The 72,089-nt window shown below is 42.5% G+C and overlaps 1 protein-coding gene across 1 annotated transcript; it reads left to right on the plus strand.

Annotated features, from left to right (window-relative positions):
* Positions 1-22,056: 22,056 nt before the first annotated feature.
* Positions 22,057-24,440, plus strand: LOC109147396. The gene is made up of 2 exons (XM_019295050.1): positions 22,057-23,316; positions 23,442-24,440. Exons 1-2 carry the CDS (start codon positions 22,057-22,059, stop codon positions 24,438-24,440), a joined length of 2,259 nt encoding a protein of 752 aa, XP_019150595.1.
* Positions 24,441-72,089: the final 47,649 nt, after the last annotated feature.

Consider the following 72,089-nt stretch of genomic DNA (forward strand, 5'->3'; position numbering starts at 1 on the left):
GAACATCTTGATCTTCTCCTTACACTTCAAGGTCCACATCCATCCCAGGTTGGTGGGTTCCTCATGGTAACCTGCAATCAAAGCGTGAGACAGTAAAGGAACCCGTAACTGAGTGAGGCCAAGTTATGGCATCATCCTGCGTGGCGGCGTAGCGGAGCGGGACTGCTCGGATGACCTCGACGATTCCTTCCGGTAGTAACGTTTGGATGGCATTAATATCCCAGGTATTGTCTCTCGTGATCATGCATGCTACAGATGTAGCATGAGCGTCCGGAGGGATAGTAACATTAGGTAAGGAGCTGATTGGTCCCGTACCCATCCAGTGATCATGCCAGAAGTTAAGAGAGTTGCCATTTCCCACCTTCCACATGATTCCACTTCGAAGAGACTTGGCGCCCTTCATGATGCTTTTCCACGGCCAAGAGGAGTTTGTGCTTGCAGTAACGTTAAGAAAATTGGAATCTTTAACGTATTTATCTTTAAGGACTTTGACCCACAGTTTATTCTGATTAGTTGCTACTTGCCAAGCCATTTTGGAAAGGAAAGCCATATTGCAATTTTTTGCTTGACGAAGCCCAAGGCCACCACATTCCCGAGGCATGCAAACGTCGGACCAGCTGACTGTGTGAATGTTCCTAGTGTCTTCTGAGTGGCCCCACAAGAAGTTCTTGCAAATTTTATCTATGGAATTGCAAGTACTTATCGGTACTCTCATGGATTGCATCGCATAGGTTGGGGTCGTAGCAAGTGACGCCTGAACTAGGACCCTTCGGCCAGCCATGCTAAGGGCGCTGACTTTCCAGGTAGCCAACTTCTTCCTCATTTTATCAATGACACTCAAGAAGGTGTTATGGGATACACGTTTGTGAAGTAAGGGAATTCCGAGATAGGTCCCTAAGTTTGGAGATATAGGGATCCCCATTTTCTCGCCAATTTTCCTCTTCAATTAAGACTTATTATATTAATCGAATCAATATATAAAATGAAATAGGAGTATAATGTTGTTAATACATTAATTAATATGGCAATTACCCGACTTTCTCGGATCATGTATTACCCATGTTGTATCTGTATTTTGACGGTGATCTAATGGATGAGGTTTTTGGGTTGTTGATTCTCTACTTTCTTCCGTCTTCTTCTTCTCTATATTACTTGAATATACGAGCAAACATTTACACAAGAATCATATGAGAATATATTATATTTTCCAACCCGTATAGGCATGAAACGCTTTGAACGTTTACTTTCTTCCGTCTTCTTCTTCTCTATATTACTTGAATATACGAGCAAACATTTACACAAGAATCATATGAGAATATATTATATTTTCCAACCCGTATACGCATGAAACGCTTTGAACGTTTTCACGATTCGGCTTGGGCTTCGTTGATGATGGCTGTGTCGGCAATCCGGACATCTGATCATGGAACTAATGAGATTTTCCAAGGGTGGCATTGCTCGGTCTTTTGGAATAGTCACCGGTGCGGGTATGACGGATTCTATTTTCTAAAAATGAATTTATATTTGTTTCAAAAAAGATAATGAATTATATTTTTTCCTATATTGGTACCATATTTCCAAGTATAGTAATTAGTTATATACAATTAATTCCAACAATGGTCTCTTTACTATTGTCATATACCAATTTTTTCCCTCGATTTTCAATTAGATCATAAATTATATTTTGACTATCGATCTTTACAAATTTTGACTTTTAAATTAACCATAAGTGGTTCGATCTCTTGACTACTGAATTTTTTTTTTTCAAATTTGGTCCTCTAGTTAAATATTATTTTAATAAACATTAAATTTAAAGAGTAATAATGTAAAAACATGTTAGTTCTTCACAATGATGAACTTAATGTATTAAATTTATCAACTCAATTTGTCCATCTCCAACAACAAGCTAATTTTTACATTATTATGCTTAAATTTAATATTTATTAAATAGATATTTAACTGAATGACCAAATTTGAAACAAAATTAATAGTCAAAGGACTATTTATAGTTTTATTGAAAGTAGAGGACGCAAATTGTTAGGTAGATGTGATATTAAATTTGAGAATATAATATTCGTAAATAAATAAATATGAATTTTGCTAAAAATATAGAGAGAATCTTGAGCAAAGATTATCCAATGAATTGGATGGTCACTTACCTATGTACATATGTATAGAATTAATTATTATTGCCTAGACCGTGTTCCACACAACTGCGTGGAAAACGATCCAAAAACACATAAAGTGTAAGTAAATTAGTGTGTTGGTAAATTATTTGTTAGTTTAAATTAATTAAGGTTTTAGTTTGGTCGTGATATTAATTTATTAGAGTTAATACCTCCAATGGTCTTCCGAGTATTAGCATTTTACCAGGTGTGGTCATCCGACTTTAAAACGACCACGAGACGTCGGTATTTTTGCTATTCGCCGGCGCCGTTATTCTTATATTTTCAATCTCCACGTGTTGACTTTCGACGATTTTAATGTTAAAAAATTTACTATTCCGTGAAGTTATCCCTTCAATACGTCCATGAATGACATTTTCGAATTTCAAATTCTAAACATCAATAATTCAAGAAAAAAAAAGTACGTATTAGAATTATATTTATATAATTAAGAAAGTAGAAACGTGTTTGAGACCGTCTCACGAAGAGACGGGTCAGGTCAAGATGCAAATATAATATTTATACTGAAAAATTAAATATAATACTTATCATGAATAAAATGTTTATTACTTATATAGACAAGTGTAATACCTTTTAAGAAGAATATAATAGTTATATGGGAAAATGTAATACTTTTAAAGAAAAAATGTTATATTTTAAAAAGTATTTTAAAAAAATACATTTTCCTTATAAGTAACAAGTACTTGCCAACACAACTTATAAAGAAAAATGTAAAAGTATTACATTTGTTATCAAAATATTACAATTTCTCTTATAGGTAACAAATACTTTATTCCTAATTAGTATTACATTTTTCATTATAAATATTACATTTTTATATTGATACAACCTACCCACGGATAAGTTTTCGTGTGAGGGTCTCAAAAGAGTAATCCAATTAAGAAATGCGGGATATTAGCAAGTATATCTAGGAAAATTAAATGAATGTATATACATACCGTAGGAAAAGGTTCGCAGTTGGGGTTAACTTTGCAATTGTTCACACTCCAGGCGTATGCACCCTGACCATCTAAAACGCCGTTCCCAGTGACGGTTAACCGTTGCAGATCCTCAAACAGTATCCAGTCCGAGCTGTCGAGGAAAGTCTTTTCCGGAGCCTTCAAAAAGCCCCACACAGCAAACGGGCAATTTATATCCTACACCACGGCGCGCGTTGCACTATGCGCTCAGATGCAAAACGACGTCGTTTTAATTATTTTATTTTTTTTGAAATTTCCCGCCCCAGTGAATGGCATTAGTCTTTTCTTTAAAAAAAAAAACCGCTGTTCAAGAATGTACATAATATTATACTAGAATACACATAATGTTATACATGAATGTACATAATTATATAACAAAATATACATACTCTTTTTAAAAGATAATACACATAATCTAACATAATACATAATAAACATAAACTTTTAACATAATACACATCAACTCTTAACATAATACACACAAATTTTCTGATTCGGATGTACATAATTGTATAAAAAGAATGTACATAATTGTATAAAAAATACACATAACTGTATGAACCAATACACATAACGTTGTGAACAAATACACATAACGTTGTGAACAAATACACATAATCTCAGCAACTTCCTACCGCGCCTCCCAACACTACCCCAAAATGACGTCGTTTTGGGAGGCGCGCGGCGCACAGTGCTATGTGCGCCGTGGTGTAGGATATAACGATTGCAGCAAACGTTATCGGGCCGGCGCATGGACCGCTTAACCTCACCGGATTCAGTAAGAACTCCCCGCCTGAAATGTCCACTGTGCTGCCGCTATCTTTGCATGCAAGTGCCCATGCAGCCAGTAATGCCTATATATATATATATATATATATATATATATATATATATATATATATTTTGAAAGTACAAATCAGATCAGAGTGAAATATTTCAAGGTGACGAAAGAAACCCGCAATCACTACTTGAGGATGTGCAAATGTGTAATGGGTAAACTACTCATCCTTGTAACCCTAACCCATAAAGGACTACAATGAGGTAAATCAGTCAAAGTTGCCCATAATTGATTAGTTTAACAAAGAAAGCTGAAATTCAAACTCGTGACTTTATAGTGACAAGTTTATATCATTATCTAACTTGGGGTTACAAACTTTGCACTGATTCTTCTAATGTAAACCCTTAGTTGCAACTATGGAGTGATGGATATATATACCTTGCTGCTGTCAGTTTTTCCATTTGGCTTGGCACCATAATTAGTGATATGATAGGTATGGCGACCATTAACTACAGACACAGACACAAAAAGTATTACAAAAAGACAGCCTATGATGAGAAATGTTAGATATATTAAATATTATATATTTAATATAATGTATATTAAATATAATATAATATATCTATAATATATATTAAATATAATATATCAATATATTATATTTATATATTGAGAGAGAAGAGAGAGGAATGAATAATGTTATTTGAAGGGATGATTAACAAATGAATACAAACCACATATTTATACTAAATGAAAGCTACTAATCAGGAAGCTAATGCTCCATGTACTAATGCTATAATTTAGGCCACTCTTCACATACAATGCATGACCCACACCCATTACTTTCATTATTTCCAACAAATTAACTAATTATTAATTATTTGCTTGGTTTAATAATTATAATAATAATATTATTATAACATTGCCTCCTTTAAACCAAGTTGGATATATTGGTCATTCCAATTTCCTTCTTCAATTTGAGAAATGTCTCTGTCTTCAGCGGCTTCGTAAAGATATCTGCAACTTGACATTCACTTGAACAATACTCAATGTTGATTTGCTTTTCAGCAACCAACTCTCTGATTTTGTGATACTTGATATCAATGTGTTTGCTGCGACCATGAAAGACTGGATTTTTGGACAACGATATTGCTGATTTGTTGTCACAAAAAATAGTTGTAGGTGCTTCTTGGTTGTGTTGTAGAAATTCCAAAATTCTCCTCAGCCAAACTGCTTGAGTAGCACAGTTTGCTGCTGCAATATATTCTGCTTCTGCGGTTGAAAGTGCTACAATCTGTTGCTTCTTTGAAGACCAAGAAAATATGGCCGAACCAAGATAGAAGGCATACCCTGACGTGTTTCTTCTAGTCTCAACATCTCCAGCCCAATCACTGTCTGTGTACCCAACAAGTTCCACAGTTTCATTAGTAGAGTAAAAAATTCCATCATTACTTGTACCTTTGACATATCTCAGAATTCGCTTTGCTGCAGCCCAATGTGATTCTTTTGGTTCCTCCATGAATCTGCTAAGAATTCCAACTCCAAAAGAAATATCTGGCCTTGTTGCCACCAGATACCTCAAACTCCCAATTAAGCTTTTATAAGATGTAACGTTCACATTCTTACCACACTCATCTTTGGACACCTTTAACTTTTCAGCTAACGGAGTCGAAACTGGTTTGAAGTTTTCCATTTTGAACTTTTTCAAAATATCAGCAGCATACTTCTTCTGTGAAATAAAGATTCCACCATCCATCTGAATAACCTCAAGGCCAAGAAAGTAAGACATAAGGCCCATATCGGTCATTTCAAACCTCTTAATGAGTGCCTCCCTGAATTCTGAGATTAGCTTCAAGTTGTTTCCAGTAAAAACCAGATCATCAACATACAGACAGATTAAAACAATATCACCAGAATCCGTGCATTTGACATACAAAGTGTGTTCGTGAGGACATCTCACAAAACCACTTTCAACAAAATATGAGTCAATGCAACCATACCACGCCCTAGGCGCTTGCTTTAAGCCATACAAGGCTTTTCTCAACCTGTACACTTTATTTTCCTCCCCTTTCTTCAGAAATCCTGCAGGTTGCTCAACATATATTTCTTCTTCAAGAAAACCATTCAAAAAAGCAGACTTGACATCCATTTGATGCAATTTCCAATCATTTTGAGCAGCAAGAGAAATAACCATTCGAACTGTATCAAGTCTACTTACAGGAGCAAAAACCTCAAAATAATCAATACCTGGTTTCTGCTTGTAACCCTTTGCTACTAACCGTGCCTTAAAACGGTCAATTTCTCCATTTGACTTGTACTTCGTTCTGTAAACCCACTTCACTCCAATTGGCTTCTTTCCAGGAGGTAAATCTGTTAACTCCCAGGTACCATTCTTTTCAATGGCACGGATCTCCTCATCCATCGCCTTAAGCCAATGAGTTTCTGTAGCAGCCTCCTCAAAAGTTAAAGGATCACAATCTGCAAAGAGAGCAAATTGAACAATTTCTTCATCAGACAGGTCATTATCATGACCCAAAACATAATCTTGCAAGCGAGCTGGTAAGTGGCGCTCGCGCTGAGATCGTCGAACTGACGACTCTGGCTGTGAAGGAGACTGGACATTATCTGGAATCGGTTGCTCTTCAACAATATTTTCAACAGCAGGAATAACAACTGAACTTTCATCTTTAGCTAACCAATCCCAGGCACCATATTCATCAAAAGTGACATCACGACTTATAACAACCTTTTTAGTTTCAGGATTGTATAGTTTATAAGCCTTTGAAGCGTCACTATAACCAATGAATATGCACTTCTCACCTTTATCATCCAACTTCTTTCTCAATGGATTCGGCACGTGGGCATATGCCAAACATCCAAAAACCTTGAGATATTTGATAGAGGGTTTTCTCCCACTCCAAGCTTCTTCGGGCGTCTTATCACGGACACTCTTAGTTGGACACCTATTCAACACATAGACAGCACAAGCAACAGCTTCTGCCCAAAAAGGCTTAGGCAGATCCTTAGATTTCAACATGCACCTCACCATATCCATGATTGACCTATTCTTCCTCTCAGCCACTCTGTTTTGTTGTGGAGTGTATCTAGCTGTCATTTGGTGCTGAATACCCTTTTCTTTCAGAAAATTATCACAAGCAATATATTCTGTACCTCTATCAGTTCTCAAGATTTTAACTTCATAACCACTTTGCTTTTCAACAAAAGCCTTAAATTGTTTGAAAACATCACATGCTTCAGACTTTTGCTTCAGAAAGTAAACCCATGTTTTCCTACTGAAATCATCAATGAAAGTAATAAAGTACTTACAACCTCCATATGAGGGAACCTCCAACGAACACAGGTCTGAGTGAACAATCTCCAACTGTTTTGTGGCTCTCCTTGACTTGCCCACGGGAAAGGGATCTCTATGCTTCTTCCCAATCACACAAATCTCACAGATACGATTAGGGACATTCACAACAGGTAAATCAGAAACAAGTTCCTTTCTCGCAAGATAGTTTAACCCAGAAAAATGAAAATGCCCAAACCGCATATGCCATAACCAATTATCATCACAAACTTCAGAATTAAAGCAAGCAAGGAGAGTATGCTTAATTTTCAAAGGAAATAGTCGATTTTGGGACATATTTACCTTTGCAATCAAAACTCCTTTAGCATCTGCAATGGTACAACACCCCTGAGCAATATGTATCTTATATCCTTTTTCTGACAACTGACCCATACTCAACAAATTTTGGTGTAGTTCAGGAACATAGAACACATCGGATATAAAATTGTGAGTACCATCCTTCAACTGAATAGAGATTTTACCTTTTCCCAAAATTGGCACCTTTGACTTATTGCCAAACGTTACTTCAGACCGGACTGATTCATCTAGTTCGGAAAACAATTCTTTCTTCCCACACATATGGTTACTACACCCAGTATCCAAGAACCATATGTTCTTATCTGCAGAAAAACTATCGCTGGCCAAAAGTAAAGTTTCAGAACTCTCACCAGACTTTTCAGCAGTATTTTCAGCAATGTTTGCTTGATTTCCACGATTGTTGTCCTCATTATACCAACAATCTGCAATCTTGTGCCCATACTTGCCACAATTGTAGCAATGAAATGGAAATTTACCTTGTTTGGTATTACCTCCACCTCTTCCTTGGTTGGAGTTACCACGTCCTCCTCCTTGGTTGAAGTTACCACGACCTCTTCCACTAGAACCTCATCTTCCTCTTCCACGACCTCTACCAGATCCTCCACCTCTTTGATTAGTGCCAGTCACATTAAGGGTAACTTGACTCTTCAAAGCTTCTTCTGCTAGTGGTTCTTCCGATTTTGACGCAATCCTGTCAATATGACTTTCTACCATACCTTTCAGCTCCGCAATTGATAAGAGCTCGGTTTTGTGTGACTCTGTTATTGAAGCCACCACATGGTCATACTTCATCGGCATAGTTCGAAGAACTTTTTCAACCACTGCACCATCTTCAATCGTATCTCCATATAGCCTCATCTTATTCACCATATCAATAAGACGAGTGAAATACGCATCTACTGTTTCTGTAGAGGTCATCTCACAATTATCGTACAACCTTCTCAACGACTGCAACTTAGACTTCTGTGCCCGATCGACTCCTTTGTGTGACACCTTTAAGATGTCCCAAGCTTGTTTTGCTGTTTGAGCACGGGCTAATTGCCCAAAAATGGAATAATGAACACCTTGGTGAATCTGACCCAAGGCCAATTTATCTCGCCGTATAGCGCCTGCATCAGCTCCTTCGGGTAGACCGGGATCAACAAAGCTCCAAAGATTTTGAGCTTGCAAATGTGTGGACATCATAATTTGCCAATAATTGTAATCGAGGTTCCCGTCCAATTTGGGACCCGACCATACAATATTGAAATTTGTGGCCATAATTCACTATGAAAAATACCTCGGGGTTGAAAGGTTGACTGGCTCTGATACCAAATGTTAGATATATTAAATATTATATATTTAATATAATGTATATTAAATATAATATAATATATCTATAATATATATTAAATATAATATATCAATATATTATATTTATATATTGAGAGAGAAGAGAGAGGAATGAATAATGTTATTTGAAGGGATGATTAACAAATGAATACAAACCACATATTTATACTAAATGAAAGCTACTAATCAGGAAGCTAATGCTCCATGTACTAATGCTATAATTTAGGCCACTCTTCACATACAATGCATGACCCACACCCATTACTTTCATTATTTCCAACAAATTAACTAATTATTAATTACTTGCTTGGTTTAATAATTATAATAATAATATTATTATAACAAGAAAACAAGCTGAAACCCATTTTCTCAACTCTATATTTTCTTTTACTTTTTTTTTTTTTTTTTTTGTGTGGTGATGACAATGATTTCAGCCGAGGTATTTATGTTGAGTAATTGGTTAAGTTTATGGTAAACTAGTAAATAATACTCCGTATATCCGACGGGTTCTATTTTCTAAAAATGAATTTATATTTGTTTCAAAAAAGATAATGAATTATATTTTTCCCTATATTGGTACCATATTTTCAACAATGATCTCTTAACTATTATCATATACCAATTTTTTCCCTCGATTTTCAATTGGATCATAAATGACCTTTTGACTATTGATCTTTACAAATTTTGACTTTTAAATTAACTATAAGTGGTCCGATCTCTTGACTACTGAAATATTTTTTTTCAAATTTGGTCATCTAGTTAAATATTATTTTAATAAACATTAAATTTATTGTTATATTATTGAAAGTAGAGGACGAAAATTGGTAGGTAGACGTGATATTAAATTAGAGAATATAATATTCGTTAATAAATAAATATGAATTTTGCTAAAAATATAGAGAGAAGCTTTGAGCAAAGATTATCCCATGAATTGGATGGTCACTTACCTTATGTATAGAATTAATCATTATTGCCTAGATTGTAGTCCGATCCATACAGTTGTGTGGAAAACGATCCCAAAACACATAAAGTATATTATTCTAACTTATAAAATACATTATCTTTATCCTAGAAATTTCATTGTTCTAACACATAAAGTATATTATATATTATTCTAACTCATAATATAAATACATTATTCTAACATATAAATTATATTATTCTAACTTATAAAATGCATTATCTTACACCAGTTACTTGCACTTGTAGCACATTTTACTTGCACCAAAGTTCGAATTATTTACGAAAATATCACAGTATCATTTTAAAAAAAAAAAAAAAATTACACCTAATTCGTTGATCTGGACACGTGTATGGTTGTGAGTGGTTCTTATTTCTCTCATGGGCGGTCGTTCTTACCTGAGCATGCCCATATATATATATATATATATATATATATATATATATATATATATATATATATATATATATATATATATATATATATATATATATATATATATATATATATGGGCATGCTCAGGTAAGAACGACCGCCCATGAGAGAAATAAGAACCACTCACAACCATCCACGTGTCCAAATCAACGAATTAGGTGTATATATATATGGGATGATTCACGTGCAAAGCTTCTCCCAGGTGAAAAATGGGTGAGATCTGAACTGTTGATCTAATCTAGATCAACATTTCAAAGTGAAGGAATTTTTATTTTTTTAAATGCACTTCCTAACATCATAGATGCAAATAATCAAGTGTCTCGAATTGATGCGCGCACCTTAAAGGATAAACTTACACATCATAAACTATAAACTTACGCACCTTACGCTTTAAACATAAGTACCTTAAGAGTTAAATCGATGCATCTTAAACTAGACAGTGATGCATCTTAAGTTTTAAACATATGCATCTTAAGCTACAAAATTATGCACCTTTAAGTTATAAACATATGCACCTTAAACTATAAACTTACTCACCTTAAGCTATAAACTTACGCACCTTAAGCTTTAAACATACGCGCACCTTAAGCTATAAACTCAGGCACCTTAAACTATAAACTTATGCACCTTCAGAGTTAAATTGATGCATCTTAAACTAGAATGTGATGCACCTTAAGCTTTAAACATACGCACCTTAAGATAAAAAGTTACGCAACTTAAGCTATAAAATTACACACCTTAAGTTTTTGACTTACGCCCCTTAAGTTGTGACCTTACACACCTAACGTTATAAAATTACGCATCATAAGGTATAAACTTACACACCTTAAGTTTTGAACTTATACACCTTAAACTTTAAACTTACGCACCTTAAGTTGTGACTTTACACAAAATAACCATAATGCCACCGTATTTTTTTTAAAGGATAAAGTACAAATAAGCCACTAACTAATTGGAAAAAAGAAAAAGAAATTAAGCCACCCAACTCGAATAACCTCCAAATAAACCACTGAACCTGGAAAAAAAGAAGAAGAGCAATTAACATTTTTAACAGGTTAACTCCAAATTTTCGATAACTGGATTGGCAAATGGTTATTTTATTTATTTATTTATTTATTATTATTATTAATATTTTCTTATAAATTTTAAATTTAAGTTTCGTATTTAATACAGAGTAGTATTTTTCATACTGTTTCTAAATATGTAAATTAAATATTATAAAAAATTAAGTTCTAAATGACATTAATTATGACTTATTATATTAATCGAATCAAATATATAAAATTAAATAGGAGTATAATGTTGTTAATATATTAATTAATATTGAAATTAAACCCAACATGGTAGCTCAAGTGGCAAATGAGCTCTCTTTGTGGGGGAGAATTCCTGAATTACCCAGGTTGATTCCCACAAGAGATGATTCCCTCTGGGCCAGCTCCTGTGCCTCTTGGAGCAAACCGGGTGGACTGAACCGTTAAACGGACATAGGCCATATAACCCATGTTGTATCTGTATTTTGACGGTGATCTAATGGATGAGGTTTTTGGGTTGTAGATTCTCTACTTTCTTTCGTCTTCTTCTTCTTCTCTATATTACTTGAATATACGAGCAAACATTTACACAAGAATCATATGAGAATATATTATATTTTCCAACTCGTATAGGCATGAAACGCTTTGAACGTTTTCATGATTCGGCTTGGGCTTCGTCGATGATGGCTGTGTCGGCAATCCGGACGTCTGATCATGGAACTAATGAGATTTTCTAACGGTGGCATTGCTCGGTCTTTTGGAATAGTCACCGGTGCGGGTATGACGGATTCTATTTTCTAAAAATGAATTTATATTTGTTTCAAAAAAGATAATGAATTATATTTTTTCCTATATTGGTACCATATTTCCAACTATAGTAATTAATTATATACAGTTAATTCCAACAATGGTCTCTTAACTATTGTCATATATTAATTTTTTTCCTCGATTTTCAATTGGATCATAAATTATATTTTGACTATCGATCTTTACAAATTTTGACATTTAAATTAACCATAAGTGGTCCGATATCTTGACTACTGATTTTTTTTTCAAATTTGGTCCTCTAGTTAAATATTATTTTAATAAACATTAAATTTAAAGAGTAATAATGTAAAAAATGTTAGTTTTTCACAATGATGAACTTAATGTATTAAATTTATCAACTCAATTTGTCCATCTCCAACAACAAGCTAATTTTTACATTATTATGCTTAAATTTAATATTTATTAAATAGATATTTAATTGAATGACCAAATTTGGAACAAAATTAATAGTCACAGGACTATTTATAGTTATATTGAAAGTAGAGGACGCAAATTGTTAGGTAGATGTGATATTAAATTTGAGAATATAATATTCGTAAATAAATAAATATGAATTTTGCTAAAAAATATAGAGAGAATTTGAGCAAAGATTATCCAATGAATTGGATGGTCACTTACCTATGTACATATGTATAGAATTAATTATTATTGCCTAGACCGTGTTCCACGCAACTATGTGGAAAACGATCTAAAAACACATAAAATGTAAGTAAATTAGTGTGTTGGTAAATTATTTGTTAGTTTAAATTAATTAAGGTTTTAGTTTGGTCGTGATATTAATTTATTAGAGTTAATACCTCCAATGGTCTTTTGAGTATTAGCATTTCAACAGGGGTGGTCATCCGACTTTAAAACGACCACGAGACGTCCTTCAAGTTTTAAAAAATAACCACTCATGGTCCTCCCGTTATGTTCGCTGTCGAATGACCGTTAAGTATGAGGGCAAACCTGTCATTTCTCTTTATCATTCCCGATGAGTTTGCCATATTTCAGGCTACTGGCAACCGGAGAGAAGGAGAGAAGAATTCGGCGCCGTAAAATTTGCATAAACGGAATCTTTTGAAAGAATGATGACGCAGCGGGAGTTATAGACGAAACCTACTGTGTTTTGTCGGTGGGTGCGCCATCGTCGCCGCCGATATTTTCTGAATTTGGTCAGATGAGAGATCAAGAAGAGGGTGTAGCTCAGTTCGCCGAGCAAGCTCCGAGGGTTTATGGAGGGTTTTGAGGGGAAGAATCATCGTCATCCTATGTTAAACTTGGTACTATACTGTCATTCATTTCTCCATTATCTTGCCAGATTTCTCTATATTCTTCTTCATTTCTAGTCAATTTTTCATCTTCAATTGTTTTACGTTTTTTTGCAAAAAATATATATTTATTTTATTTTTGTATTTAATTTTTTTTGAAAGGATTTTTATATTTAATTTGATAATGAGTATGTGTATTATTGCATTTACTCCTATTATCAAGCTCCATAAGGGATGTTTATAACACCACCTATTGTAGAAACTACGAACTTCATAGCACCACCTATCATGGCGTCGCCACCTCCACCAGCACAACCGCCGTAGCGTCAGATGAAGGGAACGGAGAAAGAAGAAGAGGATATAGATGGGTTAGACAGGCCGTGGGTGAAATAGGCAGCGAAAATAAGGGATCTGCAAAAGCATATGATGAAGCAGCGCTTAGGTTCAGAGGCAACAAAGCCAAGCTAAATTTCCCGAAAAACGTTTGATCATTGTTGCCGCCGCAAACCACCTACACTAGGCTAGACATTTCGGCATCCCAATCGCCGGAAAATGCTCCAACTCAACCGTCCTTTTAAGCTCATCTACAACCTATTCAAGGTAGCTCTACCATCGCCGAAGACTATCTGGCATATTCCCAGTTGCTTCAGAACCCTGGCGACGTTCACGGCCAACGGCCTAATAGCTTGTTAGAGCAAATGTTCCCTGCCTCTTTAATGGCGGTTTTCCATTCCCATTCGTTCCCTTCCTCTTCTCCTTCAATAACTGCCCCTTCAGGTTTCTCCATCGCCTCTTCTCCATTTTCCCTGACCTTCTCCGATTAGCAGTTAAGTTAGTTCCCTTCCTCAGGTCTGTCTGTGGAAGACAAATTCAATCAACATGGTTAGCAGCTACATGTATCATCTCATCAAAGCCAAATTCATTCGCCGCTGGTGTGCGATCATCAATCGGAACAATGACAAAGGTTCCCGATGATCGACGACGAAGATTCCTAAAGTTGATTTGCTACAAGAGGCTTGATCACAATGTTTATGAAAGAAATGTAGGTGAAATGAAATGTTTGCCCTCACATTTAACGTCCATTTGACATCAAACTTAACGGAGGACCACAAATGGTTATTTTTTAAAACTTGGAAGACATCTCGTGGTCGTTTTAAAGTCGAATGACCACACCTGGTAAAACGCTAATACTCGGAGGACCATTTGTAACACCCAAATTTCTAAAACCTTATAATTAAATACTTAACTTAAATAAAACAACTAAACATTAACATTAATTTACTAATCATCGAAACAAAGGGATGTCACTGCCACAATCACCGTACTCGGTGACTGCACAGGCTAAAAAAGTACTAACTATCTAGAACATACTACATTAAAGTAACCTGGGGGAAAAAATACCTCGGTGTCTATCACCAACAAAACAACAGGTGTCTACATCCAAATCTCAAAAACATCAATAATAGATCAAGAGTTTAGACTGCATAGCAACTAACTACACTAGTCTAACTCGAGCACTCTCAAGAGCTAGGCCCACCTGAAAGGGGTTTTGCAAATAGACAAGTAGAAAACACCCGTTAGCACAAAGCTAAGTATAACTCCACTCAACCCTGTAAAATACTACAGTATATACTTTGGAAAAACATTTGCTCACATTCCCAAATTAAGCAATCTCAATCACTTAGACAAAATCTTAACATAAAACACAATGCTTTCTATATGCTCACAACCTAAAATATCAAATACGCGTACTTCAACGATATCAAACCTAACAACTTGCTCATACTATCGCATACCTAACATAGCAAATCTCAATTCTGTATAACATTTCAATGACCATCTCATGCTAACACATAAACTTATCAAGCAATTTCTTGATATCAATCAATAAGAAATTATTCTCATGCTTTCAAGTTCTCATCATGAAAACTAGAAATATCAATAAGTAACTAAGGCAATCATACTCAATATACAATCTCGGGTAATCATTCTCAATATGCAATCTAGTGCAAACATTCTCATTATGCAATCTCATGCATTCAAATGCAATCTCGTGCAAACATTCTGATTATGTAATCTCGTGCAAACATTCTGATTATGCAATCTCGTGCAAACATTATGATTATGCAATCTCGTGCAATACTATACTCAAATGCAATCTTGAGCAAACATTCTCATTATGCAATCTCGTGGAATACTATACTAAAATGCAATCTCATGCAAACATTCTCATTATGCAATCTCGTGCAATACTATACTCAAATGCAATCTCGTGCAAACATTCTCATTATGCAATCTCGTGCAATACTATACTCAAATGCAATCTCGTGCAATACTATACTCAAATGCAATAAGATGCTATAGGATAAGTATACTTATACACTCGTTGTAAATAGAATACTTTTCTGTGGAGGTTTCTTAGAGCCACAAGGACTCACTTGCTCTTTCTTTCTTAGAGTCGCAATGACTCACTTTCTTAGAGTCGCAATGACTCACTTTGTTTACAAATTGCCGAGGTAGGAACTTCACCGTATTGTGAACGAACCTATCCGAGCACGGCGTCGAGCCAATCTAATACTCATCTCGTCCACTGAACCACTCTCTTGGTTCTATGCTCAAACTCTGTGGAATCAGGTATCGAACTATTAGCGTGCACACCCCCTAACCAGGATTCCAAGCCTGGCGGGAAGTTTTCAACCTCGTAACGTAGGAATACACCGCGTTACATCTCATCGGATCGCAGTGTCCGTTACTTCCTCTTCGAAAGGACATTGTCCAAACGGGTCCAATAAAACCTCACTTATATAGATAGTATATATATATATCTCAGGCAACTCTTCTACTTATGCACACTTATGCATGTCACTTCTTCAACAAATTCTCGATGCATCAAGATAATGACTTTCCACATGCTCATGAGTTTTAGAAAATAATACTTAGGCTGACGTTGACCACTTATGCATTTTTAAAACATGACATGCTTGAAATGCAATTTACTGTACAACATACTTCAATTCTATATATTACTGTGAACTCTCAAAGGGCACATAATCATGCTTGAAATTCATAATATGACAAATACTAGCAAATAATTCTCATGCATTTGGAACTCAACTACATCAACTTAGACTCATTCTCTGGATGATAACATTCAAGACTAACATGCTCTGAACACTTCAATACTTGGAATTTGACAAATAATCTCTATGAATCATAACATACTCCTTAGGCATACTTTTCTAACAAAACTTAATCAATTAATGATCATGCTTCTCAATTTAACAATTAAATAGTATCAAGCAGTTCACATGGGCAAAACCAAGTCTGATACTTCTCATTTTCAAACACTGGAACATTACTGCGACACATTTGCTTCACAAATTTTATCATAAAATTCTCATTTCTAAACGAAATTCAACGAAATCAAAGTCCAAACGTGCGTGACGGCCATAAGGTACCGAGCCACAAGGGCCCGTGACACCCAGTCCGAAATGACACGTAGTTGAGCCACAAGGGCCCGACCACTGCACAGACAAAACCAACGGAGCTTGCTGCGGGGCTAGAGGAGCCCCGCTGCCTGGGACCGCCCGGCGGCGGCCTAGGGCCGTCCCGTCACGGCTCTAGCCAGAGGCTCCCCTTGTCGGCCATTGGCTAGGCCCATGACTTCTATCTGGTGCACACTGTGTTGTGCACCATCTTCTTCTTCACCTGTAAACCATTTTCTGATAATTTTCCACATCTAGCATTTCTAACTATATAGATACCTTCATGGGGTTATACCTTTAACCGAGCTCCAAAGCTAAGCATTCAATTCTTGAGCTCATTGCCGAGCTAGCACTTTAACGAGGAAGCTGAAAATCAACCGAACCTCTTTTGTTACTTATACTATTATAATCAACAATAATAGTATTAAACTATATCTCATTTCCAATACCTCCCATAATCCATAATTGTGACACCCCGTAAATCCAAACACCGATCAAGGATAAATTGAAGAATTAATCCAAGTCTCTTTGCTAATCTATTCCTAAAAATCCTGAAATTGAATAGTCGAGGGACTAGATTTTGACTAGTCACCTAAGTCAAAGGGTTGTACCTTGTGCTTCATGTGTTGTGCCCTTGTTCCCTTGTGTTTCCAACATTAGTAAGGGTAAGAATGTCTTTCTACCTAAAGTTTGTGATTCAAGCTAACCTAGCAATGTTCTTTCATTTCATTCACCCTTCAATCTAAACACAAAAACCTCTAGCCTCTCTCTAAAATGGTTTAGCTTCTTCTCCAAACTAGAATTTGAGCATCCAAGTCTTGCAAGATTGTCTCCCAAGATTCCTACTTTCTTCATCTTGAGCATAGGGGAGGGTAAGATCCTTGGTCTTTTGGTGTTTTTAACCTTCTTTTAGGTGTCTTTTTCTAAATATAGGATCTTTGTTGTCTTTTGGTTTGTGTATGAAGTTGGTGTGAAAGAGGAGCTCTAGGAAAGACTTTTTAAGGGTGAAAAGAGGAAGTTATTAGGCTACAAAGGTAACCCATGCTTTACAAAACCTATTTTCTTACTTATATGATGATTCTTGGCTTCTACTTGTGATTCTTGTGTTGATTTGTGAGATTTGATGCATTGTCTTGTGGTGATGCATGTTTAGAGCTTGTTCTTAGGGTTCTTGAATGCCATTGCTTGGCTATTTCTTGGGTTCAAGTCATATTGTTATTGTGTGTGAGATTTTGGGTGTTTTGGACTTGAACTTGGCCTTGTTGTTGAAAATCCCCGAAACTGCTTAGTTTATGTAATTGGTTGTTTAGAGTTGTAATTAAGAGTTAGAAAAGTGGGGTGTTACAACGGCCCTTACCTAGGTCCGTCCCGTCACGGCTCTAGCCAGCGGCTCCTCTCGTGGGCCGTTGGCTAGGCCCGTGACTTCTATCTGGTGCACACTGTGTTGTGCACCAGAGGCTTCTTCTTCACATGTAAAGCATTTTCAGACAATTTTCCACTTCCAAAACATCATCAACACATTATACAACATCAACAAGTCATCTAATAGCTCAAACACACAATATTCTAGCATTTCTACTCATTTCTAACTATATAGCATTGACCTTCACAGAGTCAAAAGAGATTTGGGAATCCATGGGGTTATATGTTTAACCGAGCTCCAAAGCTAAGCATTCAATTCTTGAGCTCACTTCCGAGCTAGCCACTTTAACAAGGAAGCTGAAAATCAACCGAACCTCTTTTGTTACTCATACTATTATTATCAACAATAATAGTATTAAACTATATCTCGTTTCTAATACCTCCCATAATCCTTTACAATTGATTCCATAATGCCGTCCTCATTTTTCTTAATCCCACTTAGTTCTCAATACTTATTTCATTAGACAATAACCATTAGTGTAATTTAATGACTCTTATTAACACTTATTATAATCATCAAATAGTCATTGTCAATCCAAAATGGTATAATATAGCGAATCAAAAATAACGCTAACAGCTAGATTCGAACCTAGGTCCTCTCAAGCATTTTCAGACAATTTTCCACTTCCAAAACATCATCAACACATTGTACAACATCAACAAGTCATCTAATAGCTCATACACACAATATTCTAGCATTTCTACTCATTTTTAACTATATAGTAGTGACTTCACAGAGTCAAAAGAGATTTGGGAATCCATAGGGTTATACCTTTAACCGAGCTCCAAATCTAAGCATTCAATTCTTGAGCTCACTTCCGAGCTAGCCACTTTAACGAGGAAGCTGAAAATCAACTAAACCTCTTTTGTTATTCATACTATTATTATCAACAATAATAGTATTAAACTATATCTTGTTTCCACTTAATGTTACATATTAGTGTAACTAATTTGTTTCGTAGAGCTATCTCTCTAGGGTTTTCTCCCTAGAGTTTTCTCTCTAGGGTTTTCTCTCCTTCCTTGGACGACCAAGGTTTTTCCGATTGCTTCCGCTCGCCTCTCTCCGACATAGCGTTGGTTTCCTTCCGATTACGTCGACTACCCTTCAGCTTCTGTCTCGCATGGATTCTGCATCGTCAAAAGGAGCGGTCGAAAATTTGGGTCGGCGATGGGCCGACATAGTACTCAAAGAAGAGGAGGATGCGCCGTTTAAGCCGACGGTGGATGAGGCCGGTGAGCATGCTGCAGCGACAGCATCAACATGGCGATTGGTGGGAAGGTTTCTGACCACCAAGGTTATTAAACTGGAATTCATGAGTCATGTTTTGGCATCGGTATGGCAGCCAGTCAAAGGTGTGCAGGTCACGGAGATACAATCAGGACTCTTTCTCTTTGTGTTTTATCATGAAACTGATATACAATTGGTTTTGAACGGTGGCCCCTGGGTGTTTGAAAATCATATGTTGGTCTGTAAGCAAGTTGATGAAGGCACGATTCCGGTCTCGGTCCCGCTAGACACCGTTGATATGTGGATTCAAGTCCATGATCTCCCACTTGGATATACGTCGGATATTATTCTAGAGCAGAATGGGAATTATATGGGAACATTCATAAAAATTGATGACAGGTTTTCGGATGCACCATGGAAGACCTTTTATCGAATTAGGGTTTCGGTTCATATCCTGAAACCACTAAAATGACGCATGAAGCTTCTGAAACGAGACAAGACGACCTGCTGGGTAAATTTTAAATATGAAAGGCTACATAACTTTTTCTTTTTCTGTGGCATGCTTGGACACCTGCACAAATACTTTCTAAAAGCGTGAGATGCGGCCTTGCCAGTCGCCCAATATCCGTACGGTGATGAGTTACATGCTGGAATGAGGAAGGGGCCGCGAAAGGTGGGTGTGCCGTGGCTTATTGATAAGGACGGTAAACCGGTCCTAGCCAGCTCCTCTGCCGCTATGGTGGAGTAGGGCTGCCGGTTGTTAACGTGGGAGAAGCCTCGGCCGCAAGCAGGCGGGAGGAGGGAGCCGTGATTGTGGCGGCATCCAAAAGACGACGGGATGATTTGGGGAGTGGTGGTGATGGCACTGAAAGAGATGTTATTATGTCAGAAGTTACAAAAAACTTATCCACGGCGGGTTCTGGTTCCCAGACCCGCCCAACATTATGAGTACTCTCAGCTGGAACTACCGTGGCTTGGGCAATCCACGAACAGTTCATGAAGAAACGGACCTTGTGTCGCGTAAAAAGCCTGATTTTATTTTTCTTATGGAAACTGAGGTGGGACGAATACATGCAGAACGTATTCGAGTCGATCTCGATTTTGATGGTATTTTTTATGTTGATCCTGTTGGTTTAGGTGGGGGATTAGCTTTGCTGTGGTGAAAGAATAATACAGCGAGGCTTTTAAGTTACTCAAATAATCATATTGATGTGGAGGTCAGTATACCTAGTCTTCCAAAGTGGCGTATGACTTGCTACTATGGATATCCATAGAGAACTAGGCGTACCGAGGCTTAGGAGTTGTTAAAATCATTGAAACCACGGTCCACTCTCCCATGGATTATGGTGGGTGATTTTAATGATCTTTTATACCAGTATGAGAAGAGAGAAGGTAACCTGCATCCTGATAGTCTCCTTAGCGGCTTTGGGGAGACTATTGAACAGTATGGACTATCTCAGTTACCCATGGAGGGATATCAGTTTACATGGGAAAAAGGGAAGGGTACATCTGCATGGATAGAGGAAAAGTTAGATAAGGTCCTTGCAACAAATGACTGGTGCGGTGTTGTGCCTGGGGCTAGGGTGATCAATATGTTGACAAGGAGATCGGATCACTCAGCCATTTTTTTGGACATCCATGAACCGGTACAAAGGGGTGGTGTTGGCAGGAGGGGATTTCGTTTTGAAATGGCATGACTATATGATGAAGGATGTAGGAATGTGGTCGAACAATCATGGGAGGAGGGAAGGAATGAAGGTGTAGGATTGTATTGCGCATTATGGTAATCGTCTATCCCGGTGGGGTGGTGATCGCTATAAAAAATTTGATGAGAAAATTATGCACCTAAGAAAGGAACAATTACATCTGAGAGGGTGCACTGATCCGGCATCCATAGCAGAGTTCCAACACTGGAAGGGATCCTGCATAACATGGAGACCCAAGACTATGCTTATTGGAGACAAAGAGCCCATCAACACTGGCTCAAGAATGCTGATGCTAATACAAAATATTATCACAGGTATGCCTCTCACCGAAAGAAAAAGAATACACTTTTAAGACATATGAATGATTATGGGGAGTGGAAGGAAGGGGATGCTATGAAAAATATTATTTTAGAATACTTTGATAATATTTTTTGTTCTAGTAATCCTGTGGATGGTAATAGTTTATTTGCTTATGTGATCCCACGAGTTACCCATGCTCAAAAGGAATTATTGTTACTGCCCTTTGAGATAGCTGAAGTTAAAAGTGCACTTTTTTAAATGATTCCTGATAAAGCACCTAGCCTAGATGGTATGAATTCAGGACTCTATCAGCATTTTTGGGATATAGTTGGTGGTGATATTTCGACATTCATAGTAAACTGCCTTAATAACCGGTCTTTTCCTCTGGTCTAAATAATACGGATGTGGTACTAATCCCAAAGAAAAATGCCCCTAAAGTGGTGTTTGATCTTAGGCCTATAGCTTTGAGTAATGTAATGTATAGAATAATGGCCAAGATGATTACTCATAGAATGAAACCCCTGATGCAGGGTATTATATCTGATTCCCAAAGTGCTTTTATACCAGATAGATTGATTACTGATAATATCCTTATAGTAGCCGAGGTAGGCCATTATTTGAATAGAAAACAGTGTGGGGTTGTTGGTTGGGGTGCTCTCAAACTGGATATGGCCAAAGCTTATGATTGTAAGGAATGGTCTTTTCTTCATGGAATGTTGCTAGCATTGGGTTCGCGTAGTGACCCAATCACGCCCACCCGTGGCCTGCGACAAGGGGACCCTTTATCCCCATATCTGTTTATTATATGCATGGAAGGTCTTTCATTATTATTACAGCAGGCGCAGAGTAAAGGATTAATTCATGGGTGCAGAGTTGCTAGAGGTACTCCTCTTATCTCCCATTTGTTTTTTGCAGATGACAGCCTACTGTTTTTCAAAGCCAATGTGCATGAAGCCACTGAAATTAAGAATTGTTTATCCTTATATGAGAATTGGTCTGGGCAGCAAGTCAATTATCATAAACCAAGTATATGTTATAGTAAGAATACATGTCATGATGATAAAAATATGGTGGCACATATCCTAGGGGTAACACATGCTCCCAATTTTGGGAAATATCTAGGATTGCCATCCTTCGTGGGGAGAAATAAAAAGGCAGCATTTGCTTATATTGAAGATAAAATCAGGCAGAGAATTGGATCATGGAATAAGAAATTATTATCTCAGGGTAAAGAGATCTTATTGAAAAGCGTGGCCCATGCTATACCTACCTTTTCAATGGGTGTTTTTCAACTACCTATATCTGTCTGTATAGCTAATGAGCGGGTGATTAATCGTTATTGGTGGGGATCAGGAAACGACCAGGGCATTCACTGGAAAACACGAGATAGATTATGCATCCCGAAAAAATATGGTGGACTGGGTTTCAAAGATTTGAGAGCATTCAATTTGGCAATGTTAGGAAAACAGGCATGGAGACTGCTTACTAACACTGACTCACTGGTGTCTCGTGTTTACAAGGCTAGATACTATCCCAAAGATTCATTTACAGAGGCATGTTTAGGAAATAACCCCAGTTTTTGTTGGCGCAGTATTATGGAAGCTAAGGGATTAATATGTAATGGTGTACGGCGTCGTAATGGGAATGGAAAATCTACCTTAATTTGGGACCACCCATGGCTTCAAAATGACCAGTATCCTATGATCCATACTGAGATGCCACCAAGCTTGCTGGAGCTAAAGTTGTGGGTTTAATTGACCAGGATACTGGTTCATGGGATCAACATATACTCTCTGATATTTTCCACCCAAGTGATATCCCTAAAATCCTGAAGATACCAATTTCCTTGGAATATGATGATATATGGTATTAGTACGGGGATCCTAATGGTTGCTACTCTGTCAAAAGTTGCTACAGACGCATAATTGAAGATTATGGGAATAATAATGGGGCATTTGATAAATGGCTCACCCTTTGGAAAATAAAAGCCCCACCCAAATGGAAAACCTTTTTATGGAGAGCAATTAGTGATATCCTTCCCACCACAAACAATTTGCTTATAAAGAGGGTGGAGGTTAATCCAACGTGTGCCATGTGTGGAATCATGAATGAGGACACTATGCACTCATTGGTGTTGTGTGACTATGCAAAGTCCATATGGACTCAATCTAACCTTCCACTCCCTATTATTATAACAAATATTTTCCATGAATGGTTTAGTGCAATCCTGAATGTTCTAGACTCTAATGGAATTATTTACGCAACTGCAATTTTATATCATATTTGGAAAACACGAAATGGAGCTGTATGGGATGCCTGTCTACCAATGCCGAAGAAAGTAATTGCAATAGTCGCTGCCACCATGCATGCATGGAAAAAAGTCCACCACCGCGTCCACGAGGTCGCCGATCACGCTGCCCGAGCCACAATTGCAACCGCCGAGCACACTTCGCCGGTAGTACGCACTGGCCATATCGCTACAGACCATTCGGCCGAACAGGCGGCACCTCCTCCGTCGCAGCCGGCCTACCACGATGCAGCGATATCAACAAGGAAATGTTACGTGGACGCCGGATACCATCATGGGAGAAAATCAGCCACGATTGGAGCTGTTCTCCTCGATTCAGATGGGCACTTTATTTTAGCCTTCAGTGCGCCGCTCGTGAGTTGCTTCTCCCCTCTAATGGCTGAGGCGTTTGCATGCAAGGAAGCCTTGTCATGGCTACGAGAAAGAGGAGAACAGTCTATACAGATTTACACCGATTGTCAGACGCTACAGTGTTACCTATCAGCACCAGATATCCAGTCTCGTTCATACATTGGCTACGGTATTGATAGTTGCAGAATGAACATGTCGGCTTTTGCTTCCTGATCAGTCCATCATTCTACGTTCTGCCATCTTCATTCCTTCGCCAAGCATAACCTTCATCTAATCATGGACCAATAATCATATCATTACCAATTAACAATCATCACCACATCATTGAACTTCATTAACAGAAGCTCTCACCATTCATGCCATTACTACCTCCAATTTAGTCCAAGGTTCGCCGCTGCTTCATGGTGGAAGAAGACCAGCCATGCTGCCGTCCGCCATCACTGCCCGCCGGAACCAAGGTCGCCGGAGAAACAGGGCCGAGACACCCACTAGCAAAACAACCACCCAGCTTGCCTGATTAACTACTACACCGCCGGAGATGAGAGGGGATCGTCGTTGCTTCGCCAAAGGAAGGTCGACGTCCCTGATCTTCGTCGGAAAATAGAGGAGGGAGCCAGCGCTACACGTTGGGGAAACATAGCCGAGCCCCATCACCACCAGATCTACCACTAAAGTCGCCGGATGAGCTGAACCCCGCCAGTCTGCTACGGCTATTGTTTCGTCGGAGCTGCCGTCTGCTTTACGACAGGTCTGGAGGGTCGTTGCTGCTGGGGTCGCCGACGTTTACCGCTGCAACGACAAAGGAGGTCTCGCCGGAGGTCATGCTCGCCGGTGCCGAGAGAGGAGAGAACAGAGAGAGGGAGGCACGGGAGATAGAGGCCAGAGATAGAGTTTAAGGCTAGGGAAAGTTGGCTACTGCTTTCTTTCTTCTTTTTGTGAGAGTGAGACAAGGGGCAGAGATGAAAATACACGAAGGGTTGTTTGATTTCTGTTTTTTGTAGCTGAGACACTAACAACATATAAATTGATATACAAGATTTATATTTAGATAATTTGATATTTAGATATAAAATATAAGTTGTAGGGTTTCTAGTTTGGGTAAAAATATAGAAGATTGGGCTTGAAATGAATTTGGGCTCAATCAAAACCTTTGGGCTAAAATGAATACACTTGGGCTCAAATAAAATCCTTTAGGCTAGGAAAAACTGATATGAAGAAATACGGTTACGTCTCAAATAGACTTTCAGGTCAAAAGCTTAGAATAAATCATCGAATGAATAAATAATTCTATTTTGATACTTTATAAAATTGGAATTTGGGAAAAATAATTTGGGTTGTCACACCATTGGAGGTATTAACTTTAATTAATTATGCCAGGGAGATTTGGTCTTAAAGATTTAATCTTGTGGTGGTTATTCATTCAAGCAAGAGCTGAGTATTATTAGGGAGGTGATTTGGATGAGTGGTTATCCAAGGTTCAAGGAACGTTTTTCCAAGATTATGTCAGGAGATTTTTCAGTATAAACTGGAGTGATTTCAAGAGTTCAAGTGCTGAAAAATACACTTTCACGCCAACTTCCCTGAGGATTTAATATATTGGCCCTGCTATTTTAAACATATAGTATGTTCTGTTAATGTGTAAAGTCTGTTAAATCTTTTCAGGCTTATTTATTATAAATGTATGTCTAGATTAGGCTTGGTTTGTAATCAGGTATTTATTCAAGTTTTGGGAGTCCTATCGATAGGTCTAGAAAAGGTGAAGAAATACCAACTCAGAAGAGGATGGTGTTTAGTTGGTATAGAAGATTAGGCCATAGCTGTTGTATGGAAATCTGTTGGACCTTGTATCACCTGTGATCATCTAGTGGAGTTGGGTTCACCTATGTGTAGCCCCGCAGACGTATAAATAATTTTCCGAACTGCGTGAACATATCCTGCACTGTTTATTATTTATTCTATTCCTAATACAGTGTTAAATACAGATGGCGAATTTGTTCTAAAAATGAGTAGGAACAAGTTAGGTTTTATCATGCATTCAAGATTCACAATTTTCAATTGGTATCAGAGCACATGGACTTAATTTATTAGTCTAGATTTCTGGGTGATTTGTGTTTCTTGAACTCAGGATCTGAGTTTATTTGTGATTTGCTGTTTCTTTTGTTCTTCTGTGGTTGTACTTTTCTAACTGTTTATTGAGTGTTTCAGCATGGATAGGTCTAGGACACCACCAGAGTTAACTAGGCTAATTATGGCTATCGGAAAACCCACACTAAAATTCACCTAAAAGCTCAAGGTGAATTAGTGTGGAGATCTGTTCTAACTGGGTGGGAGCATCCGACGAAGAATGGTGCAACAGCAACTGATCCACCTGTGCTAAAACTCGAAATTGAATGGACAGTGGGCGAAATAACGTTAGCTAACTACAACAACAAAGCTTTAGATAATATTTTTTCTCTAATGCATGAGAGCTCATTCACTATTATTGTAGGTTGTGATACAGCAATAAAGGCATGGGAAATACTTGAAACCACTTATGAAGGCACAAGCTCAGTGAAAAAATCCAAATTACAGCTACTTCAGACTAACTTTGAACATCTAAAAATGAAGGAAGAAGAATCCATAGTGGATTTTCGTGTGAGAATCCAGGAGCTTGCTAATCGTGCTGTAGTACTTGGCGAACCTTTCCCTTAGCCTAAGCTGGTACAGAAAATTCTTAGGTCTCTATCTCAACGTTTCTGAATGAAGGTAATAGCCATCCAGGAGAATACTGGTTGGGAGAAAAAGATTGTGGCCGAGCTAATGGGAAATCTACAGACCTACGAATTGGAGATGCTATCTGATCACACCAAAAAGGAGAAAAATATCGCCTTTACTGTTAAAGAAAATAACTCTGTATCAGACTCTGAAGAGTCAAACAATGATCCTGTTGTTTTACTAACCAACCAGTTTTCTAAAATCTTGAAACAGGTAAAGCAAATGAATAGTTCACGTGGAGGAAAATCAGAAAAGAAGAAAGGATAAAGTTCAAACTCATAAAAAAGAAACGACGCTTCAAACTACTATCGAGGATCCGCCTCAAATACTTATCAATCAAAAGAAAAGAACAAAGGGATTCGTTGCTACGAATGCGAGGGATACGGGAATGTTCAAGCTGAGTGTCCCACATACCTAAGGAGGAAAAAGTCCATGTCTGCTTTAACATGGAGCGATGATGAACCTGAATCAAACCACTCCGAGTCTGACTCAGAAATTGTAGGAAATTTCGTTGCTCTCACAGCTATAACAGGGATCGAATCAGAATCAGAAGCTGTGGAGTATACCTCAGCTGAAAACAAAGACCTAACAGCCCCTTCATTTGAGCAAGAATATAAGAAGTTGCATGCAAAATGGGAAATTTTGTTGAAAGTTAATCGTTCATTGTCTAGTCAAGTTAAAATGTTAGAAAATGCTCAAAATGTGTATAAAAATCAAGTATCTGATAGAGATGTAATGATAAAGACAGGTATTGAACGAGAAGAAAAGCTTAAACAGTAGCTGGAAATGCTAAAAAGGCGAATTAAGATGATGGATAATACATCCACTATGGATCAAATACTTGATTCAGGAATAAGGAAATCCACCACAAAGTATGGTTTGGGATTTACAAGGGATAAAAATCACAACAACACAGTCTTTGTTAAAGCAACTGTGGAAAATGCTGATATCCCAGAATCTAGCACAGCTCAGCAAGATCGACTTAGGGTCCGTTTGGAAAGCAGGAAAATGACTTCTAGAAAATATTTTTTGGAAAATGAGTCATTTTCCGGAAAACATTTTCCTTTCTCGTGTTTGGGAGCACAGCAGAAAACTTTCTTTGTGTGTTTGTTTTAATTTTCTGGAAAAATGAGGTAGAATGGTATAATTAAACATTTTATATAATTAATTATTTTGTTTAAAATAAAAAATATTTATAATAATAATTATTTTAAATCAAATAATAGTAATTATTAAAAAGTTATATATAAAAAAAAAAGAATGACGGAAGAAACCAGAGAGAACTTCTCTCTGGTTTACTCGCCGGAAACCAAAGAGAAGCTCTCTCTGGTTCCCCTCGTCGGAAGAAACCAGAGAGAACTTGTCTATGGTTTCTCTCGCCGAAAACCAGAGAGAAGTTCTCTCTGGTTCCCCTTCCTCACCGCTTTTCGTTTTTTGTTTTTTTTTTAAGATTTTCGGCGGAAACCAGAACATTGGTTTCCGCTGGAAACATTATTGGTCATTTGGCGGAAAATGTCTTCCGCCAAAATTTGGCGAAAGTCATTTTCCGCCAAATTGGCTTGGTTTTCTCCAGTCAACGAAAAATGTTTTTTGTTGACTTGGTTTTCCAAGCCTTGCGGGCCAAACATGGGAAACTCGGAAAATGATTTCCAGAAATCATTTTCCGGGTTTCCAAACACAGCCTTAAAGTGAGACAAACTAAACCAAAATATAAGACGTATAATCCTTTTTGTCATTATTGTAGGATTCGAGGGCATATATACAAGGCCAGAATGCTATCTCTTCTACAAAGATCAAAGTCATGAGAAGTATCAGGGCTGGCCCTGGGCATGTTTTCCCAGGGCCGGCGCACTTTTGGGGGCCCCATATTAAAAAAATAAATTTATGTTATAGTATATATACGGCGCTAGGCAGCAGGCATCTAATAATCTAAGTTCTAACCTAGCCTTTCCAAAAAGAAACAAATACTTTCTAACCTAGCCTCCTACGTATTGGCGACAGACATAGAGTCATAGTGACGGCAGACTCTGCAGTCTAAGGAGAGGGAACAACAAATTGCCTAGGTAATTAATTGTCTAATACTTTAATTGAATTAAGTTGTTAGTTGTGCGTATAATCCTTAAATATTTATTTTCATAATTCATTAATTTGCCTCTGCTAGTCTTCTGTAGTGCTATTCGCCTCTTTGTAAGATTAGGCAAATCCCAATTTTATAATTAATAATTTGTAAAATTCTGAATTATATAATTATTAATTTGTATTATTTGCAAAGACAAACAACAAATTCAACTAATTTGCACGGAATTTAGTGATATCAAAAGTTTGGTGGATGATTTTGCGTCTAAATGTGCAAGGCGCATGCCACTTTTTAAATAAAATTTTAGATGTATTTTTTTATACAATATTATATTTTGAATTTTTAACACAACTTTTTAAACAACTATTATTTATATATAAAAATTACTTAAAAAGGGGCCCAAATTTAAATATTGCACAGGACCCTAATTTATAATGGAACGGCCCTGAGAAATATATCTCAAAAACCATCACACCATTTGTCAAACCAGTGTGGGCTAGGAAAGCGATTTTGTTTCCTAATGCTTCCGTGTCTAACATGTATGTATTTTCTTTCAATAAATGTTTTTTTATTTTGATTTTTTTTTTTTTGCTTAAGTCTACCGGGAATTTCTTTTTGCAATTCTTCTACAAGATAATAAACCCAGGTATGTTCTCTTTTTTTTTTTTTTATTTTTTTTTAACAAAATCTTTGATTATTTTTTGTGTCCTGCTTTTAATAACTGATCCTCTTGATTTATATTGTTTGAAATTTACTAATCTGATTAGTTACTGTTTCAGGAAAATTCTCTTAGAATTCAAATTCCCTTCTAACTTAGAATTGTATTTTTGTGAGAATTATTCTACTTTTTCAAATAAGTTTTTTTTCTGGTCTTTATTTATCATCTGCTCCAATCTATCGAATTTTTTTCTTAAACCCAGAGAAAGCCATCTTCTTTCCCGTTCGACTGATCTTCATGGAATATACCAATCCCTTTGAAATTTTTTCTACGACTGACGAACGTTTGCTTTTAAACAAGAAAATTATTCAAGATGATACTGACTTTACTGTTTCTGCCTGTTCAAAATTTGCTCACACCTTTGTGTTAAACCCTAATCTATTGGAAGAAGTCACTGTTAAAGAGTCCAAATTGGTGTATGCCTTGGCTTAACAATGCTCCGTTCATGCTCGTGAAATTCTGGACGATTCCGCCGAGACACTACCACCCACCGCCGCTGTTGATGCTCCGCTCCCCGCTGTTACCGAGCCAGCACATGAGAGCGTGGTACAGCCGCCTTAGCACCACGCCGAGGCCGCCCAGCACGAACAGACGTCACACAATCAGTAACTGTCCTTTCACTAGAATCTGAAATCGGCTGCACAAGCTGATCATCGGGACGAGCCGTCTCTACTGGCAAAGTCGACTCAATAGCTGAAACAACAGGAGCAACTCCCCAAGGGACCACCTGAGGCACACCAACAACCTGTGAAGAAATAGAAGCAGCAAACTGACAGACGGACTCATCGAATCGCACATGGCGACAAATAAAGACCTTATTAGTGTTAGTGTCTAAACAGCGATAGGCATGAAAAGAATCAGGGTACCCCAAGAAAACACACGAGGATGACCGAAACTGCAGTTTGTTACGGTTATAGGGATGCAGCAAGGGAAAGCAAAGACACCCAAAAACACGCAGGAAAGAGTAGGACGGGGGAGAACGATGCAAACGAAAATGAGGAGAAACATTATCTAACACACGAGTAGGCATCCTATTAATTAAGTAGACAGCTGTCTCAAACGCATAGTCCAAAAAACAAGAGGGAACAAACGCTTGAGCCATTAAGGCTAACCCAGTTTCGACTATATGTCGATGCCGACGCTCTACTTGATCATTCTGCTCATGCGTATACGCACAGGACTGCCTGTGACGAATACCAAGAGACTCAAAATTAGAATGGAGCCTTTTGTACTCTCCCCCTAATTCAGAGTGAATAGAAACAATTTTATGAGAGAACGAACGCTCAAGAAGACACCGAAAACGTTCAAATATAGAGTAAATGTCAGTTTTCGCACGCATAGGATAAAAACATACATAACGCGTATAATCATCCACAATTAAAACAAAGTAACGAAAACCATTCACAGAGTGTATTAGCTCAGGGCCCCAAATATCAGTATAAATAAGTTCTAACAAAAAAAAAGTTTTAATACACGAGTACTCGAAGTAACTACACGAGGTAACGGAAAACGGGAAGATTTCCCTAACTGACATGTAGAACAAAGATTTGACAAATCACTAGAACTAAATTGACCAACACCAGAAACTTGTAAAATTTGACGCAGAACTCGTGTGTGTGGATTACCAAGCTGTTTGTGCCCAGTAGAAGACGACGCACGCGCAACCACATAAGCAGATGAACTATGACACAAAGCAGGCCATGTATATAAACCGCCCGAAGTACCCCCCCCCCCCCCCCCCTTAAAATTCACCTCCTTGGTCAAAAGATCCTTCACAAAGAAACAGGTAGGGTAAAACTAAAAAAAGACACGATTGTCCCTAGCAAATTTCTAAACAGAAAGCAAAGAAGAGGACAAACCAAGGACATGCAAGACATCGTTTAACTTAAATAATTTAGAAGGAGAGGCTATCGATGCAGAACCAACACTACGTATAGGTATACCTGTACCATTGCCAACCTGTAGAGTGTCAGGTCCATCATAGCTAGTGACGGAAGTCAGCACAGAGGAGTCAGGAGTGGCATGATTCGTGGCACCAGTGTCAGGAAACCACTTATGAGAATCAATAGAACCACCATCATCCGTGGAATACGCCATATGTGCCTAAGGTCCGGGACTCTAAAAAACCCTGTGATAACAATTCAACGCATAATGTCCCAGATTGTTACAGATCTGGCACCGAACATCTGACCGAGAGCGGCCTCGACCACGCCCCCGGCCTCCTCAACCACGACCACCACCGCCCGAGCCGCCACTGCCCGAGCATCCCTGTCCACCGCGACCACGTCACGCAGCCATAGCCGCCGGCGCACCAGCGTCACCACCAGCCGCACAAATATATTCCTAAGAGATTAAATAATCAGAGAGCTCAGTTAACGTTACCGAAGCACCGCGTGTCAACGGCGCGACAAGAAGATGAAGCTCCGGCCGCAATCCACCAAAGATGTAGAGGTTTTGATCGTCGAGGGTGACCGGCCAGCCAGCCAAGGCTAAATCCTCCGCAAGCATCCGTGCTCGGCCAAGGTAGTCAGAGACAGAAGAGCCACCGTGTGACAAACTCTGCAACTCACCGAGCAACTGCAGAGCACGAGACCTCGTCGTCAACCCCAGCGACTGCTCAATGGCCACTCACAGCGCATGGGACGTCGAACGACCAACTGCTATGGGCATCATTTCTTCGGACAGAGAAGAAATCAAAAGCGAAATGATCACCTTGTCCTGCCGACGCCATTGAATGACCGAGGAAACAGAAGAAGCGGACGGATCCGCAACGCCACTGTCCGCCGTCGAGACCACCAGTGCAACTACTGCTGGACACTCCGTGGTGCCATCTACATAGCCAAGCAAACCCTGGCCCTTCAAGAACAGAAGCATCTGCATCCGCCACAAAAAGCTAATTATGGGTAGTGAGTTTGATGGAAACGAAGTGGTGTGCGGAAGATAGGCTCGTCTTCGGATAAACGGGGGTGGGGGCAACCTCGGAGACACTCCGTTCAGATGAATCACGAACAGAGCCGACATCATTCTCTCCAAAGGTTTCCATGGAATAAACCTGGATACTGATACCAGATGAGGATTAGATTGATTACCGTAACTGAATGAAAGTCTGTACAATAAGGATATAGAGAAATAGAGAGAATCCTAATGGACTACAAACATAAGAGTCCTAACACTATTGATAGGTCCAAAAAAGGTGAAGAAATACCAACTCAGAAGACAAAGATCACATCAAGGAAAAGAGGACGAACCACCACCGACGCTTCTTTGTATGATTGCACTCGATAAGATTGGAGCATCTTTAGTGCGGCGCATCTCCCAATCGGGAGCATGAGACCTTTTTGTTTTTCTTGGGTGTCCCCCTCATTTCTGATATAAAAAAAAAATAATATATATATATATATATATATATATATATATATATATATATATATATATATATATATACATATATACATATATATGTATATATATAAGTTAAATAATAGGAGAATATATAAAACCACAAATGAAATACTAAAATGAGAAAAATATAAAATATATAAAATATATATATTTATTTAAATGCTGCGTGAGATAGACAAGGAAAGAGAATTATATTGATGTAAGAATGAAAAAATTACAAGCAATAATACTACACTATTTATACATTCAAAATTGAGATAAATGTGCATGAAATGTGAAGTGATGCGGTAATTGCGGCATGCAGACATACATTGTGGAGGCACGTGGACATCAACAATAGGGAAATGGTCTCATGGATTTTGAGCCATATATTATTTCTAACAATCTCCACCTTGGATCAAATCCACTGTGAAAATTAACAACCGGAACAACCAACTAAATTCAAGCATTGTTTGAACTTAGTAATAGGTAGAGGCTTGGTGAGCATATCTACTGGATTCTCCAATGTATGAATCTTCTGAATGGTTATATCTCCTTCAGTTATAACATCTCGAATAAAATGGTATCTGACATCAATGTGTTTGGTTTTGGCATGATATGTATCATTCTTGGTGAGATGGATAACACTTTGACTATCTGAGAACACAACGGTCTGACCTTGTGAAACACCAAGTTCCATAACCAAACCTCGTAGCCAAGTAGGTTCTTTGACACCCTCTGTGGCTGCAATATATTCCACCTCAGTCGTAGATAACGCAGCAATAGACTGAAGCCTAGCTTTCCAACTGATTGCACAATTACAAAGAGTAAAAATATAACTGGAAAGCGATCGACGTCTGTCAAGATCACCACCATAATCAGAATCTACAAAGCCCATAATGTCAGTAGATGCAGAAGAATTTCGATCAAAAACCAAGCCCAAAGACGAAGTACCCTTTAGGTGTCGTAGAATCCATTTAACGGCGTTCCAATGTTCCTTATCAGGGTTATGCATGTAATGACTCACAACACTTACAACATGAGCCAAATCAGGTCTAGTGCATACCATAACATACATAAAACTTCCAACAGCACTAGAGTAAGGAACTTTTGACATATAAGCCACATCAACATCAGACTTAGGGCATGAACCAGAGGATACCTTAAAATGTGCACCAAGTGGAGTAGACACATGTTTACAATTAGACATATTAAATCAATCAAGCACCTTCTCAACAGACTTTTCTGGGATAGATGAAGTTTACCCGCTTGACGATCCCTGTGTATCTCCATGCCAAGAATCTTCTTTGCTGCACCAAGGTCTTTCATCTCAAACTCATTGCTTAGTTGAGACTTCAAGTCATCAACTAGAGACATATCAGGGGAAGCAATGAGCATATTATCAACATAAAGAAGCAAATAGACAAAAGACCCATTAGAAAATTCTTTAAAATAGACACAGCTATCATACTGGCTTCTTGAGAATCCTTGCCCCAACATACACGCATCAAACCGCTTATGCCATTGCCTTGGAGCTTGCTTTAGCCCATAAAGAGATTTTTGTAGACGGCAGATGTAACACCCCGTGTTACGACCTTTAATCCTGGATTAATTATTTAACTAATCCCGCTAATAATAATTAAATATGATTAATTATGTCAAGTTCCCCTTTAATTAAATAATGGGGACCAGCATGAACCGTAGACCCTTGCCTAAATTAGAGGCTTAAGCCTATTAGGAATAAAGATAGTAAACCTTTTACTATTCAGATTATGATTAGGATCCGCTCTAATTAATATGGACCCTTATCCCTAAAGCGAGTCCCTGAATCCTATAAGGAATAGGATTAGTAAACCCATACCATTCATGCCCTAATTAGGAGTCTTAAATATATAAATAGAGAACTTAGGGGACACCCAGAACCCCCACACGCATAAACGCCCATCACCCCAGGAGAACTCCAAGAATCCCCTTAGAAGAAATCAAGAAAGCAAGAAAGCTTAAAGAAAGATCCTTCATAGCCAAGGAATTAATTAAGGCTAAGAGGTAACCCATGTCTCAACAAAACCTATTTTCATAGCTATGATTTCCCCTTAGGGTTTCCGCCATATTACTGTGAATGGCGAGATTATGGTGATTATTATTGATGTTGATTTGATGATTCCATGGGGAATCTTGATAATCTTGATAATTGGGAGTTTCTTGATAATGATGATATTCTTGATGATTAATTGGGATTTTGATGATTATGTGTTGTTCTTGATGATTATGATGTTCTTGATAATTAATTGGCATCCTTGATGTTTATGTGTTGTTCTTACCGAATCTTGCAATTAGAAGATGAATCGTATTCTTGTTGATATAAAAGTGATTAGAACCCTAGGTTGCATCGTATGATCTTATTCTTGGATTATCGGGTGGGAATTCGCATGTTTGGGTGTTGATTATGTTTAGAAAAGCATGATAGGTTATGTGCCGTTCGGTTCTCGTATTTGATCCGTTAATTGTCTATGTGTTGTCGTTAATTACGTTGTAAAGTGTCTAAGCATGGTTTCGGGTTCCACCTCGGTTCCCGGGGCGAAAAGTTGACGAAAAGAGTCAGTGGGGGGTAGGGGACCCGCCACCTACCCACGGCCGATTTGGTGTCTCCGGCAGCGGGCAGCCGGCGGGCGGGCAGCTGCCCGCCGGCGACCCGCTGCCCGTAACAGTAACTCCGGCGGGCAGCCGGCGGGTGGCCCACCACCCACCGGCTACCCGCTGGAATTTGTCCCCGCCCGGGACCCCGGCTTCCCCGATCCCCGTGGTGTCCCAACGGACCCCGTTTGTCGTGCCTATGTCTAGTTTGATATTTCGGGTACCGTTCGTAGGTTTATGAGTCTATTATATTGCATGCTAGTTGAATTGGTATCCCGTTGACCTAGGTGGAAGAAGTATGAACCCCTTAGGACTATTCTTAGCATGTGGTGGATCACGCATTGGTTTGTTATACGCGTTATCCCCCTTCCCGATGTGTAATGTGGGTTGCATGTGCTTGCTATGTGTTATGTGTGCGTGTTGCCCCAATTCGGTTGCGATCGGATTGGTCATCCTGAGCTGCGGTTCAGAAACCGGCTATAGTCAGATGGGAATTCCTGGCTGTAGTCGGATGACGGTATCCTGGGCTGCGGTCCAGAAGCTGGTTGTAGTCAGATGGGAATTCTTGGCTGCAATCAGGTGACATCTTTCCTGAGCTGCGGTTCAGAGGCTGGCTGTAGTCAGATGGGAATTCCTGGCTACAGTCAGATAATACACTCTCTTGGGCTGCGGTCCACTGTTTGGTTGCGATCAAACATTATGATGAGCTGCGGTTCATCGGTCGGTTGCGATCGACCCCTCCGTGTTGCGATACGGGGCAGGGTGCTGCGGGGCCGTGTCAGAGCTATATGCGCTGACCCTCATGTATGGGCATGCGATTGGTCCTGTGGCGCCAACAAAGTGTGCTATGTGTTGTGATATGGATGAGCTGTGATTATGAATGCCTTGGAGAAATGTGACTATGGGATTTATGTTGGGGATTGTTTATGATGGGTGGTGATCATTGTTTATGCCCCGTCTTATCTGCCTTATCGATTATGAACTGCATACGACTGTTATAACTGTTGCTTGTGTCTGGCCTTATCTGTCGAGTCATTCCCGGTTTTAAAAGCTAGAGTTCGTAGGATATATCTTCATTCTCACAATGGTTTTCATATATCTATATATATCTCTATATGTATTGTATTTCAACGCGTTGGTGTGGGTTACCAGCATCTCTCGCTGAACAGATATATTTGGCTTTCAGGCACAGATGATTAGAGCACTGGAGCGCGCTAGATCTGGAGCGTAGAAGTAGTATAGTTTCCCTTTTTGGCCTGCGTGCCATGTTATGCATTTACATTTCAGAGGATAGTAGTGAGACAGCCTGTGCACCTGGGTTCTCTAGCCCAGGTGTGGCATAGCACCCCGTACACTTATGTTACGCCTTGGGATTTAATTAGATATCACCTTTATTATTAAGTTTTAAATGTCTTGAAAATCAGGGGTGTTACAGTTGGTATCAGAGCCTAAGTTTGACCCTAGGAAGAGACTCTTAAGACCGGACTTTTGGACATTAGGCTTGAACTCTAGGTACCTAGGAACATAGGACTCGGAAATCTTAGGACGCGCAGTGAGATTGTGAAACCTACACATAATTCCCCGCACTTTACCCTTCCTATTCTAAAGCCCTCGCCCACTTATCACTTCATAAGAAGTGCATCGAACTCTAACTTAACGTTCTTATAAACACTGACCAGAAAGAAGATAGCATGGCGCCGAACAGGAGACAATCAAGGACTCCGGAACCCGCCACCAGCGACCCCTTGACCCAAACCCTACAGCAACTAACACAAGTCGCGCAGGCGTTAAGCGACGCGGCCCTTCGCAACACCAGGCCCCCGCCACCTCCATCAAACGCAAACTCAGACGTTGCCCGACAAGTTTCAAGTCACCGACCACCCACGTTTTCGGGAGAAGAGGATCCCGCGGTCTTGGATGAATGGATCCGAACCCTTGATAAGATTTTTGGGGTAGTAGAATGCCCGGAGGAACGCCGCGTAGAGATAGCCTCGTTCTACTTCGGACACGAGGCCGATCTCTGGTGGATCCACGAGGGACCCACTTATCAACAAGAACCGGGGTTCAATTGGGAGAACCTCAAGACACGACTACGAGAGAGATTCTATCCAACCCACGTAAAAGCGTCCATGTACGAGGAGTTCCTTCATCTAAAACAAGGAACGGCCACCGTCATAGAATACCATAAACGATTCCTCGAGCTGGCACGCTTCGCGCCAGAGCTAGTCCCCACCGAAGTAACCAAGATAGAGAGATTCGTGTCAGGCCTCAACTTCGAAGCTCGAAAGGCGCTAGTGGTAAGCAGACCTCGAACCCTCAACGAGGCTTACTCCAGTGCCGCGAATCTCTATCGAATCCAATTACTCCAACGCGGAGTTCAGGAACAAATACGAAGAAGAAACACTGGAAGTGGGGCACCGCCGGTGAAAAGAACGAGAAACGACACCGGCACAAGGTCGAACAACCCGACCAACCAAAGACCGCCCCTGGGAAACAACGAAGCTAATCCAAGAGGCTTCCCTTGCCCGAGATGCAACAAAAGCCACAGGGGCAAGGATTGCGCGGGCAACCCCTGGCGATGCTTCAATTGCGGAGAGGAAGGACACAAGGCCTTCCAGTGCACTCAACCCCAAAGACCACGCCCCACCACCGTGGGTCAACACGGGGGCACCAGCCATCAAAGGAGTTACGGCGCCCCCGGGAAGGTATTCGTCATGAGCCAAACGCAAGCCGACCTCGGAAACGAAGAGGACCTAGAAGGGGAAAACCCAAACCCCAAAGACGAGGACCATACGGACCCCGCCGAAGAAAATCCCGGAAGCGAATTTTGTCTAGGTTAAACCATCACCCCGTGTAATCATTCCCTATATCGTATCGACCACTTATTTAGTTTAAATTACTTCGGGAGCATCATGTCTACTTAGCTTAGCTACTTAGAGAGTGTTATGAATAAAGATTCACTTTTGTTCAAATTCCAATCCCGCTACGCGAGTAAAACACGAGCTACGTCATCCACCCAGCCCTTCCCCACTAAAAGACGAAACAAGGAAAAGGACAAAAATCACCTCATCAAGGAATGCCTAATGTTACCATTGGGAATGGAACCTTAGACCTCTCATTTATAAGTTAAAGCCTTAACCACTAGCCCATGTGTGTTTCTTAAAACCCCAAGGGAACACCCTCTTAATAAACCCCTCCAAAACCCTTAAACCCACAAAATCCCCAAATCAAAAACCCTTCTTCCTCTTCTTCTTCTCCTTCTTCCCCTTCTCCCACACTCCCACTCCCTCACCCTTCCTACCCATCTCACCATCCCGTCGCCCCATCACCGGCCCCACGAAACCACCGCCGCCAGCAGCCGAGCCACCACCGACCGCCCAGGTTGCACCCCGCCGCACGCCGCCATCGCCGCCGGAGAAGACCCGCGACGCCGGCACCGCCCGCCTCTCGCCCGGACGCCGCCCGCTGCCACGATCCGTCCAACCCCACTCCAAAGCCGCCGCCTCCCCTCGCCGAGCCCTCACCGGAGCCCAGCTCGCCGCCACCTTCCTCGCCCACGAAGAAAAACGCGCTGCCCACCTAGCCGGCGACTCGCCGGAAACCTCGCCGGAAAACCCACCGGAAAAGTACCACCTATCGCGATGCCAAAGAAACCCCTCGGAATCCGCACCCCGGAGTGGAACAATGCCGATTACACCGTGATCGGAGGTAAAGCACTTGAACCCGACCAATTCTCTCCGGAATTGGTTAATATGCTTAAATACCAAGGACTTTTAGATACATATCTCACCATCAAAGGGGACACGTACCCCGAATTGGTGAAGGAGTTCTATCAACACCTTGTGGCCACCAAACGGGGTGACAAGGTAGAAATCACCACCAAAGTCCGCGGCAAGGAAATTGTGCTTTCCGAAGGCCGTTTGGCCAAGCTCTTGAAATTGACCACCACGGGTGTGTCCGACTATGACCGGAAAGGGTGGATTGACACCCAAACTACGGGATACAAGGACTACCTCGGGTACTTACTCGGGAAAGAGGACGGATTCACCTCGGCTACTCGACCCAACCGAAAGTGGCTATCGGCGGAGCAAAAGATACTGGTTATGATTATAACCGATAGCCTCTTGCCCACCAATAACAAGAGCAAGGATGTAGGGAGCTTGGAGTGCGCCTTTGCGTATCTCCTAAAACATAAAATCAAGTTCAACCTGCCGGCACTCATGTTAAAACACATAGAGTTTTGCAAAGCAAGCAACCGGCTTAGCCTACCTTACGGGATGATCCTAAGTTGGATCATGGAGAAGAAGGGGGTAGACCTAAGCCACACCGAAGTCAAGACCGCCAATGGCATGGTTTTCAATGCCCAAAACCTCCGCCGCAACGACATCTACTACACCGAGGGAGGACACTATCTCACCCTCGAAGAAATTTGCCAAAAACCCGAGGAGGAACGTAGGGAATTGGTTGATCAGTTGGACATCTCCAACAAAAAGCTCAAGCGGGCCATGCAAGATTGCGGAGGCACGGAAGAGAATGAGGAACAGGAGGAGGATGACGGGCCCGACCCGACAGTGTAACCACGATCCGGAAGGGACCCGAGAGATCAAAGCGAGAGCTCGGTCAATGAGCGCATTCTCGCACAGCTCAACCGGCAAAACCAAATCATGGAAGAAGGGTTCTCATCCTTGATTCGCACCACACGCGCACTCGATCAGAGGGTGGCAGCAATTGAGGCCGCCTTGGGCACTCGTGGGGCGCCCAGTTCCAGCGCAGGAAACCGAGGTACACCCATAACTTCTCTATCACAACGCCACCAAAAGTACAGCCTACCCCAAACTAAGACAAATGTGGGGCCACACCCCTACCCAGGAGGCCGAACTACGAGATGTCTAGGGGTGAAGGGGTGGACTAGAACACCGGGCTTCGGGGACGAAGCCCCTTGTAAGGGGGGGAGAGTGTAACACCCCGTGTTACGACCTTTAATCCTGGATTAATTATTTAACTAATCCCGCTAATAATAATTAAATATGATTAATTATGTCAAGTTCCCCTTTAATTAATTAATGGGGACCACCATGAACCGTAGACCCTTGCCTAAATTAGAGGCTTAAGCCTATTAGGAATAAAGATAGTAAACCTTTTACTATTCAGATTATGATTAGGATCCGCTCTAATTAATATGGACCCTTATCCCTAAAGCGAGTCCCTGAATCCTATAAGGAATAGGATTAGTAAACCCATACCATTCATGCCCTAATTAGGAGTCTTAAATATATAAATAGAGAACTTAGGGGACACCCAGAACCCCCACACGCATAAACGCCCATCACCCCAGGAGAACTCCAAGAATCCCCTTAGAAGAAATCAAGAAAGCAAGAAAGCTTAAAGAAAGATCCTTCATAGCCAAGGAATTAATTAAGGCTAAGAGGTAACCCATGTCTCAACAAAACCTATTTTCATAGCTATGATTTCCCCTTAGGGTTTCCCCCATATTACTGTGAATGGCGAGATTATGGTGATTATTATTGTTGTTGATTTGATGATTCCATGGGGAATCTTGATAATCTTGATAATTGGGAGTTTCTTGATAATGATGATATTCTTGATGATTAATTGGGATTTTGATGATTATGTGTTGTTCTTGATGATTATGATGTTCTTGATAATTAATTGGCATCCTTGATGTTTATGTGTTGTTCTTACCGAATCTTGCAATTAGAAGATGAATCGTATTCTTGTTGATATAAAAGTGATTAGAACCCTAGGTTGCATCGTATGATCTTATTCTTGGATTATCGGGTGGGAATTCGCATGTTTGGGTGTTGATTATGTTTAGAAAAGCATGATAGGTTATGTGCCGTTCGGTTCTCGTATTTGATCCGTTAATTGTCTATGTGTTGTCGTTAATTACGTTGTAAAGTGTCTAAGCATGGTTTCGGGTTCCACCTCGGTTCCCGGGGCGAAAAGTTGACGAAAAGAGTCAGTGGGGGGTAGGGGACCCGCCACCTACCCACGGCCGATTTGGTGTCTCCGGCAGCGGGCAGCCGGCGGGCGGGCAGCTGCTCGCCGGCGACCCGCTGCCCGTAACAGTAACTCTGGCGGGCAGCCGGCGGGTGGCCCACCACCCACCGGCTACCCGCTGGAATTTGTCCCCGCCCGGGACCTCGGCTTCCCCGTTTGATGTTCCCCGATCCCCGTGGTGTCCCAACGGACCACGTTTGTCGTGCCTATGTCTAGTTTGATATTTCGGGTACCGTTCGTAGGTTTATGAGTCTATTATATTGCATGCTAGTTCAATTGGTATCCCGTTGACCTAGGTGGAAGAAGTATGAACCCCTTAGGACTATTCTTAGCATGTGGTGGATCACGCATAGGTTTGTTATACGCGTTATCCCCCTTCCCGATGTGTAATGTGGGTTGCATGTGCTTGCTATGTGTTATGTGTGCGTGTTGCCCCAATTCGGTTGCGATCGGATTGGTCATCCTGAGCTGCGGTTCAGAAACCGGCTATAGTCAGATGGGAATTCCTGGCTGTAGTCGGATGACGGTATCCTGGGCTGCGGTCCAGAAGCTGGTTGTAGTCAGATGGGAATTCCTGGCTGCAATCAGGTGACATCTTTCCTGAGCTGCGGTTCAGAGGCTGGCTGTAGTCAGATGGGAATTCCTGGCTACAGTCAGATAATACACTCTCTTGGGCTGCGGTCCACTGTTTGGTTGCGATCAAACATTATGATGAGCTGCGGTTCATCGGTCGGTTGCGATCGACCCCTCCGTGTTGCGATACGGGGCAGGGTGCTGCGGGGCCGTGTCAGAGCTATATGCGCTGACCCTCATGTATGGGCATGCGATTGGTCCTGTGGCGCCAACAAAGTGTGCTATGTGTTGTGATATGGATGAGCTGTGATTATGAATGCCTTGGAGAAATGTGACTATGGGATTTATGTTGGGGATTGTTTATGATGGGTGGTGATCATTGTTTATGCCCCGTCTTATCTGCCTTATCGATTATGAACTGCATACGACTGTTATAACTGTTGCTTGTGTCTGGCCTTATCTGTCGAGTCATTCCCGGTTTTAAAAGCTAGAGTTCGTAGGATATATCTTCATGCTCACAATGGTTTTCATATATCTATATATATCTCTATATGTATTGTATTTCAACGCGTTGGTGTGGGTTACCAGCATCTCTCGCTGAATAGATATATTTGGCTTTCAGGCACAGATGATTAGAGCACTGGAGCGCGCTAGATCTGGAGCGTAGAAGTAGTATAGTCTCCCTTTTTGGCCTGCGTGCCATGTTATGCATTTACATTTCAGAGGATAGTAGTGAGACAGCCTGTGCACCTGGGTTCTCTAGCACAGGTGTGGCATAGCACCCCGTACACTTATGTTACGCCTTGGGATTTAATGAGATATCACCTTTATTATTAAGTTTTAAATGTCTTGAAAATCAGGGGTGTTACCGCAGACACAATGTTCCTTCCCAGGAACTTCAAATCCCTCAGGTTGGTACATGCAAAGTTCTTCATCAAGCTCTCCATGTAGGAAAGTAGTCTTTACATCAAGTTGCTCCAGCTCCAAATCAAAAAGAGCAACAAAAGCAAGTAGAACACATATAGAAGTATGACGAACAACTGGAGAAAAAATCTCGTTAAAGTTAATACCATCACCTTGATCAAAACCTCGAACAACTAACCGTGTTTTCCACCGTACTTTTTCAACCCCAGGAATGCCTTCTTTCTTTTTGTAAATCCACTTACAGCTCAATGGGCGTTTACCATTCGGCAACTCTACCAGCTCCCAAGTGGAATTCTTATGGAGACTTTCCATCTCTTCTTGCATAGCAACCAACCACTTGGACGAGTTGGCATAGAAAATAGCCTCAGAATAGCAGGATGGATCACCATCAACCTCCTGTGCAACTGAAAGCGCATAAGCAACCAAGTGGGTTTCATCGTCACTAGCGTACCTAGCAGATTTTTTAATTATCCTCCTAGGCCGATCTTGGGCAATAGAGTACTCTTGCTGTGGCTCAACGAGAGGTGCTGTAACACCCCGTGTTACGACCCCTAAAATCAATTAATCATTTAACCAATTATCCAAAGAAAGAATTAAATTACAATAATTAATTAGGAAAAGGCCCACCATAGTCCGTGGGCCCTCACCTCTAAACCTAACCCCTAGTCCTAAAAGGAATAGAGTTAGCAAGCCTATAGTATTTGGGCCCTAATTAGGACTCTTAGATATATAAATAGGGGACATAGGAGGCACCTAGAACCCCCACCACAATAATCTCTCACCACAAAAGGAGTTCCAAGAATTCCCCTAGGAGGAATCAAGAAAGAAGAAAGACATAGAGAAAGACCCTCCATAGCCAAGGAAATTAATTAAGGCTAAGAGGTAACCCATGTCTCAACAAAACCTATTTTCTTAGCTATGATCTCCATCTTAGGCATCCCCCTATACTCTTGTGTCTTGATGAATTGTTTATGATATTGATGATGTGATCTTGATAATTGGTGATATGTTTTTATCTTGATAATCTTGATGATGATAAGGGTTTCTTGATGATTGTGTGATATTCTTGAGGAATTCGGATTCTTGATAATTATATGATATTCTTGATGAATTGTATTGGTTCTTGATGTTAAAGGATGAATTACGTTCTTGATGATTTAAATATAATTAGAGCCCTAGGATGTATCGTGAAACTCGTGTGGTGTTATTCTTGATATGTTGGGTGGGAATTCGCATGTTTGGGCGTTAATTGTATTTAGGAAGCATAATAGAGTACGTGCCGTACGTTTCTCGCTTTTGATCCGTTAATTGTCTACGTGGTGTCATCGATTGCGTTTAAAAGTGTCTAAGCATGGTTTCGGGTTCCACAATGGATCCCGGGGCGTTTATTGTGAAAGAGAGTCAGTGGGGGGTAGGTGGGGGTAGGGGACCCGCCACCTACCTGCGGCCAGAATTGACATCGCCGGCAGCGGGCAGCCGGCGGGCAGGCGACTGCCCGCCGGGCACCCGCTGCCCGGAGACTTGTCGTCGGCGGTCAGCCGGCGGGTGACCCTTCACCCACCAGCAACCCGTTGGAGATTTCCCACCTCGGGATCCCGGCTTCCCCGTTTGATGTTCCCCCGACCCCCGTGGTGTCCCAACGGACTCCGTCTGTCGTGCCTATGTCTGGTTTGATGTTTCGGGTACCGCTCGTAGGATAAACGAGGCTTATATATTGCATGCTAGTTGAATTGGTATCCCGTTGACCTAGGTGAAAGAAGTATGAACCCCTTAGGATTATTCCTAGTATGTGAATGATCACGCATAGGTTTCATTATACGATTTCTCCCCCTTCCCAATGTGTCAATGTGGGTTGCATGTACTTGTTATGTGTTACGTGTGCATGATACCCCAATTTGGTTGCGATCAAATTGGTTATTCCTGAGCTGCGGTTCAGAAGCTGGCTGCGGTCAGATTTACACTCTCGGGCTGCGGTCCACCGTTTGGTTGCGATCAAACGTTTTACATGAGCTGCGGTTCATATTCCTGGTTGCGGTCAGATGACTACTCTTGGGCTTCGGCCCACTGTTTGGTTGCGATCAAACATTATGATGAGCTGCGGTTCATCGGTCGGTTGCGATCGACCCCTTCGTGTTGCGATACGAGGCAGGGTGCTGCGGGGCCGTGTCAGAGCTATATGCGCTGACCCTCATGTATGGGCTTGCGATTGGTCCTGTGGCGCCATCAAAGTGTGCTGTGTGATGAGATATGGATGGTTTGATGTTATGAATGTTATGATGTGAAAACGTGACCATAGGATATATGCTAGTAATTGTGTATGCTTGGTTATGATTGTTGGCGGTGCTTATCCCTATCTGTCAAGTCTATTCCCTGTTTTAAAAGCTAGAGTCTCTTAGGATATATCTTCATGCTTCGAAATGGTTTTTCTTATATCTATGTATATATCTATATGTACTGTATTTCAACGCGTTGGAGTGGGTTACCAGCATCTCTCGCTGAACAGATATATTTGGCTTTCAGGCACAGATGATTAGACACTGGAGCGCGCTAGAGATTCGGAGCATACAGTAGATAGTTTTCCTTTCGGCCTGCGTGCCATGTTTATGTATTGATACTATTTGAGGATTCTAGAAGTAAGCCTGTGCACCTGAGTTCTCTATCTCAGGTGTGGCATAGCACCCCGTACTCTTATGTATGTTTTGGGATTTATGAGCATTTACCTTTATTATATAAGCTTCAAAAGTTTAAAATTTTCGGGGTGTTACAATTGGTATCAGAGCCTAAGTTTGACCCTAGGATAAGACTCTTAAGACTAGACTTTAAGACAATAGGCTTGAACTTTAAGTATTTAGGAACGTAGGACTCAGGAACTTTAGGACGCACGGTAAGACTGTGAAACCTACACATAACTCTCCCTCACTTTACCCTTCACTTATCTAAAAGGAACTTTCCCTCTGCTTATCACGCCAAAGAAAGGATACAAAACTCTCACCTAACATCCCTATAAACATTGACCCAAAAGGACGACAACATGGCACCAAACAGAAGACAATCAAGGACACCGGAACCCGACATACACGACCCTCTAACCCAAACCCTGCAGCAACTGATACAAGTCGCCCAAGCACTAAGCGACATGGCTCTTCGCAATAACAGACCCCCACCACCTCCATCAAACACAAACTCGGACGTCGCCCGACAAGTTTCGAATCATCGATCCCCCACGTTTTCAGGAGAAGAAGACCCCGTGATCCTGGAGGAATGGATCCGGACCCTCGACAAATTCTAGGGCTACTTCGGACACTAGGCAGACCTTTGGTGGATCCACAAGGGACCCGCTTACCGACAAGAACCAGGGTTCGACTGGGAAAACCTCAAAACACGTCTACGAGAACGATTCTATCCAACACACGTAAAAGCATCTATGCACGAAGAGTTCCTCCATCTGAAACAAGGAACGACCACCGTCATGGAATACCATAAACGATTCCTAGAACTAGCACGCTTCGCACCAGAACTAGTCCCCACTGAGGTAACCAAAATAGAGAGATTCGTATCGGGCCTCAACTTCGAAGCCCGAAAAGCACTAGTGGTTAGCAGACCCCGGACCCTCAACGAGGCTTACTCCAGAGCTGCAAATCTCTATCGAATCCAACTGCTACAACGAGGGGTTCAAGAACAGATACGGAAAAGAAACACCAGAGGTGGGACACCACCCGTAAAAAGGACAAGAAACGACACCAACACAAGACCAAGTAACCTGGCCAGCCAAAGGCCACCCCTAGGGAGCAATGAAGCTAAAACAAGAAGCTTCCCTTGCCCAAAATGCAACAAAAGCCATAGAGGCAAAGACTGCATGGGCAATCCCTGGCGATGCTTCAACTGCGGGGAAGAAGGACACAAGGCCTTCCAGTGCACTCAACCCCAAAGGCCACGCACCACCACCATGGGTCAACACGGGGGCACCACTCACCAAGGAAACTACGGCGCTCCCGGAAAGATATTCGTCATGAGCCGCACCCAGGCCGAACTCGGGAACGAGAACAACCTCGAGGAGGGGAACCTAACCCCAGAAGACGAGGACCACGCAAACCCCGCGGAAGAAAACCATGAAGACGAGTTTTGTCTAGGGTAAACCGGCAAATTCCTTGTAACCACCTTCGTAGTGGAACTACTTACTTAGCTTAATTACTTCGGAATTATTATAAATAAAAGACTAGATCGAAATTCGACCCTACTTACGGGGGTGGAACTAAAATTATACATAAGGAAAACAAGCCAAGCCTCCCACCACTAGAAGACAAAAGACAAGGACCACACCATCAAAAAACCTAGTATTACTAATGGGAATGGAACCCTTGACCTCCCACATATAAGACCAAGATCTTAACCACTAGGCTAAGGATGCTTCTTAAAACCTCAAGGGAACACTCCCTTCTTAAAACTCCTACAAATCCCTAAAACCCACAAAATCCCCAAATCAAAAACCCTTCTTCTTCTTCTTCTTCCTCACTTCCTCTCCCTCTCTCCTCCCCTCTCCCACTCACCTCACCGCCCCCCCCCCCCCCCAACACAGGACCCACGAACCCACCGCCGCCAGCAGCCGAGCCACCGCCGACCGCCCAGGCCGCACCTCGCCGCACGCCGCCATCACCGCCGGAGGAAACCCGCGACACCAACGCCACCCGCCACTCGCCTGACGCCACCCGCTGCCACGCACTGCCCGACTCCACCCCAAGGCCGCCGCCTCCCCTCGCCGAGCCGTCGCCGGAGCCAAGCTCGCCGCCGCCCTCCTCACCAACGAAGGAACCACGCCGCTGGAAACCCGTCGGAGTCCCACCGGAAGATCGCCGGAAAAGTACCATCTACCCAAAAATGCCGAAAAAGCCCCTCGGAACCCGTACCCCGGAATGGAGCAACGCCGGCTATATCGTAATCGGAGGTAAAGCCCTTGAACCCGACCAATTTTATCCGGAATTGGTCGATATGCTTAATCACCAAGGGCTTTTGGATACGTACCTCACCATAAAGGGGGATACGTATCCCGAATTGGTGAAAGAATTCTATCAACATCTAGTAGCCACCAAACGGGGTGATAAACTATAAATCACCACCAAGGTCCGCGGGAAGGAAATCATACTCTCCGAAGGCCGCTTGGCCAAGCTCTTGAAATTGACCACCACGGGTGTGTCAAATTACGACCGAAAGGGGTGGATTGATACCCAAAATACGGGGTACAAAGACTACCACGGGTACCTACTCGGGAAAGAGGAAGGGTTCACCTCGGCCACGCGACCAAATAGGAAGTGGCTAACGGCGGAGCAAAATATATTGGTTATGATTGTAACTGACAGCCTCTTGCCCACAAATAATAAGAGCAAAGACGTGGGGAGCTTAGAGTGCACTTTTGCCTACCTCTTGAAACACAAAATCAAGTTCAACCTACCGGCCCTCATGCTAAAACACATGGAATTTTGCAAGACAAGCAACCGACTTAGCCTGCCCTACGGGATAATCCTAAGTTGGATCATGGAGAAAAAGGGGGTGGATCTAAGCCACACTGAGGTCAAGACTGTAAACAGCATGATCTTTAACGCCCAGAACCTCCGCCGCAATGATATCTACTACACCGAAGGGGGATAATACATCACCCTCGAAGAAATTTGCCTAAAACTCGAGGATGAGCGAAGAGAATTGGTCGACCGATTGGACATCTCCAACAAAAAGCTTAAACGAGCAATGCAAGATTTTGGGGGTCTAGAGGAAGGTGGGGATCAGGAAGAGGATAGCGAGCCTAACCCACCGGCACACACACGATCGGGAGGAAACCCAAGGGGACAAAACGAAGACTCGGTCAATGAGCGCATCCTAGCACAACTTTGGATAATTGGTTAAATGATTAATTGATTTTAGGGGTCGTAACACGGGGTGTTACACTCTCCCCCCCTTACAAGGGGCTTCGTCCCCGAACCCCGGTGTGTTAATCCATTCTTTCACCCTTGGACATCGCGTATTCTGGCCTCCTGGTCAGGAATGCGGCCCCATGTTTTGTCTTTGCTGGGGTAGACTGGACTTCTGGTGTCGTGGTGATAGGAAAGTTTGGGTCTACCTTGGTTTCCTGCTCCGGAGCTGGATGCCCTGCGAGTGCCCAAGGTGGCCTCGATTGCTGCCACCCTCTGATCTAATGCGCGTGTCGTGTGGATTAAGGACGAGAACCCTTCTTCCATGATTTGGTTTTGCCGGGTGGGGATCAGGAAGAGGATAGCGAGCCTAACCCACCGGCACACACACGATCGGGAGGAAACCCAAGGGGACAAAACGAAGACTCGGTCAATGAGCGCATCCTAGCATAACTCACCCGGCAAAACCAAATCATGGAAGAAGGGTTCTCGTCCTTAATCCACACGACACGCGCATTAGATCAGAGGGTGTCAGCAATATAGGCCACCTTGGGCACTCGCAGGGCATCCAGCTCCGGAGAAGGAAACCAAGGTAGACCCAAACTTTCCTATCACCACGACACCAGAAGTCCAGTCTACCCCAGCAAAGACAAAACATGGGGCCGCATTCCTGACCAGGAGGCCAGAATACGGGATGTTCAGGGGTGAAAGAATGGATTAACACACCGGGCTTCGGGGACGAAGCCCCTTGTAAGGGGGGGAGAGTGTAACACCCCGTGTTACGACCCCTAAAATCAATTAATCATTTAACCAATTATCCAAAGAAAGAATTAAATTACAATAATTAATTACGAAAAGGCCCACCATAGTCCGTGGGCCCTCACCTCTAAACCCAACCCCTAGTCCTAAAAGGAATAGAGTTAGCAAGCCTATAGTATTTGGGCCCTAATTAGGACTCTTAGATATATAAATAGGGGACATAGGAGGCACCTAGAACCCCCACCACTATAATCTCTCACCACACTAGGAGTTCCAAGAATTCCCCTAGGAGGAATCAAGAAAGAAGAAAGACTTAGAGAAAGACCCTCCATAGCCAAGGAAATTAATTAAGGCTAAGAGGTAACCCATGTCTCAACAAAACCTATTTTCTTAGCTATGATCTCCATCTTAGGCATCCCCCTATATTCTTGTGTCTTGATGAATTGTTTATGATATTGATGATGTGATCTTGATAATTGGTGATATGTTTTTATCTTGATAATCTTGATGATGATAAGGGTTTCTTGATGATTGTGTGATATTCTTGAGGAATTCGGATTCTTGATAATTATACGATATTCTTGATGAATTGTATTGGTTCTTGATGTTAAAGGATGAATTACGTTCTTGATGATTTAAATATAATTAGAGCCCTAGGATGTATCGTGAAACTCGTGTGGTGTTATTCTTGATATGTTGGGTGGGAATTCGCATGTTTGGGCGTTAATTGTATTTAGGAAGCGTAATAGAGTACGTGCCGTACGTTTCTCGCTTTTGATCCGTTAATTGTCTTCGTGGTGTCATCGATTGCGTTTAAAACTTGTCTAAGCATGGTTTCGGGTTCCACAATGGATCCCGGGGCGTTTATTGTGAAAGAGAGTCAGTGGGGGGTAGGTGGGGGTAGGGGACCCGCCACCTACCCACGGCCAGAATTGACATCGCCGGCAGCGGGCAGGCGACTGCCCGCCGGGCACCCGCTGCCCGGAGACTTGTCGCCGGCGGGCAGCCGGCGGGTGACCGTTCACCCACCGGCTACCCGTTGGAGATTTCCCACGTCGGGATCCCGGCTTCCCCGTTTGATGTTCCCCCGACCCCCGTGGTGTCCCAACGGACTCCGTCTATCATGCCTATGTCTGGTTTAATGTTTCGGGTACCGTTCGTAGGATAAACGAGTGAGAAATCGTACATGCAACCCTTAGGCTTATTCCTAGTATGTGAATAATTACGCATAGGTTTCATTATACGATTTCTCCCCCGTCCCAATGTGTCAATGTGGGTTGCATGTACTTGTTATGTGTTACGTTTGCATGATACCCCAATTTGGTTGCGATCAAATTGGTTATTCCTGATCTGCGGTTCAGAAGCTGGCTGCGGTCAGATTTACACTCTCGGGCTGCGGTCCACCGTTTGGTTGCGATCAAACGTTTTACATGAGCTGTGGTTCATATTCCTGGCTGCGGTCAGATGACTACTCATGGGCTGCGGTCCACTGTTTGGTTGCGATCAAACATTATGATGAGCTGCGGTTCATCGGTCGGCTGTGATCGACCCCTTCGTGTTGCGATACGAGGCAGGGTGCTGCGGGGCCGTGTGTAACACCCCGTGTTACGGCCTTTAATCCTGGATTAATTATTTAATTAATCCCGCTAATAATAATTAAATATGATTAATTATGTTAGGTTCCCCTTTAATTAATTAATAGGGTCCACCATGAACCGTGGACCCTTGCCTAAATTAGAGGCTTAAGCCTATTAGGAATAAAGATAGTAAACCTTTTACTATTCAGATCCTAATTAGGAATCCTAGACCTAGTTATCTATTAGGAATAAAGGAAGTAGGCCTTTTACTATTCAGATTGTGATTAGGATCCGCTTTAATTAATATGGACCCTTATCCCTAAAGCAAGTCCCTGAGTCCTATAAGGAATAGAATTAGTAAACCCATACCATTCAGGCCCTAATTAGGAGTCTTAAATATATAAATAGGGAACTTAGGAGACACCCAGAACCCCCCACACGCCTAGACGCCCCATCACCCCAGGAGAGCTCCAAAAATTCCCTTAGAAGAAATCAAGAAAGCAAGAAAGCTTAAAGAAAGATCCTTCATAGCCAAGGAATTAATTAAGGCTAAGAGGTAACCCATGTCTCAACAAAACCTATTTTCATAGCTATGATTTCCCCTTAGGGTTTCCCCCATATGATTGTAAATGGAGAATTACTACAATTATTATTGATGTTGATTTAATGATTCCATGGGGAATCTTGATAATCTTGATATTGGGAGTTTCTTGATGATTATGATGTTCTTGATGAATAAGTGGGATTCTTGATGATTATGTGTTATTCTTGATGATTATGATGTTCTTGATGATTAATTGGTATCCTTGATGATTATGTATTGTTCCTACCGAATCTTGCAATTAGAAGACGAACCGTATTCTTGTTGATATAAAAGTGATTAGAACCCTAGGTTGTATCATAAAATCTTATTCTTGGATTATCGGGTGGGAAATCGCATGTTTGGGTGTTGATTATGATTAGAAAAGCATGTTAGGTTATGTGCCGTTCGTTTATCGTATTTGATACGTTAATTGTCTATGTGTTGTCGTTAATTACATTGAAAGGTGTCTAAGCATGGTTTCGGGTTCCACAACGGTTCCTGGGACGAAAAGTGGTGAAAAGAGTCAGTGGGGGGTAGGTGGGGGGTAGGGGACCCACCACCTACCCGCGGCAATTCGGGCAGCCCCGGCAGCGGGCAGCCGGCGGGCGGGCAGCTGCCCGCCGGGCACCCGCTGCCTGGAATAGTGACAGCCGGCGGGTGGACCCCCACCCACACCGGCTACCCGCTGGAATTTCTCCCACCTCGGGACCCCGGCTTCCCCGTTTGATGTTTCCCCGATCCCCGTGGTGTCCCAACGGACCCCGCTTGTCGTGCCTATGTCTAGTTTGATGTTTCGGGTACCGTTCGTAGGTTTATGAGTCTATTATATTGCAAGCTAGTTGAATTGGTATCCCGTTGACCTAGGTGGAAGAAGCATGAACCCCTTAGGACTATTCTTAGTATGTGATGGATCACGCTTAGGTTTCGTTATACGTTCTATTCCCCTTCCCAAACGTGTAATGTGGGTTGTATGTGCTTTCTATGTGTTATGTGTGCGTGTTGCCCCAATTCGGTTGCGATCGGATTGGTTATCCTGAGCTGCGGTTCAGAAGCCGGCTACAGTCAGATGGGAATTCCTGGCTGCAGTCGGATGACGGTATCCTGGGCAGCGGTCCAGAAGCTGGTTGTAGTCAGATGGGAATTCCTGACTGCAATCAGATGACATTTTTCTGAGCTGCGGTTCAGAGGCTGGCTGTAGTCAGATGGGAATTCTTGGCTACAGTCAGATGACACACTCTCTTGGGCTGCGGTCCACTGTTTGGTTGCGATCAAACATTATGATGAGCTGCGGTTCATCGGTCGGTTGCGATCGACCTCCCCGTGTTGCGATACGGGGCATGGTGCTACGGGGCTGTGTCAGAGCTATATGCGCTGACCCTCATGTATGGGCATGCGATCGGTCCTGTGGCGCCAACAATGTGCGTTATGTGTGTGATATGGGCGAAATTGTGATTATGTGTGCCTTGGGATGTGACTATGGGATTTATATTGGGAATTGTTTATGATGGGTTGTGATTATTGTTTATGCCTTGCCTTATCTGCCTTATCTATTGTGAACTGCATATGCTCGTTATAACTATTGCTTGTGTCTGACCTTATCTGTCGAGTCATTCCCGGTTTTAAAAACTAGAGTTCGTAGGATATATCTTCATGCTCATAATGGTTTTCGTATAACTATATATATCTCTATATGTATTATATTTCAACACGTTGGAGTGGGTTACCAGCATCTCTCGCTGAACAGATATATTTGGCTTTCAGGCACAGAGGATTAGAGCACTGGAGCGCGCTAGAACTGGAGCGTAGAAGTAGTATAGTTTCCCTTTCGGCCTGCGTGCCATGTTATGCATTTATATTTCGGAGGATAGTAGTTAGACAGCCTGTGCACCTGGGTTCTCTAGCCCAGGTGTGGCATAGCACCCCGTACACTTATGTTACGCTTTGGGATTTAATGAGATGTTACCTTTATTATTAAGTTTTAAATGTCTTGAAAATCAGGGGTGTTACAGTTGGTATCAGAGCCTAAGTTTGACCCTAGGAAAAGACTCTTAAGACCGGACTTTAGGACGTTAGGCTTGAGCTCTAAGTACCTAGGAACATAGGACTCATGAATCTTAGGACGCGCGGTGAGATTGTGAACCCTACACATAACTTCCCTACACGTTGCCCTTCCCCATTCTAAAACCCTTCCCCACTTATCACTTCACCAGAAGTGCGTCGAACTCTAACTTAACATTCTTATAAACACTGACCAGAAGGACGATAGCATGGCACCGAACAGAAGGCAATCAAGGACTCCGGAACCCGCCACCAACGACCCCTTGACCCAAACCCTACAGCAACTAACACAAGTCGCGCAGGCGTTAAGCGACGCGGCCCTTCGCAACGCCAGGCCCCTACCGCCTCCGGTGAATACAAACTCTGACGTCGCTCGACAAGTCTCGAATCACCGACCACCCACGTTCTTCGGAGAGGAGGACCCCGCAGTCCTGGAAGAATGGATTCGGACCCTTGACAAGATTCTAGGGGTAGTAGAATGCCCGGGAGAGCGTCGTGTAGAAATAGCCTCGTTCTACTTCGGGCACGAGGCCGACCTCTGGTGGATCCACGAAGGACCCACCCATCGACAAGAACCAGGGTTCAACTGGGAAAGCCTCAAGGCACGATTACGTGAACGGTTCTACCCAACCCACATAAAAGCATCCATGTACGAAGAGTTCCTTCATCTAAAGCAAGGGACGGCCACCGTCGTGGAGTACCATAAACGGTTCCTCGAACTGGCGCTCTTCGCACCCGAACTTGTCCCCACTGAGGAGACCAAGGTGGAAAGATTCGTATCGGGCCTCAACTTCGAAGCCCGGAAGGCATTAGTAGTAAGTAGGCCCCGGACCCTCAACGAAGCTTACGTCAGTGCCGCGAACCTCTATCGGATCCAACTACTTCAACGCGGAGCTCAGGAACAAATGCGAAGAAGGAACACCGGGAGTGGGGCACCACCGATGAAAAGAACAAAGAACGACATCGGCATGAGATCAAACAACCCGACTAACCCAAGACCGCCCCCGGGAAGCAACGAAGCGAACCCAAGAAACTTCCCTTGCCCGAGATGCAACAAAAGTCACAGAGGCAAGGACTGCGCAGGCAACCCCTGGCGATGCTTCAACTGCGGGGAGGAAGGACACAAGGCCTTACAATGCACTCGGCCCCAAAGACCGCGTCCCACCACCGCGGGCCAACACGGGGGTACCGGTCACCAAGGGGGCTACGGCGCTCCCGGAAAAGTATTCGTCATGAGCCAAACGCAAGCCGACCTCGGAAACGAAGAAGGCCTAGAAGGGGAAAACCCAATCCCTGAAGACGAGGACCATACGGACCCCGCCGAAGAAAACCCCGAAAGCGAATTCTGTCTAGGTTAAGCCGTCACCCCCTTGTAACCGCCCCCTGTATCGTATAGACCACTTATTTAGTTTAATTACTTCGGAAACATTATGTCCACTTAGCCTAGCTATTTAGAAAGTATTATGAATAAAGATTTCGTTGATCAAGGTCCAACACAAGGTAAAGCACAAGTTATGTCATCAACTCAACCCTTTCCCCACTAAAAGACGAAATAAGGAAAAAGACAAAGGGATAACTACACCACCAAGCAATACCTAATATCACCATTAGGAATTGAACTCTAGACCTCCCATTTACAAGTCCAAACCCTTAACCACTAGCCCATGTGTGTTTCTTGAAACCACAAGGGAACACCCTCTTAATAAACCCCTCCAAATCCCTAAAACCCATAAAATCCCCAAATCATAAACCCTCCTCCTTCTTCCCCAAATCACCCAACTTCTCTCTCTCTCCCTCTCCCCACACCCTCTCCTCCTCCCTCTCGCGTACCCCACTGCCCCACCACAGCCACCATCTCCCACCGACGCCGCCACCGCCCGGACGCACCCCGGCCTCGCCGCCGTCCAGACCGAGCCGCCGGAGACCACCCGCCAACCGCCCGGAGTTCGCCCAGCCGAGACCCGCTGCCGCCTCCACGCGAACGCCACTCCCACGCCACCTCCCACTCGTCGTGAACCCCGCCTCGCCGCCGCCTCAACGCCCGCCGGAAAAAAAAAACACACCGGAGCACTGCCCACCTCGCCGGAGACTCGCCGGAAACCTCGCCGGAAAATCCACCGGAAAAGTACCACCTATCGCGATGCCAAAGAAACCTCTCGGAATCCGCACCCCGGAGTGGAACAATGCCGATTACACCGTGATCGGAGGTAAAGCACTTGAACCCGACCAATTCTCTCCGGAATTGGTTGATATGCTTAAACACCAAGGACTTTTAGATACGTATCTCACCATCAAAGGGGATACGTACCCCGAAATGGTGAAGGAGTTCTATCGACACCTTGTAGCCACCCAACGGGGTGACAAGGTAGAAATCACCACCAAAGTCCGCGGCAAGGAAATTGTGCTTTCCGAAGGCCGGTTGGCCAAGCTCTTGAAATTGACCACCACGGGTGTGTCCGACTACGACCGGAAGGGGTGGATTGGCACCCAAACTACGGGATACAAGGACTATCTCGGGTACTTACTCGGGAAAGAGGATGGGTTCACCTCGGCCACCCGACCAAACCGGAAATGGCTATTGGCGGAGCAAAAGATATTGGTTATGATTGTAACCGATAGCCTCTTGCCCTCTAATAACAAGAGCAAGGATGTGGGAAGTTTGGAGTGCACCTTTGCGTATCTCTTAAAACATAAAATCAAGTTCAACCTGTCGGCACTCATGCTAAAGCACATAGAGTTCTGCAAAACAAACAACCGGCTTAGCCTACCTTACGGGATGATCCTAAGCTGGATCATGGAGAAAAAGGGGGTAGACCTAAGTCACACCGAGGTCAAAACCGCCAATGGCATGGTTTTCAATGCCCAAAACCTCCGCCGCAACGACATCTACTACACCGAGGGAGGACACTATCTCACCCTCGAAGAAATTTGCCAAAAACCCGAAGAGGAACGTAGGGAATTGGTTGACCGATTGGACATCTCCAACAAAAAGCTCAAGCGAGCCATGCAAGATTGCGGAGGTACGGAGGGAAATGAGGGACAAGAAGAGGGAGACGGGCCTAACCCGTCAGTACACCCACAGCCAGGAGGGAACCCGAGGGGACAAAACGAGGGTTCGGTCAACGAACGCATACTCGCCCAGCTCGACCGGCAGAATCAAATCATGGAAGAAGGGTTCTCATCCTTGATTCGCACCACACGCGCACTCGATCAGAGGGTGGCAGCAATCGAGGCCGACTTGGGCACTCGTGGGGCGCCCAGTTCCAGCGCAGGAAACCGAGGTACACCCATAACTTCCCTATCACAACGCCACCAAAAGTACAGCCTACCTTAAACTAAGACAAACGTAGGGCCACACTCCTACCCAGGAGGCCGAACTACGAGATGTCTAGGGGTGAAAGGGTGGACTATGACACCGGGCTTCGGGGACGAAACCCCTTGTAAGGGGGGGAGAGTGTAACACCCCGTGTTACGGCCTTTAATCCTGGATTAATTATTTAATTAATCCCGCTAATAATAATTAAATATGATTAATTATGTTAGGTTCCCCTTTAATTAATTAATAGGGTCCACCATGAACCGTGGACCCTTGCCTAAATTAGAGGCTTAAGCCTATTAGGAATAAAGATAGTAAACCTTTTACTATTCAGATCCTAATTAGGAATCCTAGACCTAGTTATCTATTAGGAATAAAGGAAGTAGGCCTTTTACTATTCAGATTGTGATTAGGATCCGCTTTAATTAATATGGACCCTTATCCCTAAAGCAAGTCCCTGAGTCCTATAAGGAATAGAATTAGTAAACCCATACCATTCAGGCCCTAATTAGGAGTCTTAAATATATAAATAGGGAACTTAGGAGACACCCAGAACCCCCCACACGCCTAGACGCCCCATCACCCCAGGAGAGCTCCAAGAATTCCCTTAGAAGAAATCAAGAAAGCAAGAAAGCTTAAAGAAAGATCCTTCATAGCCAAGGAATTAATTAAGGCTAAGAGGTAACCCATGTCTCAACAAAACCTATTTTCATAGCTATGATTTCCCCTTAGGGTTTCCCCCAAATGATTGTAAATGGCGAATTACTACGATTATTATTGATGTTGATTTAATGATTCCATGGGGAATCTTGATAATCTTGATATTGGGAGTTTCTTGATGATTATGATGTTCTTGATGAATAAGTGGGATTCTTGATGATTACGTGTTGTTCTTGATGATTATGATGTTCTTGATGATTAATTGGTATCCTTGATAATTATGTATTGTTCCTACCGAATCTTGCAATTAGAAGACGAACTGTATTCTTGTTGATATAAAAGTGATTAGAACCCTAGGTTGTATCATATAATCTTATTCTTGGATTATCGGGTGGGAAATCGCATGTTTGGGTGTTGATTATGATAAGAAAAGCATGTTAGGTTATGTGCCGTTCGTTTATCGTATTTGATCCGTTAATTGTCTATGTGTTGTCGTTAATTACGTTGAAAGGTGTCTAAGCATGGTTTCGGGTTCCACAACGGTTCCCGGGACGAAAAGTGGTGAAAAGAGTCAGTGGCGGGTAGGTGGGGGGTAGGGGACCCACCACCTACCCGCGGCAATTCGGGCAGCCCCGGCAGCGGGCAGCCGGCGGGCGGGCAGCTGCCCGCCGGTCACCCGCTGCCCGGAATAGTGACAGCCGGCGGGCAGCCGGCGGGTGGACCCCCACCCACCGGCTACCCGCTGGAATTTCTCCCACCTCGGGACCCCGGCTTCCCCGTTTGATGTTTCCCCGATCCCCGTGGTGTCCCAACGGACCCCGCTTGTCGTGCCTATGTCTAGTTTGATGTTTCGGGTACCGTTCGTAGGTTTATGAGTCTATTATATTGCATGCTAGTTGAATTGGTATCCCGTTGACCTAGGTGGAAGAAGCATGAACCCCTTAGGACTATTCTTAGTATGTGATGGATCACGCTTAGGTTTCGTTATACGTTCTATTCCCCTTCCCAAACGTGTAATGTGGGTTGTATGTGCTTGCTATGTGTTATGTGTGCGTGTTGCCCCAATTCGGTTGCGATCGGATTGGTTATCCTGAGCTGCGATTCAGAAGCTGGCTACAGTCAGATGGGAATTCCTGGCTGCAGTCGGATGACGGTATCCTGGGCAGCGGTCCAGAATCTGGTTGTAGTCAGATGGGAATTCCTGGCTGCAATCAGATGACATTTTCCTGAGCAGCGGTTCAGAGGCTGGTTGTAGTCAGATGGGAATTCCTGGCTACAGTCAGATGACACACTCTCTTGGGCTGCGGTCCACTGTTTGGTTGCGATCAAACATTATGATGAGCTGCGGTTCATCGGTCGGTTGCGATCGACCTCCCAGTGTTGCGATACGGGGCATGGTGCTGCGGGGCTGTGTCAGAGCTATATGCGCTGACCCTCATGTATGGGCATGCGATCGGTCCTGTGGCGCCAACAATGTGCGTTATGTGTGTGATATGGGCGAGATTGTGATTATGTGTGCCTTGGGATGTGACTATGGGATTTATATTGGGAATTGTTTATGATGGGTTGTGATTATTGTTTATGCCTTGCCTTATCTGCCTTATCTATTGTGAACTGCATATGCTCGTTATAACTATTGCTTGTGTCTGACCTTATCTGTCGAGTCATTCCCGGTTTTAAAAACTAGAGTTCGTAGGATATATCTTCATGCTCATAATGGTTTTCGTATAACTATATATATCTCTATATGTATTGTATTTCAACACGTTGGAGTGGGTTACCAGCATCTCTCGCTGAACAGATATATTTGGCTTTCAGGCACAGAGGATTAGAGCACTGGAGCGCGCTAGAACTGGAGCGTAGGACTAGTATAGTTTCCCTTTCGGCCGGCGTGCCATGTTATGCATTTATATTTCGGAGGATAGTAGTTAGACAGCCTGTGCACCTGGGTTCTCTAGCCCAGGTGTGGCATAGCACCCCGTACACTTATGTTATGCTTTGGGATTTAATGAGATGTTACCTTTATTATTAAGTTTTAAATGTCTTGAAAATTAGGGGTGTTACACCGTGTCAGAGCTATATGCGCTGACCCTCATGTATGGGCATGCGATTGGTCCTGTGGCGCCATCAAAGTGTGCTGTATGATGAGATATGGATGGTTTGATGTTACGAATGTTATGATGTGAAAACGTGACCATAGGATATATGCTAGTAGTTGTGTATGCTTGGTTATGACTGTTGGCGGTGCTTATCCCTATCTGTCGAGTCTATTCCTTGTTTTAAAAGCTAGAGTCTCTTAGGATATATCTTCATGCTTCGAAATGGTTTTTCTTATATCTATGTATATATCTATATGTAATGTATTTCAACGCGTTGGAGTGGGTTACCAGCATCTCTCGCTGAACAGATATATTTGGCTTTCAGGCACAGATGATTAGACACTGGAGCGCGCTAGAGATTCGGAGCATAGAGTAGATAGTTTCTCTTTCGGCCTGCGTGCCATGTTTATGTATTGATACTATTTGAGGATTCTAGAAGTAAGCCTGTGCACCTGAGTTCTCTAGCTCAGGTGTGGCATAGCACCCCGTACTCTTATGTATGTTTTCGGATTTATGAGCATTTACCTTTATTATATAAACTTCAAAAGTTTAAAATTTTCGAAGTATCCATATCTGATTAGTACTTAGAGTAGTATTTTATGAATTCACAGATATGGATAGGAGTTCGATGTTCGGAAAATGCACTACATTCCCATATATGCAAGGGGTTCAAGTGTTTATACAATGTGGTGAAGAAAATATGAGTAAAAAGGGGGAGGACTTTATTGTGTGCCAGTGTTGTGATTGTTAGAATTTTGAAAGATATCGTAGTTCTGATGAAGTGAAGAGTCATTTGATAAGTCGTGGTTTTAAGGAATGATACACAAGATGGATATGGCATGGTGAAAGCTTAATTCCTAGTATAAGTGTAATTAAAGAAACTTATATAGACAGTGAAACTCATGCACCATATTATCAAGAGTAAGAAAATTGTTCTTATATTTTATTAATATAACTCATAACTTTATATTTGGAATATTAGATATTAAATTTTTAATATATATTTGTGTTTTTAAATGTAGCTCTCATTGGTTACTTTTGGTGATTTGCATACGGTCAAAAAGCGTATGTATCTTGGATCCATTGCCTTCTAATCGCAAAATAGGTTTAATTAAAGGCTCTGTGAATTTGTAAGTAAATACTTTATTATTTATATAAGTATTTTAGCAGCTATGATATTATTTATAAATTTTTATGTATGCTTATAATTATTATAGGGCATTTCGCTCTGTTCCTACGAGTGCACGGGTTAAGAGCATCAATTGGAAGCCATGCAAAGTATGTATGAAAATTTAATTTAAGTTTTAGTGTGATATTTTGAATTACATTAAGTTATTTAAAATAATAAAATAATATATGTATATTTTTTAGTGTCCGATCCAACCGGGAGGTCATGAGTGTGGATATTATGTCATGCGATACATGTATGACATCGTAACAAAATATTCATCTGTTGATAATTTGGATTGGGTAAGTGAATTTAAATAGAACTATGCATAGTTAAGTTATATTTTATTAATTAACATATTTAATAATTTTATTAATTTAATTTTTTGTAGGCATTTGAAAGAGATAGTCTGTATTCTATCGACGACATAAATGAGGTTCGAGAGCATTGGTCAAACTTCTTCTTTTCCGAGTGCTTATAACTTTTATTTTATTGATAAAAAGTATTTTGTTTTTGATGATAGTATTGATCGAGTTGGGCATGTTTTGATGATATTATTGTATTAAAGTATGAGAATTTTAAGTGCTATATATTGTATTTTGATGATACTATTTGCATTGTGTGTTAAAGGTATTATTTTAAAGTGTGTTGATAGTGGAGTAATGTTGATAGGATTTGAATAAGCTGTAACAGGTACAGTAATTATAAAAAAAAATTAGGGATTTTAATCAAATAAAATAAATAAAAAAAAATTAAAATGTCATCCGCGACCATTCCTAGCCAGAAATGGTCGCGGATGACATTTTATTAAAATAATAAAAATAGAAAACGCGACCATTTCTAGCCAGAAATGGTCGCGTTTTCCCTTCGAATTAAAAAAAAAAATACAATAACGGTCGCGTATTACTAACAATGCGCGACCATTTCACAATGGTCGGGTAAAGTCGATGCCTTTCCGCGAGCCTCTCATAGGCGACCATTGTACAATTGTAACACCCCGAAATTTTAAACTTTTGAAGCTTATATAATAAAGGTAGAATCTCATTAAATCCCAAAACACAATACAAAGAGTACGGGGTGCTATGCCACACCTGAGCTGGAGAGCTCAGGTGCACAGGCTAACTCGCTAATATCCTTAATAAAGAGAATGCATAACATGGCACGCAGGCCGAAAGGAAACTATCTACTTCTACGCTTCGAGGTTCTAGCGCGCTCCCGTGCCTACTCTTTTGTGCCTGAAAGCCAAATATATCTGTTCAGCGAGAGATGCTGGTAACCCACTCCAACGCGTTGAAATACAACACATATAGATATATACATAGATATACGAAAAGTCATTTCGAAGCATGAAGATATATCCTAAGAGACTCTAGCTTTCAAATCAGGGAACCGACTCGACAAATAGGGGTACACACAATCCACAGTCATAACCAAGCATATATTATTCTCAACATAGGGCACAGTTATAGATAAACACAACCAATAATCACAATTAAGCATGTATAGTTTACTAGCAAGAGTCCTATGGTCACGTTTTCATAACAGTCACAACATCAATCCTTCTCATCTCATCACGGAGCACACTTTGTTGGCGCCACAGGACCAATCGCATGCCCATACATGAGGGTCAGCGCATATAGCTCTAACGCGGCCCCGCAGCACCCTGCCCCGTATCACAACACGGAGGGGTCGATCGCAACTGACCGATGAACCGCAGCACAACATAGTTTGATCGCAACCAAACAGTGGACCGCAGCCCAAGAGTATGTCATCTGACTGCAGCCAGGAAATATGAACCGCAGCTCATGTAGAAACGTTTGATCGCAACCAAACGGTGGACCGCAGCCATATATAATATTTATATACCTGACCGTTCACAACCGGCCTGGTTAACAGTTAGTATGGTTCTCAACCCATCCAACTGCCCATATAACCAATTTGATCGCAACCAAATTGGGGTAACATGCACACATAACACATAGCAAGTACAAGCAGCCCACATTAGCATACTGGGAAGGGGGAGAAATCGTATAACGAAACCAATGCATGGTCATCCACAACTAAGAATAGTCCTAAGGGGTTCATACTTCTTACACTTAGGCCAACGGGATACCAATTCAACTAGCATGCAATGTACAAGACTCTTCCAACCTACGAATGGTATCCGAACATCAAACTAGACATAGGCACGATGGGAGAGGTCCGTTAGGACACCACGGGGGTCGGGGGAACATCAAACGGGGAAGCCAAAATCCCGAATTGGGGTACAAACCAGCAGGTAGCCAGTGGGTGAGGGTTCACCCGCCGGCTGCCCGCCGGCGGCAACTATTCCGGGCAGCGGGTGCCCGGCGGGCAGCTGCCCGCCCGCCGGCTGCCCGCTGCCGGCGATGCCACTCTTAGCCGCGGGTAGGTTGCGGGTCCCCTACCCCCACCCTACTGACTCTTCTTCACAAATAAACGCCCTGGGAACCACCGTGGAACCCGGAACCATGCTTAAACACTTTCAAACGTAATCGACAATAACACGTAGACAATTAACAGATCCAAAAGCAAGAACATACGGCACATAACCTATCATGCTTTTCTAAACATAATCAACACCCAAACATACGAATTCCCACCCAATATACCAACAATAATACCATACGAGTTCCACGATACAACCTAGGGTTCTAATTACTTTTAAATCATCAAGAACACAATTCATCTGCTAATATCAAGATTCGGTAGGAATTTCACATAAACATCAAGAACATCATATAATCATCAAGAACACCACATAATTATCAAGAACATCAAGAACACCATATAATCATCAAGAACCTCTCAAGATCATCAAGATCACCCATGGCATCATAACACCAATTACCAAGATCAATATAACGAATCATCAATCACACAAGAATATGGGGGAAATCCTAAGAGGGGAATCATAGCTATGAAAATAGGTTTTGTTGAGACATGGGTTACCTCTTAGCCTTAATTAATTCCTTGCCTATGAAGGGTCTTTCTTTAAGCTTTCTTCTTTCTTGATTTCTCCTAAGGGAATTCTTGGAATTCTTGGTGTGGTGAGAGATTATCGTGGTGGGGGTTCTAGGTGCCTCCTAAGTTCCCTATTTATATATCTAAGAGTCTTACTTAGGGTCTATTCCTTCTAGGACTAGGGGTTGGGTTTAGAGATTAGGGCCCACGGACTATGGTGGGCCTTTTCCTAATTAATTATTGTAATTTAATTCTTTCTTTTGGGCAATAGGTTAAATGATTAATCGGTTTTAAGGGTCGTAACACGGGGTGTTACAACAATGTTCGCCTATTGTCTTTTACAATGGTTGCCTATCTGCAATTCTGTACTAGTGAAGTTTGACATGAAAGATCTAGGGGAAGCCGATGTAATACTTGGGATAAAAGTCATAAAAACTAAAGAAGGTTTCCTCTTATCTCAAGGTCATTATACGGAGAAACTTCTAAAGAAGTTTGGGAGTTATGATGTAACTCCAGCCAAGACTGTAACACCCCGAAATTTTTCAATTTTAAGACTTATATAATAAAGGTAAATCCTCATTGAATCCCAAAAGTACAATATACGAGTACGGGGTGTTATGCCACACCTGAGCTAGAGAACTTAGGTGCACAGGCTAACTAACTAAAATTCTTAATAATGTCAATACATAAGCATGGCACGCAGGCCGAAAGGGAAACTATCTACTCTACGCTTCAAATCTCTAGCGCGCTCCAGTGTTTACTCATCTGTGTCTGAAAGCCAAATATATCTGTTCAGCGAGAGATGCTGGTAACCCACTCCAACGCGTTGAAATACATTATAGGTAGATATATATAGATATACGAAAACCATTTTTGATGCAGGAAGATATATACTTAAGAGACACTAGTTTTAAAACCAGGAAGAGACTCAGCAATTAGGGACAAGCACATCAAACAACAATAAACAGTTAAGTAGAGAAAACATCATAAGGAATACGCATCTCAGGTTACCGATCACTTTCTAATTCCAAAACACATCATCATCCAATCACCATTCATATCACATCATCATTGATGGCGCCACGGGACCAATCGCATGTCCCGAACATGAGGGTCAATTCTTATAGCATTAACACGGCCCCTCAGCACCCTACCTTAGTACCGCGGTACGAGGGGAGTTGATCGCAACCACCCCTTTTAAGAACCGTTGACGAACTCAACGTTGGACCATGATCCTACACACCGTTGAAGCACCCAGTCGGTGGACCGTGATCCCCTTTTCAAGGGGGGACCTACGACCCTACACACCGTCGATGGGTACGCCGGTGGACCATAACGGATCAAGCCCGACACACCGCGGAGCTATACTCAGTGGGTGGGCGAAGATCCTCGGAGACTATGGCCCTACACATCGTTGTCCCATCGCTCGGTGGGTCGCAGCCAGCCGTAGCCCTACACACCGCCCCGATTACTCGGATCGGTGGACTACAGCCTTCCTCGGCTTATTGGCCCTACACACCGTCCTGGCGCGTTCAGGTCCGGTGGGTCATAGCACCGAGGCCCATGTGGACCGCAGCCCAAGAAGTGAATCACTGACCGCAGCCAGGAGAATGAACCGCAGCTCATAAGTAGTCAAACAGTGGACCGCAGCCCTATAAAATATATATATACCTGACCGATCGCAATCGGCATGGTTAACAGTTGGTATGGTTCTCAACCCATCCAACTGCCCGTATAGCCAATTTGATCGCAACCAAATTGGGGAATCATGCATCACATAACACATTATAGCACATAATAGCACATTGGGAAGGGGAGGCATATAATTAAACTTACGTGTGATCATTCACATACTAAGAATCGTCCTAAGGGGTTCATACGACTTCCACCTAGGTCAACGGGCTACCAATTCAACTAGCATGCAATTCCTAAGATTCACCTATCCTACGAACGGTACCCAAAACATCAAACTAGACTCAGGCACGACAAACGGGGTCTATTAGGACGCCACGGGGAATGGGGGACATCAAACGGTGAAGCCGGGGACCCGGGGTGGGTCACTAACCAGCGGGTAGCCAGTGGGTGAGGGGTCACCCGCCGGCTGCCCGCCGGAGATCACTGCCCGGCAGCGGGTTGCCGGCGGGCAGACGCCTGGCCAGCGCCTGCCCGCTGCCCGGCGGTGATCTTCGGGCAGCGGGTAGGTGGTGGATACCCCTACCCCCACCTACCCCCCACTGACTCATTCATCAATATTTCGTCCCGGGAACCCTTGTGGAACCCGAAACCATGCTTAGACACTTTTAAACGCAATTAACGACACCACGTAGTCAAATAACGGATCAAAGCAAGGATCATATATAACTCATCCTATCACGACTTCTAAGTATAATCAACACCCGAACATGCGAATTCCTACCCAAATATGAATCAAGAACATCACAATACAAACTCCCAAACCAACCTAGGGCTCTAATCCCACCCAAATCATCAAGAACATATTTTATCTTTAACATCAAGAAATATCAAGATTCGTCAAGAATCATCACATCAAAAATCAAGAACTTCTTTTCAATATCAAGATCATCAAGATCATCAAGAAAGCATATAAATCATCTCTTCAATCACCAAGATCATAACACAATTGTCATAGAAGAATTCATCAAGATACGAGAATATAGAGGGAGGCCAAGGAAGGAGATTATAGCGAAGAAAATAGGTTTTGTTGAGACATGGGTTACCTCTTAGCCTTAATTAATTTCCTTGGCTATGAAGGGTCTTTCTTTAAGCTTTCTTCTTTCTTGATTTCTCCTAAGGGGATTCTTGGAACTTCTTGTGTGGTGAGAGATTATCGTGGTGTGAGATCTAGGTGTCTCATATGTCCCTATTTATATACCTAAGAGTCTTAATTAGGGTCTAAGTGGTATGGGTTTGTTAATTCTAATTCCTATGGGACTAGGGGATTTTTTTTAGGGCTAAGGGCACATGATCCATAGTGGACCCCTCTTTAGCTAATTAATGGACTTTAATTCCCTTTTTGGGGTGGGTGATAATTAAATTAGTTTTAATTTAGGGGTCGTAACACGGGGTGTTACACCCCCCCCCCCCCTTACAAGAGGCTTCGTCCTTGAAGCTGGTGCGTGGATCCATTCTTTCACCACATGATCCATAGCGGACCCCCCGTGTCGTCTTCGTTGGGGTAGACTGGATTTTTGGTGAGGTGGTTGTTTTGGAGGGTTCAGTTTTACCTTGGTTTCCTGCTCCTGAGCTGGATGCCCCGAGAGTACCCAATATGGTCTCGATAGTTGCCACCCTTTGGTCCAAGGCGCGTGTTGCGCGGATTAGGGACGAGAATCCCTCGTCCATGATTTGGTTCTGCCGGGTGAGCTGTGCAAGGATGCGCTCATTGACGGATTCTTCATTTTGGCCCCTTGGATTTCCCTTTGCTTGTGCGGGCGCCGGTGGATTAGGCTCGCTATCTTCTTCCCGCTCCTCATTTCCCCCTGGTTCCCCACCTTCTTGCATTGCCCGTTTAAGTTTCTTGTTGGTGATATCCAGCTGATCAACCAATTCCCTTCGTTCCCCCTCGGGCTTAAGACAAATCTCCTCGAGGGTGATGTATTGTCCCCCTTCGGTGTAGTAGATATCATTGCGACGGAGATTCTGAGCATTGAAAACCATGCCATTTGCGGTCTTGACTTCAGTGTGGCTTAGATCCACTCCCTTTTTCTCCATGATCCAGCTTAGGATCATCCCGTAGGGCAGGCTAAGCCGGTTGCTAGTTTTACAAAATTCCATGTGTTTCAGCATGACGGCCGGTAGGTTGAACTTGATTTTGTGTTTCAAGAGATAGGCAAAAGTGCACTCCAAACTCCCCACGTCCTTGCTTTTATTGTTTGTGGGTAAAAGGCTGTCAGTCACAATCATGACCAATATCTTTTGCTCCGCGGTTAGCCATTTCCTATTTGGCCGAGTGGCCAAGGTGAAACCTTCTTCTCTCCCGAGTAGGTACCCGAGGTAGTCCTTGTACCCCGTGTTTTGGGTACCAATCCATCCCTTCCGGTCATAGTCTGACACACCTGGGGCGGTCAGTCTTAAGAGCTTGGCCAAGCAGCCTTCAGAATGTATGATTTCCTTGCCTCGGACTTTGGCGGTAATTTCCAATTTATCGCCCCGCTTAACGGCTACCAAATGATGATAGAACTCTTTCACCAACTCGGGGTATGTATCCCCTTTAATGGTGAGATACATATCCAGGAGCCCTTGGAATTTAAGCATGTCGACCAATTCCGGAGAGAATTGGTCGGGTTCGAGGGCTTTACCTCCGATCACGGTGTAGTCGGCGTTGCTCCATTCCGGGGTGCGGACTCCGAGGGGCTTTTTCGGCATTTTGATTTTTCTCTCCTAAGTGGCGAAACTTCGGCGAGGCTCCGGTGAGATTCCAGCGGCGAGGGACGGTGGTGTGGCTCACTGTTCCGGGGTCGACGGCGAGGGTGCGAAGGCCGGGCGGAGCAGGTGGCTGAGGCTGGCAGTGGGCGGTGGCTGGGCGAGTGGCGGGTTCACCGTGGCAGTGGGCTCGGCGCGGGTGGTCTTCGGCTCCGTGGCGGTGGCGTGCGGGCGTTGGCCGGTTGCGGTTGTGGTTCGTCGGCGGGGAGTAGGGCGGCGAGCGTGATGGTGGAAGGTGGTGCGGCAGCAGGTGCGTGAGGGTGGGGGAGATGGCGGGTTAATGGGGGTGAGGGGAGAGAGAGAGAGAGAGGGTGTGGAGGAAGAAGAAGAAAAAGAGTTTTTGATTTGGGGGTTTTGGGGTTTTTAGGGATTTGTAGGGGTTTAAGAAGGGAGTGTTCCCTTAAGGTTTCAAGAAGCACTTATAGTTTAGTGGTTAAAGACTTGGTCTTATAAGTGGGAGGTTTAGTGTTTAATTCCCCTTGATGACATTAGCCTTCTTTGTTGTGTAATCCGTGTCTTTTTCCTTCTTTTGTTTTCTAGTGGTGGGGAATTTGATTGGTCCACCTTCTTGCTGTCTAGTTTCCTTCACTTATGCTAGAATATTTCGATTTTATTTAAAAGAATGATTCCGAAGTGGCTACGCTAAACAAGTAGTTTTACTACAAGGGTGGTTACAAGGGGTTCCTTAGTTTATCCTAAACAGAATTCTCCTTCTTGGTTTTCCTCTGGTGGATTCGCGTGCTCCTCGTCTTCCGGGGTCATGTTCTCTTCGTTGAGGTTGCCCTCGTCTCCTAGTTCGGCTTGTGTGCGGCTCATGATGAATACTTTCCCGAGAGCACCATGATTCCCTTGGTTGTTGGTGCTTCTGTTTTGTCCCATATTCATGGGGTGTGAGCTCGAGGGTTGTGAACACTGGAAGGCCTTGTGTTGGTGTCAACTCTCGTCCTCTTTATTGGGGGTGCTCCTCCCCCTGTGTTCCTTTTTCGAGTCTGATCTTGAACCCCACGTTGTAGTAGTTGGTTTCGGTAGAGGTTGGCAACACTGGAGTAAGCCTCGTTGAGGGTCCGGGGTCCGCTTACTACTAGTGCTTTCCGGGCTTCGAAGTTGAGGCCCAATACAAACCTTTCTATTTTAGTTGATTCTGTGGGAACTAATTCTGGCGCGAAGCATGCCAGTTCGAGAAATCGCTTATGGTATTCTGTGATGGTGGTCATTCCTTGTTTTAGGTGGAAGAACTCTTCGTGCATAGAGGCTTTTATGTGTGTTGGGTAGAATCGTTCTCGCAGGCGTGTTTTTAGATTTTCAAAGTTGAATCCCGGTTCTTGCCTGTAAGTGGGTCCTTCGTGGATCCACCAAAGGTCTGCTTTGTGTCCGAAGTAGAACGAGGCTATCTCTACACGACGTTCTTCTTTGCATTCTACCAACCCCAGGATTTTGTCGAAGGTCCGTATCCATTCCTCGAGGAAGGCAGAATCTTCTTCTCCCGAGAAAGTGGGCGGCCTATGGTTCGAGACCTGTCGGGCGACCTCTGAGTTTGTGTTTGGCGGTGGGTGGTTGTTGCGGAGAGCTACGTCGCTTAGTGTTTGGGCGACTTGGGTTAGTTGTTGTAGGGTCTGAGTCAGGGGGTCGTATGCGGCGGGTTCCGGAGTCCTTGATTGCCTTCTGTTCGGTGCCACGTTGCTGATCTATAGAACCAATGTTTATACTGATTTAGTGGGTTGTTCCCTTACCTTGGTGTGATAAGCGAAGAGGAGTTCTTTAAATTAATGAGGGATAAAGTGATGGGATGTTATGTGATGGTGATGGGTAGGCTCACAATCTCACCGCGCGTCCTAAGATTCCTGAGTCTTATGTTCCTGAATACATAGAGTTCATGTAACACCCCCAAACAAGAGCTATATAAAAGTCTTAACACATGCAGATTAAACAACAAAACACTAGCACAGCGAAAGATAAAACAAAACTGGATAGAAGAAATCCAACGGGGTGTCACGCCACGTCTACCAAACACGGTAAACGCTACGGCAAACAATCTGCAAGTGTATACATCTATCCCAAAAAGACATCAAACTAACTACATTGGCGTACAGGCCACAAAAGCAAGGATAAATGTGCTAAGCTACCAGGCTCTAGACATCGCTCTCGTCTAAACATCACCTGAAAGATACAAAGATAAACATTGGGACGACGCCCGGTCAGCGAATAATGCTGGTAACCCACCAATACCGTTAAGTATCATATATAGATAGATATAAGTCATAAAACCATTTTCGAAACGGAATACATAAGTATATAACTCAAAATCAAGATCAACAGTCAACACAAGACTCACCACTCACAAGGATAACACCGGGAACACATCCCAAACCACAAAGGTTAACCACAACACAAAAGATGAAGACTCACCCAACGGCAACACATGCCAAAACAACACAAGCCTCCGTGACTACACACGTCACGAGAGAAGATCACACAACGCCGGCTTTACAAGCCCTCGCAACATCACCCATCACGAGTTGGTATGCCTTCCTTATGCCCTGTTCCAACCTTATGGCTACCCCCGATCTTGTACCTTCATGGCAACCATTACCTCCAGGACCCCTGTACTTCTTAGTCCAACCTTTTACCTCCGGGACCATGGTCCACCACCAACAAGCCACCAACAAAGCCACAAATTTCATAGTACACGAGGGTACCGTACACACACACGGCGACACACGCCTTCCCAAGAAAATATGTGAACCTGACACACAGGTCACAACTCCATAATCACGTCACGGCCACCACGAGGACCGTGCAATACCTTGGTGACTAGTGTCCCATACCAATAATCGTGCAATCCAGGTAAAGCCACACACACCACACCTCAACAGGAATCAATCAACGGATTGCAACGAAGGTATGAAACATACTCAATCAAGGAATGGGTCACAGCCCAACAACATCAACGATGAATAACACAAGTTATCATCAACCCAACGGAAGGTACAAACAACTCACACGCTAGCATTAAGACAACAAACTAGCATGCTTATCAACGGGGAAACTCAAGATAGTTCTGAGGAACACACAAGACACCTCTTGGTCCAACGAAACACAATGTTGAACACTTAGCACGATTCAAGACACCAAAGTCCTACATGGATACCTACGAAACATCATGAAGACACTCAAATAGTTCCACAAAAGAACATCGGGAAGCCAAAAGATCAAATACCGAGACAACCGAATCACG

Source organism: Ipomoea nil, unplaced genomic scaffold (assembly GCF_001879475.1).
Source record: "Ipomoea nil cultivar Tokyo-kokei standard unplaced genomic scaffold, Asagao_1.1 scaffold1993, whole genome shotgun sequence".
Taxonomy (NCBI): Eukaryota; Viridiplantae; Streptophyta; class Magnoliopsida; order Solanales; family Convolvulaceae; genus Ipomoea; species Ipomoea nil.

What these genes read in the sequence shown, in the direction of transcription:
- LOC109147396 (XM_019295050.1), top strand. Translation starts at nt 22,057, where the DNA reads ATGGCCAAGATGATTACTCATAGAATGAAACCCCTGATGCAGGGTATT. An exon ending in TGCTGGAGCTAAAGTTGTGG is followed by an intron (nt 23,317 to 23,441) that starts GTTTAATTGACC and finishes ATATGGTATTAG; the next exon opens with TACGGGGATCCTAATGGTTG.